The following is a 71159-nucleotide window of genomic DNA, read 5'->3' as shown; positions in this document are numbered from 1 at the left end:
TGGGGATTGGGAGAGGAAGAAGCAGGCTCATAGCAGAGGAGCCTGATGTGGGGCTCGAGCCCAGAACGCTGGGATCACGCCCTGAGCCGAAGGCAGACGCTTAACCACTGTGCCACCCAGGCACCCCCACACTTTTAACTTTAAATAGCAGATGGAAGTGAATAGACTAGAACTTGGTTGATCTAAGTCCAAGAATGGGTGGAAAACTTGTCTTCTGGCCATGGGGCAACAGTGAACATGGGAGTCCTTGGGGACTTGCCAAGGATTGCTTGCATTAAAACCATGAGGGGAAAAGTGGCTTGGAGCCCCTATCAGAGATACCATTTACAAATATGATTTCCCGTTCTGTGAGTTTCACTCTGTGAATTGTGTTGTGTCCTTTGATAAACACAAAGACATCTTTAATCATGATGAAATCCAATTTCTGGGTTTTTTTCTGTTGCCTATGCTTTTGGGGTCGTATCCAAGAAGCCATAGCCAAATCTAACATCATGAAGCTCCCCACCCCCCATGTTTTTTTCTAAAAGTTGTTTAGCTGTAACATTTAGGTCTGATCCATCTTGAATTCATTTTTGTATAAGGTAAGGCAGGGTCCAACTCCATTCTTTTGCATGTTGACATCCAGTTTTCCCTTATTGAAGACTTCTTTCCCCTTTGGTCTTGGAACCAAGAGGGAGAAGTGTCAGAGGGGTTAACACTTGATACTTGCCTGGGCCTTTTCTGTATCATCCGAGAACATTCAGCGTTCTGTGTCGATTCCACAGAACAAGCCTGTCGCGTTGCCAGGTGATGATTCACCTGGTTATCAGTGGTGAATAGATCTTCTCGCTTATTTTAACTTTTGTTTACTTGTCTCTCTCGGCTGTCTCCCTTCCACCCCTTACAGTTGTGAAATAAAGGAGAATAGAATAAGAAGGGAATCCTTCCAAAATCAGGATCATAGTAGAGCGGTGAGAACAGTAGTGTGGGAAAAAGACTGGCTTATTTTTTACTGGAAGTGCGTGGAGCTTTCCTAAAAGGCAATGACAAATACTAAATTTTAAAATGCCCAGTTTTTTAAAGTCATCTGAAGCTGTTCAGAGGTAAGAGATGGTAGACCCTCTGTAGGTGAGCCTCGGGGGCTTGGGGGGGAAGCCCTGAAACCCTTTGGCCTTCCTTGGGAATCTTCCTAAGGAAACAGACTGCTCAGCGCGGAGCAGAGAAGCCAGAAGGGGGATGATAATGCCTGGCTGGCAACAGTCTGAAGTTGTCAATCACTCCTTAATGTTTACAGAAGCAAAAAGTCAATGTGTAGTTGTTTTAATTTGACACACTCTTGGGTTGAGAGAGTGTAATCGCTGGAGGGGACAGTTAAGTGGCTGTCTGGATCTGACTCCTGTGCTAAGCGCTTTTCTGATGAGCAATAGATTGCGTTAAATACCGGTGTAATTGCTCGCTTCCTCATACCGGCCTCCGGTGCCTTGTACTACATTTCTATTGCCTGAGGCTGTCGGGGTTTATGCTGCAAAGAGAGTCTGTATGTTCATTTTCATGAATCAATGTCTGTTTTTGAAAAGCAGTTGTTACAGCTCTAAGTGGACTGAAGTAAATGACATCCCCTCCAGACCTGTTGGAGTAAATCAGAGCTGTTTCTATCCATCTGAATGGTCTTTTGAGTATAAGTGACTTTTTTGTTTACTTATCAAACCAAATGTTTGTCTCCAGGAAATGGAGGGAAATGATTTGCTCATTTTTTAATCCTGTGAATAACACTTTGCTGCTGTTAAACCAGAGGTTTATTTTGTATTGTTCTGTGTATTGATAGGTAGGAAAGGGTCCCCGCACTGCCAGTGAAATTATCCCCAGTTCATTCTCAAGGCTGGGAACACTTGATGGTAATCGTACCCGCTGTGGGTGTCAGCCTTGCCTCAGACCGCTGCCTACAGGAGCCAGTGGTGCGCGGGGCCCTGGGAAGAGGGTGTGCTGTCTCGGCCCAGACCTTCCTGCTCAAAGGAACCACATTTTGGAAAACCTGTTTCTCTCGTTGGGTTGTTGGGCAGTACTTCCTGTATGAAGGGCGTGTGCTACCTGGTTCTTACTTACCTTAGTGGTTGAGAGAGACTGTTCAGAGGGCTGCCTTCCTTCCTTTTGCAGATCCAGGTGATGGGCGGTCCGGCCCCTCGTGGTTGGGCCGCAGACACTGCAGGTGTGATGGTGCTGGCTCTGGCACCGATAGCCGTACTCACAGTTCATATGGCTCAAAGAACCATCTCACTGTCTTCTTCTCTTGTCTTCCTTGTCTTCTGTTTTCTTTTTGGCTGGGCCACTGTCTTCTTCCACTTGCCTGTTCCATAGGGCTTGCTGGGCCATGTCAGTAATGCCTCTCTCAGTGAAGCACTAATAATCATTTATTTGTGATTATACTTTTTCTTATGATGCTAAATATATATATGTAACATAAAATTGGCCATTTTTGCCATTTTAAAGTATATAATTCAGTGGCATTTAGTACATTCACAGGATCAGGGCGCCTGGGTAACTCAGTAGGTTGCCAACTCTTTGTTTTGGCTCAGGTCATGATCTTGGGGTCCTGGGTTCCTGCCCTGTGTCGGGTTCCATGCGCCTTGGGATGTCTGCTTCAGGATTCTCTCTCTCCTTCTGTCCCCCACCACCCCCGTTTGTGTGCATATTCTCTCTCTCTCTTAAAAAATAGATAAATATATCTTTAAAAAATACATTTATGGGTCGTGTAACAGTAAGTTTAGGCCAAGGTCAGAGGCCTTCCTTGGTCTGGGAGAGGAGGGGTGGTGGGGTTGTCAGCTCCAGGGTGGCCTCACCCCCAGCGTTCTGAGGATGCCCCCAGGGCACCAGTGACACCACAGTGACTATGGTGACGCTTTCCCCTAAAAATCTTTTTTGTTTCCATAACTGCTGCATCCTGACCTCACTCCTGCTCATCTGTGTGTCCAGGATGGTTCAAGATCTCTTTTTGAGGTGCCCACCCTCTGCTCTGGGAACCACTGGCCAGGCCTCTAAGGACTTCCTTTTAACTGCTGCTCATTGCTGTGGAACTCCCTCCCATGTCGTCCCATGTATGGGAACAGTCTGTATTCCCTCCCTGGTGCTCCCAGCACCCTCATTGGCCCTGTCTACTTCTTGAAGTAGCCAGCTCTAGAACTCGTAGATCATGACGTGTTCCGAAATGAATGGCAGCAACAGGGTTAGTTCTCCCTGGTCCTGCTGGAGAAGGAAACTTTTCCACACATACTGAAAATGGTTATTCCTATTTTTGGTTAATATTCTTTTTTTTTTTTAAGATTATTTATTTATTTATTTGTCAGAGAGAGAGAGGGAGAACGAGAGCAGGGGGAGGCACAGAGAGAGAAGCAGACTCCCTGCTGAGGAAGGAGCCTGATGCGGGACATGATCCCATGACCTTGGGATCATGACCTGAGCCCAAGGCAGATGCTTAATCAACTGAGCCACCCAGGCATCCCTTTCTGTTAATATTCTTTCTCCTCATTTGTTCTTTGAACTTAATTATTTCTTTATTGGCACTTAAAACTGCCTAAAAACGGCTTTGGATTGTTCTCTGCGTAACTCCTGGTTCAAGGCTTCATGCCAGGCCATTGCTATCATTATTTTTACAAAAGGCAATACAAGATCATTGGGGGTTGGGGGGGAATCAAATAATACAGAAATCAGAAAATACAGAAATACAAAAAAGCAGAAGTTTAAGAGTGAAGTTTTATCGTTTCTTTCGTGTAGATTTACATATTTTGTATTCCCTCCCTCTCCAGCGTGTGCTGTGATAATAACACATGAATACCTGCGGGAGTGGGCCCTACCTTTATATCACAGGTCTTTTTGGCATCCATCAAAATAGCCATGTGATTTTTCTCTTTTTAATGTAGTAAGTCACATTAATGGATTTCCTGATGTAGAATCATCCTTATATTCCTAGAATAAATCTTACTTGGTCATGAGGCACTGTCTTTTCAATGCATTGTTGGATTCACTTTATCTGTCTTTATTAGGACTTCTGTACTTACCACCATGAGTGAGCTCAGCCTCCTTTTTTGTGGTATTCTATCATTTTCCTTGCATCATGGTTGTCATAAGCTCATAGGATGAAGCAGAATGATATGAAATTATAACAATCTCTTAAATTTTTAAAAACACTACACCTGTGCCTGAAGCTACTGTCTTGTGTTTAATGCTTTTCTCTATATACATTTCTTGTGTTCATGGTCAGATTTTCCAAAGGTTCGCTAGTTTTATTGGTCATTTCTAGCACCATCATATGAATTTTTTTGTTTATGCATAGATTTTGGTTGGCATAACTCAGGTTGTTCTTAAAGAGATTTTTGAAATTATTTCCAGATTTTTCTTTCAATCCCAAGCAAAAAAGTGTATGGGTATTTGTGGTAATAAAGCCAACAGCCTTCAAGAAGTCGCTTTCCGGGGCGCCTGGGTGGCTCAGTCATTAAGCATCTGCCTTCGGCTCAGGTCATGATCCCAGCGTTCTGGGATAGAGCCCCGCATTGGGCTCCCTGCTCCGTGGGGAGCCTGCTTCTCCCTCTGCCCACCCCCTTGGCCCCCACTTGTCCTGTCTCTCTCTCTCTGTCTCTCTCTCACTCTCAAATAAATAAAAATCTTAAAAAAAAAAAAAAAAAGAATGGGGCCAATGAATGGCAGAGTCGGGATTTGAACTCAGGTCTGTCTTTCAAGTTCACACACAAACACACACCCCCACCCCACCCCACCCCATGACCAGTATATTATACTACGTGGTGGGATATAAAGGGTCTGTCTCAACTTGGGTTCTACTAAAGATCAGAACTCAAAACAAAAAGGACTGGTGTGCTGTGGTATATTGGGTTGTAGTTCCAAGGAGGAAGAGTGAGGGAAGGATTAAAAGCCAACATAAAGTTGTGTGGGTGAAAGTCAGGCAGGAGAGGCATTTAGTTTTGTTTGTTTATAAGAATCTCATTTCAGGGGCGCCTGGGTGGCTCAGTCGTTAAGCGTCTGCCTTCAGTTCAGGGTGTGATTCTGGAGTTCTGGGATCGAGCCCCACATTGGGCTCCTCCGCTGGGAGCCTGCTTCTTCCTCTCCCATTCCCCCTGCTTGTGTTCCCTCTCTCACTGGCTGTTTCTCTGTCAAATAAATAAATAAAATCTTTAAAAAAAAAAAAAAAGAATCTCATTTCAGCTCACATGGGACAAGGAGTTAATCCAGCTTTGTTTTCCATGAAAGCAGCACGGAGCTGCCTAAACTTTATGTCCTGGATTTTGGGTAGTATGAATTATTTTTATTTCCTTAAAGTCCAAAAGTCATTGGGATGGTGGGATCTATGGCGCATGGCCAAAACGGCCTTCCTTTCCATCTGGGAACATCCGCGAGGGAAAGGGACTGGAAAGACTGGGTGAGATTAACATGTTGAAGATTTGCCAGCAGCTTCCGATTTACTGATGAATTACCCCGTTCTAGAGATGATTTGTGGTAAGAAAGGCTGAAGAGACACCATGGGAAAGAAGCTCTTTTTACTTTTCTTAACCAAAATATATGTATTTAAGGAAAGATTAAAGGTAGGAGTGACCAGTCAGAGAATGTGGTTCAACAGTGATTCATGGTCAAATTACTTTCTTTTCCTTTGTAATTTGTTTGGGGGGTGTGAGGCACCATTGAATAATGGAGCATTGAGTTTGGTGTCAGCCAGACCTGGGTTGTCACTTAGTGCCACATGACCCTCGACAGGTGTGGTATATCCCTCTGAACTGGAGTTTTTACACGTGAAAGTTGGAGGTGAGAGTATGCATCTCATTAAGTTTTTTTAGTGTGAATCGAGCAAAGTTACGTGTGACAAAGGATTACTGTTGTATATGGCATATAGTCAGTGCTCAGTAAATCGTAGTTACTATTATTGGTTTTCTTAGGAATTCCATAATCTTAATTGTATGCTCCTGATGGGGTTTGTGCCTGCCAAAATTCTTAGAAAGATTGCAGTTGACAGTGTTTTAGGCAGGACCAATTCCAGGAAAGAAATGGAGGGATTAGTAGGGTTGGCTTTCAGCATCCTATCCAGCTTCTTCACAGAGTCCAGGCTCACCACACCCAGGCCTTGTTCTTACTTTCGGGAGCTCCTCTCTTTTGAGAGAAAACAGTCTGATAAATAACATGGTAAAATAATATTGGTTTTATGTCTTAGTTCTTCTGTTTATTTGCATTTTCAAAGGATGTCGGTGTTTATTCTGAAGAAATGAATCTTTAATGGCGGCATTTCAGATATTTTACCCTGTGAGTAGCAGGTGTATTTTGAGGACAGAATCTCTTGTCCCCTGAATCTCAAATCACTTATTTATAAGTAACCACATCTTTTGTGTCCATGGGGCCAAGACTGATTCAGCCATCTGGGTTTTTGACATGATTTAAACTTGACTTTATTCCAAAACATTTTATTTGTGGCTATATTATAATATCACATTTATAATAATACAGTATGTGTCATAAAGTATTACATTCTCTAATGTTTCAAACATTATATTTTTTATTCTAGTCCCTTGTTTGCTTTGGGAGGTGTACAGAGTTGTATTTTAGAAGGTTATTAAGTTAATTTAACAAATCTGGTTGCCTTAAAGCACACATCCCAAAATGACCGGCTTAATCAAAGGAATTGTCCAGAATTGTTGGCTGAACACCTGCTGTATTACAACAAATTGGTGGTTAATGCACTTGAGATTTTATCAGCAAATTAGACCTTCTGTAAAATAGCATTTCCAAAAATGATAATAGCTTCAAGTGGCTCATAAGAACAATATCACTAGACTCTCTAGTTATATATTTTTTCTTTCAAAATAGTTTGCAATCAGGCATTTCATTCTTCCTTCAAGATGAAACTTGCCATACAGCTATCTTTCATGCTTTATTTGTCTAAAAAACTATTTAAGTCAGATTTAAAAGAAAGCAGTTAAAATTAACTTGAAAACTGTGGTTTCTCAGAACGTGTTTCTGAGTGAACAGTTAAAATAACTTTGTTTTTTTCCTAAATGAACAGAACACTGACATTTTTATTTTGTCTATAATTGCTGACATTTGTCTTTTTTTTTTAAATACACTTATTTGTTAACCAGTTGTAATCTTGGTGTGTATACTGTGTTGTGGTCTTTTTCCTTGTTTATTTTAACAGTCGCCTCAAAAGCTAAATTCTTACTGTATGTCATTCCAGACTTTTTGCTGTGAAGTCACAGGCAGATACAGGCTTCTGTAGAAATACGAAGTTTGCTTGGCTTTTTAACATAAGTGGGGTTGTAGCGGACATGTTGCTTACATCTACTTTTTTCAGTCAACAGTTGGTCTTAGAGATCTTTCATGTTGATTCATGTAAGTCTGGTTTCTTCTTTTTTATTTCTTTTTAAGATTTTATTTACTTATTTAGTTAGAGCGAGTATGTGCAGGAGCGGGGGGAGAGGGAGAGACAAAAAGAGTAAGCGGGCTCCACGCCCAGCACACAGCCCAGTGTGGGGCTCCATCTCACAACCCTGAGATCATGACCTGAACCAAAACCAAGTGTCAGATGCTTAACCGACTGACCCACCCAGGTGCCCTTGTTTTGTTTTTTTTTTTTTTTAACTGGTGCAACTGTTCTATAGTTTGGAAGGACCACAGTTTATTGGTTAATTTCTCTGTTGATTGACAGTTATGTTGTTTTGTACAAACGCTGCAGACCCTTATCCACAAGTGCTGCTGTTTTTCTGGGGAGATGCTAAGAAGGGGCATTTCAAAGAAAACCTGCATCTCAGGTTGTATTTTTAAATGTTGTCCCACTAACCACCACACTGAGCTGCCCCGGTTCACTAGCAGCACTTCATGAAAATACTGCTTCCTCCAAACTTTTGCTAGCATGATACTATTGAACATCTATATTTTGGTCACTCTGGTGGGTGGAAAATAGAGTCTAGTGTTGGCTTTCATTTCCATCAGAGAGCTGGAGCCCCTCTTGAGTGGCCTGGCAGGAAAGGAGGTGCTCTTGTCTAGCATCTGGGCAGTGCCTGAGGTGCCAGGTTGACCGGATGGTTTTGTCCCTCCTCTCCCTGAAGGGAAGGGACAAGAGCAGGTGACAGATCCCAGGCCAAGCCTCCCAGCATGGTCCATCTACAGTCAGCTTGCACCGAATCCCAGTCAATGTCCACATGAGAACACTGGCTCTAGTAAAAGCAAAAGTGCTTGTAAAGACCCCAGCAATCCTCATCTCTGTAGCTACTTTCTTGTCACTAGATGTCCTAGTCTAATACGAGGCAGCCCAAAATACAGGAAGGAGGAGGTGATCCCACCTGCTTTCTTGTTGACATGGTGTAGAGACAACTGTGTTTTCAGTGCAGCTGAAAATGCGCTGTCTCCTTTGTAGGAGAGGCTGGGGACACATCCTCTCATGCTAAGGGGTGTGTGTCCAGGTCTGAGAGGTCATGTGGACAACAGCAGAGACTCACACAAAAGCAGTAGTTAACACTCCTCAAGAACTGGATTCATGGCCCGAGCCCATCAAGATACCGAAGAACCAGTAGAGTTAGGAGACTGGATGTGAAAAATTAACTAATGTGGTTTCCACCAAGTCATCATAACACGATCAGTGCTTGATTCTGAGGCAGAAGCTGTCACCTGTCACCTGAAGGCACTTTCTTTAGCAGCACAAGGATGGAGAGATTGAACTGCCCTTTTAGTGGCCGAAACATAGTGATTAGAAAGAACTTAGTCCGTTATTGACAGAAAACGTTAATGTCTCTATTAGGGAAGAAAAGGTCTTAATTCCTTGCTTCAGAAGTAATCACTTGATGTTAAGCTCCCCAGCTCTGTTTCATACTTAGTTAACTGACTTTGAGCAGGCACTTAACCCTTTAGAGCCTAAAGGAAATGGAGATTTGAGAAACTGTAACACAATGGGAATCTTAACATAGAATTTTCATTTTAGAAGAGAAGGTGCAAGTCATTGAGCCCAACCGCTGAGCTTTAAAGATGCAGAAACCAAGGTCCCAAAGATGAGCTGCCCTTAAAGACAGATGCTGTGTGAATCCACGAGTTAATTATTGTACCGTGAACCATTTCCTAATGCTCCAGTTTCCGATCTGAGCAGGATCCCGACTCTGTATTAGTTTCATTGATGGATAGGTTTTTCCCGCTGGTGGCCCCAGTCAGGCGCCGTGGCACTTCTGTTAGATGTATCAGGAGCCCTTGATACTGCTGACCATGAGGTGCTGGAGCCTGCTGGGGTGAATTGGTTCATTTTTCATTGTCTCCATCCTGACTTCATGAAAGGTCACAAGAGGTAGAACTGGATAATTACTTATCTACCCTGAAAACTCACCTATACAGATCTGCCCAGAGTTGGGCTGTCTTGTGCCTCTCTGTGCTTGGGGAGCATGCTGGGAGCATGAGGTCTGTGGGGTGCATCCCGCCTTGGTGCCCCCCTGCCCCTGCTCGGTCAGATGTGTGCTTTGCTGGATAGTCGTCATTCTTTTAGATTGGATGAGGGGGAAAGCAAGCGTTTACATTAGGAAGGGTCTGTTGTCTCCCTTTCCTCTCCTCTCCCGAGGCACATGTGACTTGGGAAAAATAAGATCCTTTGAACGCTCTTTGGACACATTAGGGTCCGGTAGCTCTCAGATTCCCAGATCTCACGGTTCTGTGTCGGACTCTCCTACCAGGCACCTGGGGTCTTGGTAGAAGGCAGCACCCACTCCACGGCCCCTGGCAGCCTCCCTGCTGGCCCAGGACACACCGTCCTCTCCTCTGTGCTCTCCTGCTTTGGGGCTCACAAGGCTCTGCAGCAGGAGGTGGCTTTGGAAGAGAATGCAGGGTTCTACCTGGTGACTCCTACTTTATTTTCTGAAACACCCAGCATCTGATGGTCAGCCGCGAACAGGTAAATTGCCCCCAGCCCTTCATTCCACCGAATCACATGATGGATTCCTGGTCTCTTTTGCTTGGAAAATAGATTTAAAAGACGTGAGAATTGGGGTTCCCGGGGTAGCTGCCTCTTCCTGGATTCATTTTCAGGAGGCGAACCTCCAGCTAAGGTGATGCTTGGACATCAGAGCTGTCTCTTTCAGCAAAACTGTGGCTTTCCAGGGAGGAACTTGGGCAGCAACTTTGTGACGTGGAGAAGAGGAGAGCTGGTGGCCAGAGGGCTCCCTGGGTGCAGTCTGCAGTAGGCAGGCAGAGACCGCAAGCCTGCAAACCGCTCATTAGGCCCTGAAGCCTTGTGGTGGTCAGTCCCGGGTCAAGGCCCAAGGACATTCTGGCTCTGACACTCCACGCTTGTGTGACCTTGGATGTTAATCACCATCTCTGGGCCTCAGTTTGTAAAATCTGCCAAGTGAGGTTATTACTGCCCACCTCCCCAAAGGGTTTTTTGTGGAGATGATAAGCAAAGTACAGCCTGGAACACGATAGGGCCTCAATGAATGATAGCAATTATTATTAATAATTATGCTAATAAATAATGTGGGCTGAGGCTCATTTCACAAGCCTGCTTACCTAGGTCAGCACTCAGCTTGTGCCTGAGGCTGGGAGGTCCAGCCTTCCTCAGAATCCCTGGTTCATCTGCCAGTGTCCACGGCCTGTGCTCATTAAAGAGCTCCCTGCTACGGTTCACGTGGGGGCGCTGGGTTTCCAGCATGGCCTCTGTCTTCTTTCATTTCCTTTTATCCTTCCTTTCTGCCTTGTTCTATCACTCTTTATTACTACAAAAATAATACATGTTGATTAAACGCATTTAGCAAACTAAATCCTTTGGTATTTGATAGTTTATTTTGACAGAGAAGTTTCTAAGTACTTTCACCTAGATGGATGACCTTGGTTTAGCATGATAAATTTCCTCCCTTACCTACCAAGCACACGGTTAGCTAATGCTAGTATTTGTGTCTTTTCCTTTTCTCTCAGTTTTACCTGCTTTAGTGTGAAAACTAACACCACTTCCTAACAAAATAATTAGAAGTTCATTTTATTCGGTGCCCCGACAAATACTTCATTAGGATTTTGGAGCCTCCATGAAGTGCTAGAAAACCTGAGAGTTACCGTTAGTGGAAAGCAATTGTCTTGTAACTTGGATTCTTAAAATACCAGTGGTTTTCAAGTTCGCCCTAGGACTGCATTCTCGTTAAGCCCCAGGAAGGGAAACTGATTATCAGCTGGAGATTCTCTCACCAGTGGGTGTTCTAAAGGCTGTGACTCCATGCTGGGATGGGGCCACAGTATGCATGGACCAGAACCTCACTCAGCCAGAATGTCTTTCCTGTACGTTATGAAAACCTGACCTAGTCAAAGCGACACTCTGGATGTACCCCGTTGATAACAGTACATTCTGTGTACTGAGCGTATAGGCAGCACTTTAGAAATGTGCCCTGCGACCCCCACCACAGATGACATCCCTGCAGTGTCTAGAAAATGAAAACATTCACAAGAGGATCAAAGCATGAAGCCTGAATTTACCTTGTGAATTAGTTTAGTTGGACGCTTTTCATTGAGAGCTCCAAGTGGTTCCTGAATGGATAGAACTATTTCTGGACTGGGTTGAGGTGAAGGGGAAGGGGTGGTTTGGCAGCGTGGAGACCAGGGAAGAGGGCCAGGGACCGCAGATTCTTAACAACAGAGAAGATGTGCAAACAGGTAAGAAAGACACAAAGGATCAGACAAACAGAAGGGAGAAGAGAACACCACCTTCCTCCTGGTTTTGCTTCATTTGGCCCCTGGTGTACATTTGAAGCATGTACTGATTATCTGCTCTCTTACTACAGAAAGGAACAAGGGCAGGAAGGACACTAGTGTTGACCGAATACTCGCTGTGTTTTATTTTTAATTGTAACAGCTTTAGCATTATTGTTTTCCATTAACAGATGATGAGGAGGCGAGGTTCGGAGCTGTGACATTATTCCCATGGTCACATCCCCAGTAAGTGACCCAGCCGGAATCCGGTCCCAGGTGTCTGGTTACAGGTGTGCCTGGTGTTTTCCTTCTGAGAACAGAGACTCATTTTATTCACAGTCCTATTCCCTGTGGCTACAGCCATGCAGGGCGCAGAGCAGATGCTTAATAAATACTCTTAAGAATTAGGTAACCGGTTTGCACCTCACCCCCTTTCCTTATGCTTAAGGAGAGTTTTCGCAAGATCTAGAGGTGGATGAGGAAGTAGAAAGGACCAGGAGTCGTCACAATCCTGAGAACACCCAGCTCCCTAACAGGCCTCTTCCAACCCCTTGGATGTGAATCGTGTTCTGAAATTTATGCTTTAAAAATGATGGTGTCATCAAAAGGCCAGGCAGCACACGTACTTGACAGTTTATGCAATTTAAATAATGTTTCTGATTCCCAGGAGGCTGGCCAGGTAACCACAGAAGGCACTTCCACGTGTAAAGTGGTCACTTTTGAGATGAGCCAGTTTCTTCGGAAATTAGCAGATTACTTAAGCTTGAAGGAGCTGAGGTCACCATTCGTTATTTGATTGCTCTTTGCTCTAAGCTCTGAGGGCAACCGATAATGCAGAGTGCTGGACTTTCACTCTTGTTTTCAAATTAAAGATTTAATTACAGTCTTCACTGAAGATGAACCAAGTGTGAAAATACCTGGTCTACTTGGAATGGGGCATCGAGGAGGAGTGTGTGGGTTGGAGTCCATGCTGGGGCATTTAAATACTTTCAACAGTAGCATTAAGGGCGAAATCAATTCTGTTGTGACCAGACGCTGCCCTGTGGATTAGTCGGAGTCAGTGACATTTATATGCTTCCTGTGGATCATTTTTTTAAAGCTGAAAGGTTTTTTTCTTAGTAGTTATTCTGATAGACTATAGACTTGAATCTCCAAGACTTCAAGGTTGGGGAGATAGACATCGCTGAGATTTGCGGAGACTCGCTTTGCACGCTAGCCCCTAGCCGCGGCAGATGCGTTTGTCAGGGCCGCTGTGAGGGATGTGGAGGCTGGAGCTCTCTAGGTCTGTGTGGAATGAAGCCTGTTTATTGTGGTGTTCACATCTTCAGTCAGTCGGTAATAAAAACAGTCTTTCCAGAACCTATTTGTCGGTACCACGTTACCTCCCTTGTTGAAGGTAGTAGTTTTAATAAGGTTCTTTCACTGGAGAAGACAAGTGCCGTAGGCCTTTCCGTCTTCCAGTTTCACTTGTTCTGATTATTTCAGTTAGTGTCCGGAGTGAAGTTGCGTCGTCCAGGGACTGAGTGTAAGAGTAGATTCATGGGGCGCCTGGGTGGCTCAGTCCGTGAGGGTCTGACTCTTGATTTCAGCTCAGGTCATGGTCTCGGGGTTGTGGGGGCCGGCTTAAGATTCTCTCTCTCTCCCCCCTCCCTGCCCTCCCTCCAAAAAAAAAAAAAAAAAAAAAAGTCGATTCATGATACCTCATTAACTCTCCGTCATTGAGAAATTAGCTGTTTCTCAGAAATGAATTTCCCAAATGACTGATCATTTCTCCTGCCATTGCCAAAGTTTGCGGCCTCCCACCCTCTGACAACAGGGAGGTTTATAAGTGAATTCTCTTCTTTCTTGCCTTCAGGATGCTGAACCTCTCTTGAGGATTCGGGTTCATTGTCACATCTTTTACTGTACTCCCAGCTCTCCTGGCTCCCTTCCCCCTTCCTGGATGTGGGGCTGGCGGCCCTCCCTTTGCCCTTGTCCTGACAGCTGCCTCTTGGCCATTGTTCTTGTGTGTGCTTGTCTACTGTGCTGGTCATGACTGCTTAGGGTCCAGAAACCAGTTCCGCTGGCTTTGATCAGTGAGTTAGTCTCTCATTTATTCATCAACCGCTACTTGTTGAGTGCTTACCAGACGTAAGCCTTTTAACGGGTGGCCACCAAAGGGCCCCAAAGACAAGTACAATGGGGATCCTACCCTGTTCTTTTTTTTTTTTTTTAAGTAGGCTCCATGCCCAGCACAGAGCCCTATGTGAGACTCACACTCACAACCATGAGGTCAAGACTTGAGAGCTGAGATCAAGACTTGGACACTCAACCCACTGAGCCAACCAGGTGCCCCCTACTCTCTTCTGTGGGGAGAGTTGTTAGGTTGGTGATGGAGGGGGAAGGGGATAGGAAGGTAGAAGTGACAGAACCACAAGAAAGGCACAGGTGAGATACTCTGGGCATTGTTTCTGCTGGGAGAGACCAGGAAAGTAGCTTTGAGCTGGGTTTTGACCTGTGGAGATTGAGGGACAGTGAGACCAGCACAAGTTCTTATCAAAGGCAGGGACCCTAGGTCTGTGCTGGGGTGGAGAGCAGGATGACTCTGGCACATGATTCCAGTGCAGGGGAGAAGTGGAGAATCAGCTTGTTCCTCAGGTGCCAGGCCAGCAAGTTTGGATGTTTCCAGATGCCACAGGAGGTTGACTAAGGAAAGGAGACGGGCCTCTGGAAGCGCAGTGGCCATCCCGGGTAAAGTATAGGAGAGAGAGAGAGGACTGAGCAGGACAACCAGAGGCTTACAGATTAGGTACAAGGTAATGAGGGCAGGATCCAGTCTGGGGTGTGAAGGGATGGGGTCACAGAAAGGAGAGATCTGTGGAAGAGCTCCGTGGGGTTCTCATGAGCAGGACTTTGCCAGTGCTTGGAGATGGGGGGAAGCGACGGGAGAAATTTCCTAAGATAATCCTGAGGTTTGGAGCCTGAGCAGGTGAAGTGGGCATGCTCAGGACCCAAGAGAAGAGGGTCGGGTTTACACTTTGGGGAAAGATGGTGGGTCTAATTTTAAACACCATGAATTTACATTGCAGGGAGCTCATCCAGATGGAGAGGTCCAGCAGATATCGAAAATATAGAAGTAGTTCTCGGTGAGAAATCAGGGCAAGAGATATAAATTGTGAAGAAGTCATTTGCAAGGAGGTGATATTTAAAGCTTGTGAGGCAAGGGGGACCAAGCCACGCAGTTTGAGAAAGTCTGTAGGGTAGAGGCTAGAGAAGAGATGGAAGGCAGAGAAAGCCAGGAGAGCCACAGCAGAAGGTGAAGGGAGAAGGGCAAGGTCAAGTGTCTAGTGCCTCTGAGGGGAGGAGGGAAGACCGGAGCAGCTGTGGGCTGCGGTGGTCAGCATGTCATGGGTTGACCTGGGGAAAACTTGCCTGGGAATAAGATGACCACCAGTTTTCCAGGCACACTGGCAGTTAAACTCTTCAGTAAATTTGTTGGTAATACAGTGCAGACAGGACAGTGAGTCAGCGTTAAGAAGTGTGGGGAGAAATTGAGGGAAGGGATTAATAGAAAAGACCAGGGGCGCCTGGGCGGTGCAGTCAGTTAAATGGCTGACTCTTGGTTTCGGCTCAGGTTGTGATCTCAGGGTCGTGAGATCGGGCCCCATGTTGGGCTCCACACTCAGTGCAGAATCTTCTTGAGATTCTCTCTCCCTCTGCTCCTCCCACTTGCTCTCTCTCTCTAAAATAAATAAATCTTAAAAAAAAAAGAAAGAAAAAGACCAAATACCCATTAGAATGGCTATTATTCAAACAAACAGAAAATAGTGTTAGCAAAGATGCAGAGAAATTGGAACCCCTGTGCCTTGCTGGTGGGAATGTTAGACAGTGTAGTTGCTGTGGAAAACAGTCTAGCAATTCCTCAAAAAACTACATATAGAATTACTATCTAATCCGGCAGTCCCACTTCCAGGGATGTACCGTAAAGAACTGCAAACAGGGACTTGAACAGATATCTGAACACTACCAATCACACCCGCATTATTCACAATAGCCAGAGGCAGACACAACCCGCCTATCCATTGATCAATGAATGGGTAACAAAGTATGGTGTTTGCATACCACTGCACACCATGGAATATTATTCAGCCCTTCAAAAGGAAGGAAATCCTGGCGCGTGCAACAACATGGATGACCCTTGAGGACACGATGTGTACTGAAATAAGCCAGTCGCAGATACTGCATGACCCCACTGATGGGAGGTTCCTGGATGTCGCATTTACAGAGGCAGAACGTAGAAGGATGGTCCCTGGGGCTGAGGGAGGAGAGAATGGACAGTTCCTGTGTAGCAGGACTGGAGTCTCTGGGAAGACAAAGTTCTGGAGGTGGCAGGTGCATACAGCAACGTGTCTGGACACATAATACGCTCCAACTGTACACTTAAAAATGGTTAAAATGATATGTTTTGTGTTATGTGTGTTTCACCACAATAAAAAAAAAATTCAAAACAAAACTAAATCCTGAAAGTGAAACCAAGCTGTTGACCAGAGGAAGGAAGAGCGAGGTAACCATGTGGCTCAGGCTTTGGTAGATGCCTGCCAGGACTGGTTTCCTGCACTTCAGAGCTGGGCTCGGCGCACCAGCAGCTGCCATCCTTCTCACCTGAAGAGGCCGGAGGGGTTCGTTCTGCGGAGCCCCCAAGCACAGGCTCCTATTAACTTTGGCTTCAGATGGGATGCAATTGAGCAGAAAAAGGAAAGCGTTTCCTTTTTAAGATTTTATTTATTTGAGAGAGAGAGAGCATGAGTGGATGAGGTGGGGCAGAGAGAGAAGCAGACTCCCCGGGGCAGGGAGCCCAATGTGGAGCTCGATCCCGGGACCCTGGGATCATGACCTGAGCCGAAGGCAGATGCTTCACCGGCTGAGCCACCCAGGGGCCCCAGGAAACCGTTTTCTTGAAGGCAAACTAAAATGCTTGTGCAAACATGAGCTCTTCTCTCTTGAAACAGTTAAAAAATACCACAGACATCTAGAGGGGAAAATGTGCCATCACATTCCCGAATGCCTTCTATCACCCACAGATGAACTGGGCCCACAGAAAGGGTGGAAGTCCTTTCTTGGGGGCTAATTGAAAAGACGGCACTTTACATAAAAATGATTTCAGGAATACATATATTGAATTTATTTTTTTAGCTTTTTTTAAGGCAACGCGTAGAAATTGTCTTTTGGAAAAATGTGCACTTTGTGCTATTATTTTGTTATTTCTCTTCACCCTTAACATGAACCATTCCAAAATAGTGTATTCTTGCTCCTGTAACCTGAACTTACCCTGTCCATCCACGATGGCTGTGTTGTATTTAAGTGGTAAGGTAGCTTGTGTGGCTGTGAGTAGGCATGTATCCTCCTGTCTGGAAATGCCTGGAATTTTCTTTCCTGATTGATTTCATCTGGTGTATGTTTTTTTGGATGTCTCCTGGCATCTGCTTCCTTATTCTGCACCAGAGGAAAATATTAATAATTAGTAGTCTTAGATTTCCTGTAACACTAGCTAGGAAGGAGAATGAAAAGTTGGCATAGAATGATAACCAATAATGAGGGGTTTTGTATTTGCTTTTCAAAGAAGACTGAGTCCCCGGGTAGCAAGGATAAAATAATTTACCCGACACCATCCTTTGCCCTGCTTCTAGCTTGTCATTTGGGGCACAATATTTACTTTTGAATTACAAGCTGCGAATTTTATATGAGTCTTATTTGAGAAATAGCTCGTGTACTTTCTCTTATATCCATTTCAATGGCAAGTCTCAGGATATCTCTAAATGAAAAACTTCTTTAAAACCATGCGGCTATAGGGCGCCTGGGTGGCTCAGTCATTAAGCATCTGCCTTCAGCTCAGGTCATGATCCCAGGGTCCTGGAATCGAGCCCCGCATCGGGCTCCCTGCTCAGCAGGAAGCCTGCTTCTCCCTCTCCCACTCCCCCTGCTTGTGTTCCCTCTCTCACTCCCTCTCTCTGTCAGATAAATAAAATCTTAATAAACAAACAAACAAACAAAACAAAACAAACCATGCGGCTAGGGGCGCGTGGGAGGCCCAGTCAGTTAAGTGTCTGCTGTCAGCTCAGGTCATAATCCCAGGGTCCTCGGATCCAGCCCCGTGTCAGGCTCCCTGCTCAGTGTGAAGTCTGCTTCTCCCTCTCCCTCTGCCCCTACCCCCTGCTCATGCTCTCTTGCTCACTCTCAAATGAGTAACTGAAATAAAATTTAGAAAATTAAAAAAAATAGGGGCGCCTGGGTGGCTCAGTTGTTAAGCGTCTGCCTTCAGCTCAGGGCGTGATCCCGGCATTCTGGGATGGAGCCCCACATCAGGCTCCTCCGCTGGGAGCCTGCTTCTTCCTCTTCCACTCCCCCTGCTGTGTTCCCTCTCTCGCTGGCTCTCTCTCTCTCTCTGTCAAGTAAATAAAATCTTTGAAAAATAATAATAATAACATCATGCAGCTAAAACTACGTACCTGAAATGTTTTGTTGAAGAGCATGTTTTATGGCAGATGATGCGATTCCAAAGTGAAAGGCCACAGGCTGGTGGATTAGCCGGAAACCGAGCTCCTTCCAGGCACTAGGTTCAAAGGCAGCATTCTGTGTCCTTGTAACCTGCCCTCCTGGCAGTGGTGTTGCTTCCAAAACTTGTATCCTTTTTCTCAGCCTTTACAAGATGCCCGTCAGATTACCTTATAAGACCGAAACATCTGTGACCCTTCCTCCTCCTCAGTGCACAGAAAACTGCAGGGCTTCTTGGAATTTTTCTCTTGTTGCAGAGTATCTGGACAAAGCCAGGCCAGTTTTTAGCACGACAGATGCCACACACAGCCTGCTTTCTGGATTTGATTCCTTCTGTTTTCTCTAGTTCTAGGATCAAATGGGAAATCAACTCCAGAGATGATTTTTGAGCATCTTGCTTGCTTGGTCCGCTTTAGTTTCTGAGGTTCTGTCACGGCCTATTTGAACTGTGTTTGCCGCTGCAGCTGCATGTGTCACCACCCCATCGGGGCACTGCTCGTGGACCCAAGCCCTTGTTGGCACTGCAGAGTCCCCAAGGAACAGGGTCCCACACCTCCCCAGGAGCCAGGCTCCTTGGCCCTGGCCCAGGCTGAGATCCTGGTTCCCCTGCTTGTCCAGGATGTGTTTGGTGCCGCTTCTCTCCGCCTGTGTGCCCCGGCTTTGCTTGGAGTCCGTGTGGGACAGACAGACGGAAGCGAATAAAACCCGTGCACTCTGTAGTTCCCAAAACTGGCATTAGGCTTGAGACTCTGCTGCCGATGTGTGGGTGAGCCCTGTCCTGTGGGTACAGCACGTCTGGTGAAGACTAACTAACTCCCATGCTCTTTCGCACACATTCATCCATTATTAAACACCCACTGTGTGCACTGCACTGTGCTAGACAACATATGGTAGATGTGCTCAGCCTGTTTCAGTTCACCAGATGTTTGTCTTCCCCCTTGTAGGCTGACTTCCTGTTTCCGCCCCAAGGATGCCCAGATGGCTCCGCTGGCTCAGCCGTGGCTCTGGCCTGTGGGCCCAGCCTCGGAAATGTTAGTGTGACAGCTGTGCTGAGCAAGGTGCTGTAGAAAGCACAAACTAACAGGCTCGGGTTTCAACTTGGAGTTCCCTTTAACTGTTAGTCTTTGGATGTGTAAAGAGGGACGAATAAAGGGGGCGCTTGGGTGGCTCAGTTGGTTACGCATTTGCCTTCAACTTAGGTCATGATCTCTGGGTCCTGGGATCAAGCCGCATGTGTGGCTCCCTGCTCAGCGGGGAGTCTGCCACTTTCTCTCTCTCTCTCTCTCTCTTGCTCCCTCAAATAAATAAATAAATGAAATCTTAAAAAAGAAGAAGAAGGATGAATAAAGTAAAAGTCTGCTTTCCTTGAATGTCAGTATTGACCCTCATCTGAGAACATTCAGGAATGTTAGAGCTGTGTTGTCACTAATTCTTTTTTTTTTTCCCTTTCTCAACCAGTGTTAATACAAATCTTACTAACTTCTTGGTTCTGTGTAAACAGTGGGGTATCTGGACTTACTCTCGCTTCTTCTTCTGAAGTTTGTGAACTTAGTGGGGGGGGGGACTCAAAATGACTGACAAGTGTATAGAGTCATCAGGTTTGCAAACTATTTTGTCATATACCTTCTCAGTCCTCGGAGCAGCTTTGTGAGACACGTAATTATTCTCCTTCTTTGACAATTAAACCGAGACGCTGGTGTTTACTGAGGTGCTAATGTCTGACGTCAGAGCAGACTCTCAGAGGCCGCTGAGGGCAGCGGGGAGGAGGCCGGAGGCCAGGAGCTGGTGCTGGGGACAGGGCTGACAGTGCTGAGGTGCCGCTGTGGCCAGGCCCATGTGCGGGTCACCATATGGTGAAGCTGTAACGTGATTTTAACGTGGGCTTTTCAGCTGCATCAGGCTTTATGGGGCCCCATCTATTTGTGTAGAACCATCCATCCTAAGTGCTCTACTCTGTCCCCATTTTACAGACAAGGACACTGAGGCATGCAGGGGGTGTGGGACTAACCGAAGCCTGCACACCTAACCCTGCCTCATCCCTGTGGCCTTTTGACTGAGGATCGGCTTCCGCTGCCCCAGCAAGCCTCCATTCTTAGGGCTCTAGGTACCCAGTCACTGTAGATTGGGAACTGGGGAGACCCTACTTCTTCTGGAACATTGGTGCCTCTGCCCACTACTTCCCAGAGTTCCCACATTTTAGGACACTTAGGCCCAAACATAAGAGATTCTTCCTGCTACCAGATACTACTGTCTGAAGGGATGGTTTGCTTGATCATTGGATGATAACACTATTTTTTTGTATGGTTTATAAAGCATGTCCACAGACGTTCTGCTATTTGATTTTGATTTGACACCAGTCATCCTGTTACACCCCTGCCCAGAAGATGAAAAAAGCAGAGCTTATGTCACAAGGGACCTTATTGTCCAGGTGAGGATTAGGTTGGTCTTGACACCCCGCCTATGGTCTAGCCCCATTGAAGTGCACATGTGTTCCTCGTTGCCTGCTCTCTCAGGAAGGCACGTGTATGTGTGAACAGACCTTGTACTAAATCCTCATTGACTTCCTGCACTTTCAAAAGCAGAGTCTTCTGACTTTAAGACATTGAGACGTAGACTGCAGACCAATGAAATAAGGAAAGTAATTACTGTTACTCATTAATTATCGCAGTGACCTGTGGTTAGCCTCATGTCACAATGGGGAAACCGAGGCCCAGGATGCTTATGTCCATCCTCCAGGTAATATAGGGGATTTCTTCAAAGTCGGCCTCATGTCTAGTTCACTGAAGGGCAAAGTAGAGCAGAGTCGGCCAATGTGAGGGTTCATCTCAGGATGTTGTTAACCTAAGAGAAGTGAAAGCCACACTATAGGGCGTCTGGGTGCCTCAGTCGGTGAAGCGTCTGTCTTCAGCTCAGGTCATGATCTCAGGGTCCTGGGATCGAGTCCTGCGTCGGGCTCTCTGTTCGGTGGGAAGGCTGCTTCTCCCCCTCCACTGACTTGAGCTTGCTCTCTCTCTCTCTCAAATAAATGAATAAAATCTTTAAAAAAAAAAAGAAAGGAAAGAAAGAAAGCCACACGATATACAGGTCTTGAGACTGAGTATATTTTGGTGAAACCATAGGAACTGGGAATGTCTGGATTGTGTGTATTGCCAAGTGCTGGCTCCCTGGGTGACAGAAGTGCGTGGGGCCAGCGACAAAGAGTTACCCCTCACGTGCACACGTGCTCACTTCAGCGAGTTCAGGAGTGAATGAGTCACGGAGAGACGTCTCTGCAACTGATGGTGACAGTTTGGGGTCAGGGAGCCACCAGCAGCGTCACCACTGCTGATGGGCAGGGGGTTTTGGGGAGGTGAGCAGTGAGGGCCTCTGGGGTGCTGAGCACCCTCAGGATGGGGCTATTGTCACGGGCGCCTTGCTTATCCATGGGCTTGCTTGGACATTCCATCGGTTTTCTGACCCCCTCTAAGAAATAAGCAAGGAATGGGGGGCCCCAGGAGCTGCCATGCCTTAGTTCAGGAGTGTCTGTCGTGCGGGGGCGGGGGTGGTGGGGGCCAAGGAGGGCGTCTGGCCTGAGATGATTCTGCCCCGTCCCAAGTGGGGGTAGGGGGAGGCTGAACGGTGTCCCTTCTCTCTTTTCCTTTTTTGTGCACTACATTAAGACAATCGGAAAAAGGATTCTTCCCTTTGTGTTGAACTCTGTAGGTGGGTAAAGGAGTAGGCTTGGTGTGTTGTCCCTCATTTCCTGGAGCAGTAGGAGAGCTAGCAGGTCTGTAGCCACAGCCAGGCCAGGCTGTGAGCCCAGGCCGTCCGCCTCCCGGGCCAGAGGTCTCTGCAGCATGCTTCTGCAGGCTGCCTGATAGGCTTCTGCGGATTTCGAGAATGAAAGTTGTTCTGGTGTCATTTTGTGAGTTGTGTATCGTGTCATACACGACATTTTGAGGGAGAGAAGTACTGTTAAAATTGCATAAATATGTACTATCTCTTAGAAGTTCACTTCGTTTTTAGCAATGGCCGTTCCCCCTGCTTACACAGGTCGCACTGTTGTGGGGTGGGGGGAGAAGGACTGCTGTGTGCCTGCTTCTGACCACCGGGACCCTCATTTCCCCAGGGCTCAGCCGCTTCTCTCCACAACACGCAGAGTGCAGAGCTGGCCCCTCTCGAAATGGGTGTTACGTTTTAGAGCTGCCCAAGAAGATGTGTCTGCAAGGAGAGCGTAATACTCAACAGCCCTCTCTTTGTCACTGCCCTTTCATTACACGTAGGTGGAAAAAAACAACACACATTTAATTGTTTCAAAGATTTTTTTTTTTTTTAGCAAATATATAGTAAATGGGGAAAGATTAATAAAGGGCTCTTTTTCTCAGCTTGTGGTTTCTAATTACATCAGTTACAGCTTAGCCCTGCCCTTAACTAGAGTGCAGGCATGAACTGGAAAAGAATGAGCTAATCCGTGATAGATCGGGTTGAATAAAGATCTCCATTCATATCTTTACCTTTTATCCCTTGTTCCGAGTGCCAAGAATTAATGCTGTTTGAAAGTACAAACTGAACCTGCCAAGCTTCGGACGGCTCCGATAATCCTAATTATTTTAGATGTGAGTGAGAAGGGCAGCAGTGCCACTCTGGAAAAGAGTCCCATTGTGAAACATTAAATATCTGCTAAGTGGTGTTGATTGGACGTGATTTTATTTCCAAACACGACAGTTATCACAGAGCGGAAGAATTTGTTGTTTGAGAAATTTTCATTAGCTTTTCATCAGACTCTGAGGCCTGCAAACTCAGGAAACCAGAGGCGAGCACTTTTGTTTTCTTCCTGTCCGCATCGAGGTGTGGAGCTGCTAACAATTGAGGAATGCCACTTATATTCTTATTTTTAAATGGTTTCTTAGTGGGCGTTTAACGGCATTTAACATAGAGAGGAAGAAAATTTTTCTCAAGCATGAATATCCTGTTTTCTCACATCACTGGAGGAGAATTATTCGTTCCAGCCCACTGACTTCCAACAGATCATTCAAGTTAAAAGTCAGGGGTCTTTGCAATGTTGAAAGATTTAGCAGTTAGAGTGGTTTTTGTTTTGTTTTTTAGTGAGGTGGGTTTTTTTTGGGGGGGGGCGCAGTGAAATGGTTAGATAATATCGCTGGAGTCATCTTAAATTTTTTTCCCCCCAGCACTTGTAAGAGTGATTATGTGTAAGCTTTTCTGTTTTTAAATAATAGTAAAAGAAAGCCCCCGTAGCTTCTGTAGACAAATAGGCTACTTGAGAGAAAACAGATACTGGGCTTGCTGGTTCATTCGAGGGTCAGCTTCTAGGAGGTTTGCCCACCTTTCTATTGGAACACACAGAAATCAGATGGGCAGGTTTTTCTCTTTCTTACTTTTTAGTCTCTACTTCAGTCTCCAGAAGTCATTTCTTCTGTTTCTGTAAATGCTGGGAGCCTGTCGTGATCCAGGGGTAGCAGAATCCTGAATAGTTCATTGCCTGTGAATGCTCGCTGCCCCCCCAACCCCAAGCCCAGCTGCCCCCATCCCCACCCCCGCCCCCAGCACCAGAGCACGGAGCAAAGCACTGACATCTTCAGTGATGCAAATAGTCGTGTGTTGAGCATCTCTGGGCCAATTATTCTTTCTTTCTTTGGGCTCATTCCCCAGAGTAGAATTACCAGGTCAGAGGGTATGAACAGTTTTATGGTTCTTATTACATGTCACTAGATTGCTGTCCAGAAGGACTGAACCAATTCCTAGTGCTACCAACAGTGTACCTTTTCTTACAGTCCCACTGACACAAGGCATTAGCATTTTCACAAAATAATTAAGAGGAACCTTTTGAGTTGAAATTAGCCTTGTGTCAGGCTCATTAGAATCAACTTGAAAGGCAGAAAGGATAATTCTGACTTTGGAATTTTTAATTGGTATAAAATGATTTACAGTGATCAATGATTACTCTTCCCCCAACAAAATTTAATTAAAGCTTCATTAAAATGGAGAGGGTACCTTTGAGGGCGGTAGTAAAATAGGTTTTGGACATTAGTCTCCGAAAGAACCCTGAGGAAATCTTTACTGTAACTACTATTAGGAGGGGCCACACAAACGAAGTTCAACAAATACTGTCCCTAACTCCATCAGCCCCCTTTTCAAAGACAATGCTAAGCCTTGAACAAAAGTAAAAACAACATAAACTTTGAGTGGAGAGACACTGAAAAATACTGGCATTTTTCAAAACAGGTTGAGTTCATTTATTTGTATCTTCTCTGGAGTGCAGTCACGTGTGAAGGATGCGTGGAGGCCCCCCCCAACCCTACCCCCTGGCCATGCAGGTGACACTGTGTGTGTCTCTGGAGCCGGAGTCACAGGAATACTTCCCAAGAAAACACCCACGAGGCAACTGAGGGCAAAAGGGGGCTATCCCCTGATTTCTTCCTTTTGCAGAATCCCTGCCCCTCCCCTCTTTCGGTCACAAATCAGTTAAATGGAGTGGGAGATGCATGGCTGGGGTGTAATGGGGCGGGGGCGTCCCCTAGGTTGGCTGCTCACTGAAAGCAGAGGGCAGGCTGGGGGCTCAGAACGTGTGGGGAGCACTCACTCCTTCCTAGCTGCTGCCTTAGTCTGACAAGGGTCCTTAGAGATGAGGAAGGTTGGCCAGTGGGACGGTGCAGGGGAGACCGAGGGTCTGGCCGGCTGGTGCCACACTGCCCTTCAGGTTCCACAGCGTGCCCTGTGTCACCCGGTGAGAATAATTCTTGCAGTGAATGGTTGGAGCATTACATACTCGGTTAAGGTATGTGGCATACAGGAAGTAGGCAGTAAATGCTCCCTCCTGTCCCCATCGCTCCTAAACAGAGGACCTTCTGTCACTGGTTTGAGGTGGGCTGGGGGCAGTGGGCAGATCAGCTCATGGACTCTGCGGTTGGCTCTTAGCTCTCCAGATCTGTGGAGAGTACCAAGCTGTCAGAGCAAAGTCGGCTGCCTTTGGAAACCATTTCTTTGTATATACCACGTCTTGGGCATGCAGCGCCATTCATAAATCATCTTGGATTTGCAGGGAATTTTGAATCCATAGAACAATTCGAATTTAGCCATTATGAACTGCAATGAAATGAAGGCTTCAGATTTTATAGGTTCCCAGGGTTTTTTTGGTCGCCATTATGTATTTACATACTCATGTGTACGCTTTCTGGTGTCTGTAAAGTACTATTTAACAGCGTTCTGCTTTAAAATTAAAAAAAAAAATGTACCGCCTTTACCCTTGCTTTTTTAGTTAAGTTACTAAACAAATACTATCAGTATCAAAGGTAACGGCTGGTCAGGAAATTGCCTAAATTGTTTCTCAGATTTACTGAGTTTTCAGATCATGCCTTTCCTTATTGGAGATATTTGATGTAGCCATACAAAACTCTCCGTCCTTCTGTCTGTCCATCCGTCTGTCACTTGAGAAGAAAGGGGTTTTCTGAAATAATTTGGTCCAGTAGCGTGGTTCAAGGTCCGCCTCTTAAATCCCAGCTCTGTTCTTTTAGTTCTGTGTGGTTCCACTAGCTGCAGCAAACCTTTTCCAAACCCATAACAAGTGTAAATAGTGTTCTCTTGTAAAAAGGTCTCTTTTCAGCATGGTAATATACCTTATTAAATCCCAAACATAATAAGTATTGATGGCAAACACATCAGGACCCGGTACAGCTTCTACTATGATTTAGTTCTCTACAAATGACTTCAGCACTCAGCTCCCAGTGCATTTTGCTAATTACATCATAGATTTCCCTATTGATGAACACAAGCTGAATTAACACAGGCGCACTAATGTACCCTTTCACCATTATTGTTGTACAAGAAGCCGTGGCAGATGCTGGCAGTTAGTTACACAAACATTAGTATTAACGATTGGCCATTTGGAATTGGTGACAAACTACTGCCCGGCAGAATCCTGAGGCTGAAACCAATCAGGAAGTTAATGAGGAGAGAAATTACCACTGCAGCTTCCCCTTAATTACATTCACACTAGGCAGGAAGGGAGTTCTGGGGGTGGATCTGAACTCAGCTAAGGTTAAGAAGGTCAGAGACCCTTTTGCTTGAATTTTGTATCTACTGTGGCTTGTAAGGTTGCAAAAATCGTGTGGCACATTAGCATCCTTTGTATTTAATGTCAGGTCCTAGTAGAGTTTTATGTTCACACATTTGCTTTTTAAAATCTCTACCTGACTTCTATTTTAGTGAAGGTATTCAACTTTTTATATTAAAAAAAAAAAAACTTTTTAGTTTTCAAAAGCTGTGTAAACAGCAAGTATTTGTCCCTGTAAGTCCAAGAGAAAGAACAGGAATATTAATAAGCTATCACCTTTGCTGGCTATATGTAACTTAGGGTTACCTGTCAAATGGTAGAAACACTTGGGTGGAGTCTTGCTTGGGGTAATTTGTCAGATGGATCATTTGACAAGACAAGTTCTATTAGCATCCTTTACATAAAGGGGAGGGGTTCAGTGAAGGGTGGAAATAGTTTCCCCAGAGGGGGGAGGAGGAGCAGACTGGGTTTTTTTTTTTTAATTTATGCACATAAATCCAGAACTCTGCTACCTGACTTTCCCCTTCAACTTAGATCGCTGAATAGATATTGTGCAGGAATGGTTTTTTTTTTTTAATTCTAAAGAAACACTGGAGTTTTTAATGAGTGCATAGAACAACACTTTCAGCTCAGAATAGAAATGCAGAGTGTGCCTCTATCTTTGTTGGAACCTAATTGAATACTGAATGCAGAAGGACTAGCCACTTTTAACATACTCTTCTCCCTCCCTGTCTCTCCCCACGTCCCAGTATTCTCGCCGCCCAGCAGTCAAGATTCTGGCTTGGTTTCCCTCTCCAGCAGCTCTCCTATTAGTAACGAGAGCACAAAGGGAGTGCTCGAATGTGAGTCTGCCTCCGAGCCCAGCAGCTTCACCGTCACTCCCGTCATCGAAGAGGACGAGTAAATGATGCCCAGTGCCTTTGGCTGGTTCCTTCACTTGGAATAGCAGGCGTATTCCGTTTAGACACGGGGTTTGTTGTTAATATTTTGCCTTGACTCATGTCGACTTAACTGTTGAGAGCGTGTTTGGTTTATACTCCTTAGAGCTTAGCCCAGAGGCTAAAATACATTTGGAATAGTTTAGGATCCATGACTACTACTATCTGCAAGAGTTAAGTGCTTTGCTCACGGAGTTAAATAGTAGTATCCCCCCCCATTTTTTTATGATGCTGGTTTACATGTAGTGTTCAAGAAATACAAGAATTCACTAAAGTAAAGCAGTACATTTGCATCTAAATGTGTCATAATTAGATATTACTTCTAGTTTTAAAATGAAATCTTAGGTGCCTTAGATGTTTCTATTTTAGTATTTTAATAAAACTGCAAAAATATAAATTTAGCCAAATACCTGACCATTGAGAAGAGAGCAGACAAACTTAGTGATTGTTTTAGAAATCTGCAGAAGGTCAGAGTAATTGGAAATACTGTGTGTTTGTTTCTGTTGGAAAAGCCAAGCCCTCCTCCATCCCCCAACTCCAAAACATGATTGAAATACATTCAGAAAAAGAAATTAAAGTCCTAAAGAACCACTACGTTTTCTGTTAAAGGGTGTAATTTCAAAACAATGCAATTTAAAGTAACCTCAGCAATGCAGAATTCCTGGGTTTGTTTCTAGAATAATAGGAGAGTTTATCCTACACATTCTTTCTACTACAGGGGGAAAAAATGGATGCAATCTAGACTATTTTGTAACCTTAGGTTGTAATCTGATTTGAAAATAAGTACATCTTTAAAAGTTACTACAGATTTCTGAGTTCATTATTTTGTTAAAAATTGCTTGTGGAGTACTTCCTTATGTAACAGAAGCCATCCTGAAATGAAACTAGTCGGAAAAAAATTCATTGTTCTGTGTAGTTGCAGCTGTACCTGAAATAAAAATGTTATTGATGACTGAATTTCCTTGTGTGTATATTTGGTGAGCGGTATTAAACAGGAAAAAAGAAATTACTTGTATTTTCTTCGCTCTGTGCTTTGAAAACATCTATTTGATTTCACCCCCATCTGTTGTAATCAATAACCTGACCATCTTGTTTTTTATTAAATGCACTTACTCTTAATTTCATCCACCAGTGGTTTTAGAGAGAATAATGTGGAGTTACCTATATAGGTTTGACATTATAAATCACTTCTTGGGGCTGAATCGTATAGTGGTATCGATTGATCCTGATATATCACAGAAATTTACTGTCACTTCTGTTTTCAATTAAAGATACAATCAGTCAGATAATGACTTAATTGGATTTTACAGAAGATTGAGTTTTATTGCCCAGTGCTTTACGAGTTTAGTTAAGGAAGATCATTTTATCACACTTGTCAGGCTGCTGCTACTGCAGCCGTGTGCCCTTCGGGGCGGCTGTAGCTTTTGTGACGGCGTCTCCAGGAGGCTGCGGGGCGCGCCAGGAAGGGACCTGGTGGTGGAGTCGCCACCTCCAAGGCGTTCATGGTAGCTTTTCTGAAGATGAAGCTACTTGCTGCCCACGGCCCCGGCCCCCTACATTTTTTGAGTAATCCTGGCTTCAGCGGATCCCGGACTCTTATCAGTTCCGGCCGTTCTATGGGCGACCCCATCACACGAATTTTGCTGGGTGGTTTTGTTGACGTTGGACACGCCTCCTCAATGGGGAAGGTGGGTGCCCCTTAAGTACCCTTGTGTTTCTGAAAAGCCAGCGGAGCCCTGGTAAACATGACAGCGCGCTGTCAAAGACTGGGCCGAGCTTATTCTGGGCCCCTGGTGCCCACCCCCCCCACCCAGGGCAGGGCTGGGGTTTCGCAGGCCGTGCTCTTCCCAGCGTCGTTCTGCGTCCCAGGGGCCGGAGCCCAGGACCAGGTCGGGTGGACGCTCCAGTCCTTTAGAGAGCCCCCTCCGGCCTCCTGCCCCCACCCCAATCCACTTGCCGCGCCCAATGCTGAATTTGGTTCTGAAACCTGCCGCCCCCCTTCCCCCAGGAGGGCCACTCCCGGGGCGAAGGCCGGGCCCCAGGTCCACTACTGCCCAGGTGTTTTTTTCTGACTGCTAGGGAGGGAGTCAGGCCGGCCCAGGGCCTGGCTCTGCAGGTGCTCGGCTTTAGGAACTTGACAAATTCTGAACACAAGTAGAGCGAAGACAGGAAGGCTTGGTTGCTGGGTTTTAACCCTATTTGAATACACGTATTTGAATCACTTTCTTAAAGCTTTGTCCCCTTTGTACGGAAACCAGTAACAGCAAGGCCGCTTCCTCCTGCAGGCGATATCCATGCAGTGTGCGGTGTACGAGTGTGCCCAATACGCGTGTGCAAGTGTGGGCGTGTCGGGCTTCCCCTGCGCGTCTGGCTGTGGTCCGGGACGGCCCTGAGCCTTTACAGGCGTTTCGGCAGCTCCATCGCGGGGAAACCGAGGCAGGGTCGCCGAGCCTTCCCCTCCTGGGCGCTGGGCAAGCTGCCTCCGCGAGACTTGGGGCCGTGGACAAACGATACGCGTGCCTTTTTCCAAGGCCGCCTCGGGCTCCTGCAGGGGCTTCGGGCGAGGGCGACCGTTCTCCCACTACCTGCGGACGCTGTCCCGGCCCCCTACTCGGGCGCCTCTTGCATTCCTCCTAGTTAGCCGCGGACCCCACGCTGCGGAATTAGGGCATCTGGGAAAGCTGCCTGAAAGGCCCGGGGCGACCTTGGTGACACTGCTTCCTCGCTGCCACTGCCATAGCCGTAGCGGGGGCTCCTTCCGAAACCCACGCACGAAACCGCAATTCGGGGCGGGGGCGTGAGCCAGACCCGCCGAGCCCTCACCGCTGTCTCCCTTGCACCTCGTGGAAACCAGACTGCTGCGCACGCATAAAACCCGAGCCCGTCTCTGCTTCGCGTGAACTTCGGTACCGAACCGGTTTCACACGGACGCGCACACTGTACCGCATTTTGAAGTTTTGCATCAAGTGGTATTTAAAGCGCTTTGTTGAAAGGGCTACGCGTCTCAAAGAAACGCCTGAAGGCAGCGGTGTTTCTGGGTCCTGTCCGCCGGCTGCCCGTGCGGGAAGTTTGCCCGGGCGGCGGCGCGGGGCCTTCGCCCTCCTTCCCCCTCTGCGCGCACACATGCGGACGAGGCCTGAGCCCCGCTACCGCCCGCTCAGTCTCCGCGGGCCGCGGCAGACGACTCGCCATTCTCGCCTTGGGAAGAGCCTCCTCCCCGCGCCCCTTCACAGAAACGCGAACCGCCCTCGCTCCGCCGCTGCCTCGTCCAGTTCCCTCCCCCCTCTACCCCAAAACAATCCGCTAACTTTTCACCACTGGCCGGCGAGGACCCGGGGCGAGTGGGCGGGGCGGACAGGGCCGGGGGCGGGGCGCGGGTGGGTGGGCGGAGCCCCAAGTGCTCCGGAAGTCGCTCCGCCCAGGAGGCTCCCAAGCAGGCCGCGAGAGCGGAGGGTACCAGCCTAGGTCCCCGGGCGTGGGGCGCCCTTCGAGGGCGCCACCCCCGGCCACAGAGTTCGGGCGCAGCGCCCCGGCCTTCCAGTGTTACTGTTCCCGCCTCTGGTCGGGCTTCCGTGGGTGGAGCTCGCAGCCAGGTCCCCTGGGGTGCGGGCGGCACCCGCCGTTTCCCGTTATCCCCGAGGCCCCAGAACTAGCTGGGGCGTCTTTCCAGGGATGCTGCACAGCCGCCCGCTTTCCCCGCAGCGGGACTTTGTTCCGGGGCCGCGGGCGAGAGGGGAGGCGGAGGGAGAAGGGCGTTCTGCAAGGGCGGCTGGTTCCGGGGCAGAACCGAACCAACGGCCCGAGAGCGAGCACAGGAGGAAAGAAACTTTCTTTCCTTGCCCCGTCAGTGCCGCTCCGAGTACCTAAAAAGATTTCCTTGGCGTTTTGATTTTGTTTTGAATGCTAATGTCTCAGGGGAAACTATCTCAAAAATGTTCTCAGGTCCGCGCTGTTCTCATTTTTCTTTGGAGAGAACATGTTATTTTTTCCCCTTCGCTCAGAAGGCGGACAGGGTTTGCATGCCGCCCACTGCGAGCCTCTCACCAAGTGCAGTAGGGACGCGCCCCCAGTCCACGCCAGGCCCTGCTGCCGGGCGGGGTGGTTCGGGCCGTCCCCGGAGCCCCAGCCCCAGCGCGCGCTGGGGAAGGGAGCGGCCTTGCCCGGGGCCTCTTGGGGAAGCGGGCTCGGGCCCTGGCCCCGCGGGGAGGGCTTCGAGGACTCGCTTTAACACTTCCCCCTGCGAAACGCTCAGTGGGACCCTCGGATGAAGCAAAGCTGGAGCGACACGCCCCCACCTTACCCCAAAGGATGGCTGCGGGCACGACCTGGGGTCTGGACTGGGTCTGAGGCATCTGCACGAGTGGGAGCGCTGGCGCCCAGGCATGAGCCCCTGCTGGTGTCGAGAGTTCGAGAACGTGAAGCACCGAGCGAGCAGCAGCACCCTCACGGTCTGCACAGGGCCTGCGAGCTGGTCTACGCCCCGTTTACTTAAGAAGGCCTCGGCCCCTAAGGGATCCTCAGGCCGCCCACTGCCAAAATGGTGTGGGGACAGGCGCACCCTGAACGTTCCTTCTGCTGAGCCTCGTCTCCCGGGCCCGCCAGACACGTTCATTCGCCCCCCACCTCCCGCCCCAGGCCTCACGCGGCCTCTGCGCTCGACCCCGCGCCCCAGAGGGTGGCTACGGGGATGCTGTGGGAGGTGCGCAGGAGTCCCTCCCCATTGAATTGAGGGAGAACAAGGGCATTATTGTCACCTCAAGAAATCGATTGCTGGTTGCCCCACCGCCTCACCGGACAGTCGTTCCCCACTTTCAATTTGAAGTTGGCCAAAGAGCAATGCCTAGAGGCGCAGACGGGATGAGAGCCGAGAAGTTCACGAGCTGGCAGAGGGGGCTCATTTTCCTGCATTCACAGGGCTTTCTGCATAACCCCGGCCTCCGGCGTCACCGTGGTCGCGATTCAAACGGAAAATAGGAACCCTGACCTCCCCCTCCATGAGAATCCAGCAAAGCAGAAAATTTCCTGCTGCATTTAAATCCGGGACGGTGTGAAACTGTCCTTTAGATTAAGTGGGTTTGTTTTTTGTTTTTGTTTTTTTCCGGTGAGTAACATCCACCAGGACTCCTGAACTTGGAGTCAGAACATCCTCGGCTTCCCAGCGAGGGCAGCTGCATTCCCAGCTTTTAAATACACACACACCACCAGACTGTGCGCCAAGAGAAAGACCACGACATACGCACATTATCTTTCACCCTTCCGCCGTTAATACCTGTCACAATTCTACCTCGTTAATTGTGGTCTGAGCGCACGCACCACCCAGAGCAGAACATGAGTGGATCCAATCGAGTGAGGTTACATTTACTTGTAATCCTTCTCCCTCCCTTTCCAATTTCTTTGATGATTTTTCCCATAAGTGCATAAGTGGCGGGGACTTTAGTAGAACAGGCCGCTCCTCCTAAACGTGATTCGGACCATATGCTTTCTACATTCATTCGCGCTTGGGCTTTTCTTCTCCGCACTAACTGCTAACACGTTATAGTCACCTTGAAATTTCCTCTGCTATTTTCCAATTAAAAGCTTAATAGCCCTGGAAACGGAGTTCATGTGGTGAAGTTTACCATAGCCCCTTGTTCTGAAAGGCTTTCTGCTGGGATCCCATTATGTGCTTGAATAAACCCTTTCTGCAAACAGAAATGGGACTCGGGGTTGTCAGGTGTTGGGTTACAATAGACTTTGAGGCAGGGGACATTTTACCAACATAAATACAAACCTGTTCCTATAGGGAGATGTTGTCAAATACTGGGATATGGAAAACATTCCCATCAAATATGAGAAAAGGATTATTGCGCTATATCAAATGAGTATTTAGGTCTCAGCCCGCGATGTGCACTGGAGTGAAACGGGGCCCCGGACCAAATAATGCCAGACTGTTCGAGTGGCAAAGGGATAGGGTGGCTAGGTGACTGAAGGAGGAAAGGAGGTCGCCTTGGTAGTGGGAAAGCCCCCCCCAAAAAAAAACCCTGTTTTGAAAGCCGTTATTTTCCTTAAAAAAAAAAATCCTTTACCCAGGTTACTTATACTCCCCAATTACCCTGACGCTTTGGAGAAAATTGGGAGACATGTGTCTGAAAAAAGTCCATGGTCTTCGCATTCCCAAGAGACCCAGAGAATTCTGTGCTAAAGTTCCCAGATTCAGTGTCATTCTAGACCCTCCTTGTCTCCCTTTACGTGAAGGGACTCGCCAACATCCCACTTTCCAGCCTCTGGCCCCCGGGGGTTCCGGTGACCCCCGCTTCCTGTCCCGAGAGCTTATAAAGTTCCTTCCAGCTGTAGTGTTTTAGGGTTTGTTTCCTAACGAAGGCTGGGAAAAGAGGGATTGAGGTGGGGGGATGGGGGGTGAGAGGCGCCGGAGGGGTCTGTGCTGACGCAGCTTTGGGGGAGGCCTCCCAGGGGTAGCACTCTAGCGTCAGGGTTTCCTGCCCACGCCCCACCACCAAGTCAGCATCCAGCGATCCCCAACTCCAGGACTAGTCTGAAAAGGGGGGCGGCCAAGGGCTTCAAGGGAAACGCACACAACCGGGCTCCCTTCTTAATCCTCCTCCCTTCCCGGAATCAGCCTTCGGGGCGGAGGGTTGGCCGCCAGGACGCCTGGCGACGCTTTACTTGAATTCGCAGCAAACACAGAGGGACGTTTTCCTGTTGCCTGTTTGATTTCAGGGCAGTGCAGAGAAAAACGGCCTCCCCGAGGGGACAAGGGGCGCTGTGCAGCCGAAGGGTTGGCCACTGCCGCGGACTCGTCTCCAATTCGACTCGCCCAGACCTCCAAGAGATGACCTGCGGAACCAACGCTCGGGGAATGCCGCCTCCCCCACTTTGCCCTGAACCATTGTGCTCCCCTGCACCGCCTCCCTCCTCCCGTTCCTGTTTGTGTCTTTGTTTTCTTGCGGGGTGTGTGCGTGTGTGTGTGCGTGTGTGTTTGCTTGGGCTTCCCTGTGTCTTTCTAGCGGTGGTGTCTGCATTAGGCCAAACTGGTAATCGTAGATTAGAGACACGCCGGTAACAGTTTAAACAAAGTGTGATGCTGTTCTCGTGTGCAAGGGCGCTCTTCCACTCCCAGCCAGAGACGCTGGGGTGGGGGGAGGGGAGAACGGCCCCATCCCTTAGCCGTAACTCAATCGCTGAGTCCGTGGGGATTTGAATTAGGTGACTCCAGACCTCGGTTTGATGGCACGATGGCTGTTGGGCAGAGCAGAGCGGGGATCATTACATCCGGTAACTCGTGGGGCGCTAACGTGGCTCCTCCGTCCGCTCTCGGGAAGTTTAGACCCCGCACTTAAGCAAATCTTCCACAAGAGCACTTCTGGGACTTTCGGGACAGAAACTGTTTTTTCATTCAAACACGGGGAGGAGGATAGAGAAACAAAGTCAACTCCAGAGAGGGAGGACTGTTCTTCCCTTTGAAATAGGCTGCAAAGTGGGTTGTCATCCTTGGGCCAGCAGGTTTTCATAAACATTCATTTTATTCTACAACAGCAGAAGGGGGAAAAATGTTGCAAAAGGAGATCAAGAAAACCGACATTTTCTGAACCAATTCCACTGCCCTAGCCGGACTCCACCCGCCAATGGCCGCAGGGCCTGGCTCTTCCCAATTAAAACCCTCTCCCAAGTGCACCCGCAGCGCTCGGATAGGCTCCGGATCTCGCGGAGCCCTCCCTGCGGCCAAGTGTGGGGATGAAAGCGGCCTCGGGCTCCGTGCCGCCAGAGCAGGCCTGGCGGCGGGGGCGGGGAGCGAAGGGGAGCGGCCACCTCACTGGCCTACTGGCACCCCCACCCTCACCCCGGCTGGTCCACCTCTTCCCCGCCCCGAGTGCACCGCTGCGTCCCGGAGCGCAGCAGTCCGTCAAAGCGTAGGGAGCTTGCAGTAGGGGGCCGTGAGCGCCCCCGCCAGAGTGGCCTGGCTGCAGGCGGCAAAGAAGGTGAAGTGCAGGGACTCGGGGCGCGAGCGGGAAGGAAGGAGGAAGGCGTGGAGTGGGGTGGAGAGCGGGGAGCGCAAGGAGATCGGGACCCCGGGGGTGGGGGGTGGCAGTGGGAGGGAGGAGGAGTGGGGGGAGGGCGGCGGAGGAGGTGCTGGGGCCGGCCAGCGCGCGCGGGAGCTGCAGACCAGCTGGCTCAGACCTTCACCAGCGCTCTCGCCGGCTCTTCGCAGCCGCCGCAGCGCCTCGGCGAGGGAGGACGTGCCGGCCGAGGCAGCCGCTGGCGGAGGCGCCACGCGCGCGGGACTGCCGAGCACCCGAGGGAGGCTGAGGCTGCGGGCGCCGCGGGATCCGTGAAAACGGCGGCTGCACCTCCCGCCACCCCGGAGCGCACGCGGCCGCCGGGGCTGCGGGACCAAAGACCGCTCCGCCCGCAGGCCGCCCCAGAGCGGGCCTCCCTGCCCCGCCGTCCAGCGCCCCCCGGCCCGCTGCCGCCGCCAGCCCGCCTGCTCTTCCTGGAGTCCGAGACATGAACGGCTACGGCTCCCCCTACCTGTACATGGGCGGCCCGGTGTCGCAGCCGCCGCGGGCGCCCTTGCAGCGCACGCCGAAGTGCGCGCGCTGCCGCAACCACGGCGTGCTGTCCTGGCTCAAGGGCCACAAGCGCTACTGCCGCTTCAAGGACTGCACCTGCGAGAAGTGCATCCTCATCATCGAGCGGCAGCGGGTCATGGCTGCGCAGGTGGCGCTGCGCCGGCAGCAGGCCAACGAGAGCCTCGAGAGCCTCATCCCGGACTCGCTGCGCGCCCTGCCCGGACCCCCGCCGCCGGGGGATGCCGCCGCCGCCCCGCAGCCGCCGCCGACCTCTCAGCCGTCTCAGCCCCCGCCGCCGCCGCGGCCCGCCGCCGAGTTGGCTGCGGCCGCCGCGCTGCGCTGGGCGGCGGAGCCCCAGCCCGGCACGTTGCAGGCGCCCCTCGCCAAGCCAGGTAAGAGCGTCTGCGGTGCGGAAGCCGGGCTCGGCGCGTGGGCGAAAACTTCGGAGCGGCCGCCGCGGCTTAGCCTGCGAGGCCCGCAGGGAGTGTTTGGGCCTTACTGCCCAACTCTCGCCAAGTCGGTTCTCACGCTTCGGGCGCAGGCCGGCCTTCAGTCTGGGCCCGGAGCAGGTAGAGACCAGGCGCCTGCCGGCAAGGTGCCTCGGCCGAGCCAAACGGCGGCACCGAGCGTCGGGCTCGCCAAACGCCTTCCCCAGGGGAACGTGGCCGCTTCCGCCGGTAAATAAAGAGGTCGAAGCAGGACCGCGTTAAAACCCGGCACACACCGCACGGCGCGGCCGGGCTTTACCGGCTGCGGGCGTGGAGGGCCTTGCCTTTGGAGGTTGGGACAGGTAGGTGCAGGTAACTCTAGTCCAGGCCAAGGCTCCGCCGAGTCCGAGCTGGGCGTGCTTCTCTGGCCCCAGGGAAGTGGAGTGAACCCGAAGCCTTTCTAGCAAGGCACTGTGGCTTCTTGCGATGTGTTGAAGGAAGCCCTATTTAGAAGCTTAGTGAAAAGGGCCAGAAAGCTTCCTGAACCGATAGCAGGGGACCCCGACTCTGGTGCACCCAGCTCTTGCAGACCTGCTCAGATCTTTTAACGCCAATCCTCAGGCTGCCCTGAGCGGTCTCTTTGGTTTAAAGAAATACGAATGAAACTTGTCCTAAGGTGGAGAAGGACACCTCTGCCCAGCCCTCTCCCCGCTCTCGGCCGATGTGGCCAGCCTCTTGCTGCTAAGCGGCGGCTTTGGAGCAAAGGCTCTCTCGCCTCCCCTCCTGTGCCCTCCTCTGCGGTGCTGTAGAGAGGGTGGGTCTGCCCAGAGTCCTGGAGGTGGGCATATTCCCACACCCCACGTCCCCGCTTCCATCTGCTTCCTTCCACAGGGCCTGCAGACCCCAGGGGAGTTCCTCCTGGGGAATCTCTAGCTTGCTGTCCTGCCCAGCCCAGCCCAGCCCAAGTGCTCCTTTGATTTAGGCTCTTGGAATTCAGTGGCCATGTGTGTGATGTTTCCCTTGGACCCGGCCAAGGGTACACAGGTAGAAAGTCCATCTTCCCAGGAAGGAGAGTAGGGGTTGTACTGTGATTTGGAGAGGGCAGGCCCTGGAAGGCCCAGAGCCTTCTTGTAGATAGAGCTGTGACTGAGCTTCTGCCTACAGCACCCCCTCCTCCGGAAAAGACATTACCCCTGGGTTCTGGAGAGATGCTTTCAGGAGCACTGGACCGCTGTGTGGAGCTGGGGAAATGTAGGCAGCCTGGATGGCACAGGTCCGTCGGCTGTCCCGTTGCTCACTTATGCTCTGCAGGCCTGAAGCACTGAGTACCTTTTACGTGAGGAGTAGGACTGGGCGTTTTATGGACAGAGGACAGTTTGCTGAACTTGGATTTTGTGGATATTTAATCCCAAGTAGAGTATAAGCAAATGTGTGAGTAATGAGCATCCCCCACCCCACACACCTTGGCAATCTTTTGTCCAACTCAGCTCTTTGTATTTATAGATTTGCCAGAGAGGAATGGGAGGCAGGGAGAAAGAAGGTTCAAGAAGATTCTTTTTGCTTTTCTCCTTTAAGCTAGGACAAGTAACTAGGAGAGTTGTGTCTCCGTTCTAGAAGTTGATCCATGCCAGTAACTTTTCTTAACCTTTCCGTTTCCATTTCCCTGTCTCTGTTCCCCCAGCAGCAGAGCAGGCGAGGCGTGGCGGGTAGGCCAGTGGTAGCATTTTGCAGTGGCCGTCTGCCCAGCAGCACCCCAAGGGCATTGGGTTCTGGAGTCTTTGTCCAAGAGGGATTCTTTCACACCCTATGCTCTTCAAACCAGTCTTTGGGATAGCCAGAGTTCAAGGTTTCTAAAGAGTCGCAAAACCAAAACAACCAGGGAAGGAGGGGTCCTGGGAGCCGGAAGGAAGGCCGGGTAGCAGCTGCAGTGGCCAGCTTTGGGGGAATAAAAGAGGGAGACAGATTTCGACTGGAGAAGCCAGCCCTGGTGCACTCTCTCTTACTCCAAGCCAATTATTCGGGGATAGCCTGAGCCTTCCGAATTGAAAACAAGTCATTGAAAAGAAAACTAGGATTTACCACTTGGAGGGGTCAGAGATCAGGCTTTGGGGGACCCGAGCCCTCAAGGACCCAAAGCCCAGTCTCCAGCTCATCAGGCTGCATACTTTGCAGGTTTCATTTATATAACTTTTGTTCCCTTCTTTCAATTGGTTCGACCCCATAATTCCACGCTTTAAAAAAGAAAGCCAGTCACCAATCCAAAGGTGGGAGGAGGGAGGAAAAGAAAAGATAATTATTTCCCATTACGAAAGCAAGCATACAAGTGGACCCAGTCTATGCGTTGCTTTATATGGAGGAAGCCCATTTGGGGTTTAAGTTAGGGAAACCTGTCTGGTGTGGAGACCGGTTGCCGTGTGTCTTATGCCTTTTTGCAGCTGTTCTTGTAACGTATTTGTAGGCAACACGCTATGTGTATTTAGCAGCAAGCGTATCAGATACTCCTGGGCAAATAGCTCACTGCATTTAGGGAAGTAAGTGCCGCTCTGTTAGAATAGTAGGTCCACGTGCACAGTAAGTTCACGGACCATTAGGAATCTGCATATCTGCTGGCACGTTATAGAGATGTGTGTGTGTGAGATACGCATGCCACTGGTCCTTTCTGCAAAGGGCCTCTTTAGTACCCAGCTATGGAGACGTGTGCTTTTTTGCTGTTGGGTACAAACACAGGTGCACAAACTCAGGAGTCTTTCCCGCTCCAGAAATCCTTGAGAAACTCGCTTGCCCTAGAGAAGGGTATGTCTCTTGGTCACCGCTGGAGGAAAAACGCCCCATTGGAGGAGTGACACATTCACACCACAGTTCAGTTGTGTTGTGGAAAGAAATCTCTTTCCCAAAATTCTGCTTCAAATTCTTTAAAGGAATGGGGGTTGTTTTATCCAACAGTGGAGTGCGCTGGGCATCCCTTTCAATGTGGCGGTGGCTCCAAGGAGAATTTTCATACTCTGTTACTACTTCTAGTTCCGGATTGGAACATTCTTTTTTCCTTCTGGGTGTACGTTTCCCTTGCTCCTTGTTTATCGTCTACGACTGGTCTCATATTATCAGATTTTGATTGAGCCCCAAATTCTAGTTTAAGTTTCTTTATACCACCGACTCATTTATTCTAAATTCCCTCTTCATCCTCTTCGCCCTCTCCCCTCCCCCACCCCATGAACGTGGGAAGTGTGAACTTTTTTCAGCTCTTAGTGTATCTGAGTCAGCAGCTTCAACCAGCCAAGCCAGCCTTTCAGGACCTGGGCTCAAGAGCTGAGGAAAGTTAAGGGTCACGACCAAGGTGAGGAGCTAAAGTTACATTCCTGTGTTCTCATCCCTTCCCCCACCCCCAGCTTTCCCCCCAGGAGTGACCTGGGTCCCCTGGGGCTGTGCAAGGAAAGACCTGTGGCTATAGATTCTTCCTACATTTGTCTACAAAATAAATAGGTAGACAAGTTCTTTAAAGTGTTCTTAAAGTTGAAAGAAATAAAAAACAGCATATTTGGTCAGGAACAGAAGAACGGGATCAGAGAGGAATGTAGGAGCTCCTTTCCTGTGTGTTTCTCCTGAAAAGAAGCAAACAAGAGACCTGTAGGGAGAGAAGTAAGGAGATTGTGGAAAACTGTCTTTATTTAGTTTTACCTCCTGCTCGGCACTTCTTAGCAACTTAATGCTGGCTCTGTGCTTTTTTGCTCCAGCTTGAGTCCTGTCCCCTCTGCTTCCTAATTTTTAATTTTGCTTTAATTTTTTTTTTAAAGAAGAGACAGACCCACTTGCAAGTGTAATGTTTATTACCAGATCACCGGCCCAGGCCAGAATGGGAAACCCTGGTGATAATAAGCTAGAAGCAAACGAAAAAAGAGGGAAAGACTTCAAAGTCATTCATCAAGTGTAGTTATGAATTTTAAAAAGGGAGGGGTCTGGTTATTTAAGACGGCTTGATTTGGGGCGAAGAACCTGACTCACAGTTGCCCTTTGAAACCCCAAAACCGACCAAATGCAGAGGGTCAAGCAAGCGGTCCCGTACCCGTGGTCTCTTGCAAACCTGTCCCCAGGGCTGGCGTAGGGGCTGGGATTAGGACGCACCCCTGCGGGGGGAGCGCAGCAAGTGCAGGCGGCGGGCTGGGGCAGCGAGGGGGACCCCCGGGGCACCTACGCTGGGGCTTTCCACTCCGAGGGCAGCGGAGCCGGAACCCTAGGAAAGGCGCTCGCAGCGGCGGGGCGGCCACACTGGACCGCTGTCCCCTCGCACCCGGTCCCGGACCCGGGGAGACGGCAGGCGGCGGGTCGGCCCGTTCCCAGGCCCGCCCCAGCTTCCCGGGCCGCGTCGGGTGCCCCGGGCTGCCTCCGGGTTCGCCCCGGGCCGCGGGGGCAGGGCCCGGGGGCTGCGCGCTGCAGGGGCGAGAAGCCGGCGGGTTCTCCGCGCCCTTCCCGCCCCTTCCCTGCGCCTCCCTGCGGCCTCCGGAGCTTCGGTGGGTCGCCAGATTCAGCAGAAAAATGCGCAAATAGGCACACCAAAAAAGAGGATGTCAACTATTGCCCGAGGCATACTTCCACTAAAAAAATTTTCATTTTTCATCTGAAGTTCATATTTAACTGGGCGTCCTGCCGTTTTGTCCCGCAACCCGAGGCCCAGGCTGTCCCCACCCAGCCCCAGTCACCCCGCAGGGCAACCCTCGGGGTGGGGGTGGCTCCGGCGCGGCCACCAGCTTCTTTCTTTCCGTGGGGCCCCTCGTGTCCCTCTTGTGGCGCCGAGGACAGGGCCGGCAGGAAAAACGAACGTGTTTTCCGCGTCTGGGAACCGCAGGTCCACTGGCATCCGGGAACGATTCCCCCCACCCCAGCTCACTCCTCCGGGTTATAAATCTGGGGGATAGCCGGGCTCTTGACTTACACAACCAACTTTTCTTTTCCCTGATGGATGAACTCCCCGGTTTAAAAGATTACAGTAATCACAGGAGGACAGTGTAAATCGAATCTGATAGCAATAACTTTCGGGGAAGGTCAGGCTCAAGTGAAATGTTACCAAGCAACAGGCATTTTGTTTGCAAAATACAATCAAAGAGCATTGATGAGAAATTCTTTGCAGCCCCCAGTCAGCACTTTCTGCTAACAGCTTTACGGAGAGAAAGTGAGTAAATCTTCATAAATCAACGTCCCTGCAGGACTTGGAGCCCCTTTCTGGAAATGTCCCGCTTCCTCCTGACAGGGAGGAGGATGGAGCCCCTCATCTATTTGCCTGCCTGCCTGCCTCCCCTCTCCCTCCCGACCCTTCTTCCTCCCCTCTTGTTTTCCCTCTTTCTTTGGCTTTTTAACCTGTTCCGGCTTCTCAGGTCTCTGGATTTCCATGTCTAGTCCCGTTGGCCCTCACCGCACAGTGGGCCTCGCACTGGGGTTGGCATGGGTGCCCGTGGCAGAGATCAGGGCCTGAGTAGTGAACAGCTGGTCCTCACAGGTCCTTCACCCTGGGATTCTGTCCTGTCACTCTCCAGTGTACCACAGGCTTTAGTGACTCAGCCCCTTGTCCGTGCACTGCAGACTGCTCCAAAGAAACCAAGGGGAAACTAAAACCCATGTGGGTTTTTTGGTTTCCATTTTATTTTATAATTAAACAGCTATAAAAAATGAGCACACTCAACTACAGACTTAGTATTATGGAAAATGGGGCATTCGGAATGGCTCAGTTCTTTACTGAATCTCTACTCTCTTTTTTTGATGGCAGTGACTAGGCAGGTGCACGTTTTATGAAGCTGGGATTGGTCTTCAGCTTCTCACCCCCCCCCTCACCGTTTATTACTTTTATTAGTTTGATATGAATGTTTGTTGCAACCATTGTCTCTACACGGGAATGTTTCCAACAATCTGAACCCTATGAATCCACCATAGTCAGCCCAGCTGCTGGCCTTTGAGTTCCTTGCTGTGTTTCAATGTAAAATTTGACCAAGCACACAGATAACGTGGAAATGTTACAGAAGAGTTAAACTGTAAGCTTCTTGGTGGCCAAGAGGCAATGTTTTGATCAGCTCTGTATAATCTTACCTAACACAGGGCCTGGGCACGTAGTAAGGGACTTAAGGATTTTTGGTAAATAGATGGATGAATGAGTAACCAGCTGCATTTTTATCAGTTCCAAACAGACCCGGAGATTTATAGGTCATTTTCCTCCTGCTTCTTGAAAAGTGTTCCTGAGTCAACGAAGAGGTCAAAACTAAATTTTTGCAAGACATACAAAGTCCACAGTTGCAAGCCTTATTTCCTTAAGTTCTGACCTTTCTATACCAACATTCCCCCCAAATATTGATCCCGAGGAAATATCCTGTGTTGTTAATGATTTTTTAAAAAGCAAAGCATGATGATTTCATGACTTTTCACAAGTCCCCCCCACCCCCCAACCCAGGAAGAGAAGGAAAGATTTTCCACTGATATTCGTTCCCTGCTGTACTTGAGATTTTCAGCCACTCGGGTTTTTTTTTATGAGTCAGCACTTCTAGTGTGAGATAAAGATAACAGAAAATGTAAAAAAGTGTGTCTCCTGTTAGCGTTCTGACTGGGCATTGGTCTCTTCTAGAAGCACTGTCCTGCCTGGTCTCCTTCCTGTCATTGCTGTAAGATTTGTGTGCTTGGAAAACGACCCATCAGGGGACAGTTAGAGGTGTGTCCCCCAAAGCTCAACTGAACAGAAGACGACGTACAATCCATGTTCCAAAATGTGTGCCATGATTTCAAAAGGAAAAAAAAGGTCCAGTGACTTTTGTACTAGGAAACACTCCTCTCTATGCCAGTGGTTTTCTATTTTCGTTCAAGGTAATATTTTGGCTTTTTGTAGATATAATTGGATAGAATGGATAAAACCCACCACATTTAAGTCTGAAAGATTCTCCATTTTTATGTTCATGTTTATTTCATATATTTGGTAGTTTTCCCCCCAAATATTTGAAATGAGTATCTAGGGTTTTTAAAAAACATGTAACTACTTTTTCGTATAAAAAAGTCCTCTAAAGGAGGAAAGATTTTGCAAACTGTAGTTTTAGATTGGAAGTTACTTTTGTGTGAGTGTTCAGTTTCTCTCCCTAGTTCAAGTCTGTAGCAAAAGGGAAAAAGAAGTCTTGTAAGTATCTTAAGGCTTACGTATGTATTTTTTGAAGTTGGTAGCATTATTGTTGATAGAAAAAATTTCCTTCTTACTCGAATATCTACTTCTTTTACATACTTTGAGCTGAGTGAAGGGTTTAGTTCATGGGTGGCTAGGAGTATTTCTCTATCATGAAAAATATGAACTTAAAGAATGAGTAGTAAGATATTTCAAATACCTGGATGTTTAAGCATTAGGAAGAGCAGATTATATCACATTCAATTGGGATTTGGAATCTCAGATGAAATTGATTTCTTCCTACTTTTTGACTAGTAGGTGTGGCTTTCTGCCCCCATACGCTAGGAGTAAAAAACTTATCAGTTGGAGTATATTCTTACTCTCTCTGTTCTAGGAATTAGGGTGTCAGTCTCAAGGAGAAAGAAGGTAGGGGCGCCTGGGTGGCACAGCGGTTAAGCGTCTGCCTTCGGCTCAGGGCGTGATCCCGGTGTTATGGGATCGAGCCCCACATCAGGCTCCTCCGCTAGGAGCCTGCTTCTTCCTCTCCCACTCCCCCTGCTGTGTTCCCTCTCTCGCTGGCTGTCTCTCTCTCTGTCGAATAAATCTTTAAAAAAAAAAGAAGAAGAAAGAAGGTAAAGCGTTCGGGGACTATTTCCTTTTTCATTCTGCTGGTTGGAAGCCTCACATTTCTGTATCTAGAAAGGCCTTTGTGTTTTATACCAACATGAACATTTTATAAAGTTCATTTAGGAAAAAAAAACCCTAGAGATGAAAAGCAACACCTGTTATTAAACTACACGTTATCACTGGGCTCGAAACCCACTCTCTGTCATTACTTGTGAAAGTCTGCAGTTACAGAATAATGTACGACACATCCAGCTTAGGCACAACAGCACAACCAACAGTAGACCTGCCCCGGAGTCGCGCGGGCTCCGCGCCCTGCCCTTCAGAAATGAAGATGGTGAGGAAAGATTCTTGGCTAGTCTTCCCTTGCCCAGGTTTGCAACCCCAACTGCCAGGGCTGTGGAGAGGGATTTGCTCACCTGACAGCCCGGGGCAGGACTTTATAGGCTGCTCAGGTGCAGGAAAGCCTAGGCCGTGCCCCACTCCTTGGTTCCTTCAAGGTCTTCTGTCCTGCCTTTGAACGCAGTGTGAACAGTACTGGGCCCAGTTGCTTGGAATGCCCTGAGTGTGTAGATCTGATTCCTGGGTCGCCCCCTTAGCTTCTTTACCATGTGGCCATAGCCCGGACACCGAGCTGGAGAGGCCGACCTCCCCGAAACCTGAGAAGAAAGTGTGGATGAGCCAGCACAATCCACCACCACCACCACCGCCGGAGAAGTAACCAGAAGCACGGCTGCCTGGGCCTGCCACTCACCGTAGCAGGGGCAACGGGGACGCAAGAAAACCAGGCAGAGGCCCCTGCAGGCTGGGGGTTCCAACCGGTGAGCAAGCTGGCCCCCGTATCAGATTTTGCAGAACAGGAACATAGGTACCAAGGTGGAATTTTGCGTTGTCAGATTTATCGTCCTGTCATGCAGGACCCAGTAGATTGGGAGAGTGTATCCTTTGCCATTTTGAAAAATAAGAATACATTCTCGTAAGGGCAGGTGTGTCGGATTTGCCAGAACATCACCCTGTCGCTTCCCTCTGGCTGACCTCTGCTCTTTGAATCACTTTCCTCTGGAGTGTTCTGTGGAAGGGTGAGTTAGGTGATAGACCTCAACACATTTCCCACAAATGTTTTCAGTGTTTGCAGCCCATCCAGGGTGGGAAAAATTCTTTTTTTCCAATTTTTATTTTAAAAAATAAACTCTGCCCTTAACGTGGGGCTTGAACTCGCTCCCTGGAGATCAAGAGTCCAATGCCTCACCCACTGAGCCAGCCAGTGGGTGGGAAAAATTCTTTTAAAACAGGGAGCCATTTTTAGGTTCACTCATTTAAAAAACAGCTAAGTTTTGAGCTTCCTAGCTGTACTTATATACCTTTTATTTCCTAGAAGAACCAGTTGTTTCTCTTGCTTTCCAAAAAAAAAAAATCTCACCATCTCTTACACTGCTGTGATATTGTGTGTCCTATTCCTCTGTCTCTCTTTGTGACCTGTGGTCAAGTATACATAATATAAAATTTGCTATTTTAACCGTGTTTAGGGGTACAATGTACGGGCATTAAGTATATTCACAGTATTGTACCACCACCCCTACTGTCCATTTCCAGAACTTTCTCATCATCTGAGAGCCCCATAGGGTGACACAGTAAGTCCCAGTCCCTCTCCCACCCCAGCCCCTGCTAACAATCATCCCACTTTCTCTCTCTGTGAATTTGTCTATCTAAGTGGAATTTGTCTTTTTGTGACTGACTTATTTCACTTAGCATATTCTCAGGGTTCATCCCCATCACAGCACGTGTCAGAATTTCATTCCATTTTGAGACTGAGTAATATTCCATTGTATGTATGTGCATTTTCTTCATCCATCCATCCATCCATCCCTCCATCCAGGACACCTGAGTTGCTCCCACCTTTTGGCTGTTCCAGATAATGCTACTATGAACCCTGTGTATGATATGTACCCTACTGGGTAGAAGCACGTTCTTTCTGGCTGTGTTCGCTTTTCCCCTTGCACGTGCATCCTATCTGCCCAACAAGATAATAAACCCCGCAAGCTAGGGCCAGTCTTATACTTCCCGGTATTTTGGTATTTTTCACTCCCTTTTTTTCTGTTTCCCTCAGTATCTTGCATATTACAGGGATACAAATACTTGATAGTGAAAATAATAGGTAAGAAAAGCTAAAGTTAAATTTGAAAATCCCGTTTAGAGGTACACAGTATTTAAAGCAGACTTTTATTTTCTGTTTACCTGGGGCGTGTCTTTGACTTGTTTTCCCAAGCTCCACGGAGCAGGGCCCGAAGTCCAATTGTGCGTTGAGGTCAGTGCTGGGCGAACACAAGGTCACTGTCCACTCGTTTTCAAGTGTCTAATAATAGAGTAACTGCCAAGAGGCACGCATGGGGTCATGAGTCAGGAAAATGTAGAAAGGTCTAGCCGATTAGAGTGAGAATCTGTTGTTCTGTGGTTTTTCTCTTTTGGATTAAGAAAAAATGCCATGTTCGCTGAGGAGGTGACATCAGGGTCCCCTGCCCTGGGGAGTTGCAGAAAGGGACGATGTCAAATGTCCCTTACAAAAATAGGTCTTCTGCACGTCCCAGGGGTGTTATAGAAAGCAAAATTGGCTTAATATGTGCAGCCCGCCGATGATTCCCACATAGAATCCTTACATTTTTGTATTGGAAAAAGCAGTAGTTTATTTAAAATGCAAATTTGGGATAAGTGTGAATTTGTATTGGATTTATGACTGCAAATCGCACTGATAGAGTTTAAGCCTATTTTAAAATGCATTTATCTTTGCTTGGCACACACGTATTGCTTCGCGAAGAATCACCGTTTTCTTTTTCCATTATACTGAAGATAAATCCGACATTAGAAGAATGTTCATAAATGGGCCTTTGTTTAAGGCTTTTAAAGTAAACAACAACAGATTGGAGGAGGTAGATTTTTGAAGCTGTGTGATGAAATGTCACCGGCTGGCTTTCTAAGTATGATCAGGTGTGCCCACAGAGGAGGTGGCAATGAAGCTCTGCAGGCTGGGCAGTAGAAAACACAGGCAGACCAATTGTTTACAAGCTGACACGTGGGTCATTAATAATTTTCATCTTTAGGTCAGTTACATTGGCTTTGAGTAGAGCCAGCCAGCCGATGTTTTCAAAAGGTTAAAAATTTACTTGCATATAGCGCGCTAATAAAGAATGTTCTTTTATTATAAAGGTCTGTTGGCATTTCCTACTGCAAGCAAATCCAGTCTACTCCTTTCTGCCTGCTTAGTGCTGTAATACTAGCCCTTGGGGGGGTCATGTCTTAGGTCAAAATGTTAAATTTGCAGCTGGTTTAGTTCACAGCAAATCTCTGCTTTATTTGGGAAGATTTTTTTTTCCCTTTTGGTATCATTCAAGAAAGTATCTTTAAATCCTTTCCATGAACCTTACTAATAAAACAGTTCATGAAACAGTTTTACCTCTTTACCCCACGGTCCTGGAGTTATGGGCGCCTTGTTTCATGGATGGGTCATGCCCCTTTGCAGTTTGACAAATCTCTTCAGCCATTTCCTTCCTGTCCTGCGACCTGCCCCGCCATCCAGAATTCACAGCTGGTCTTGCTTGCCCTCTAGTGCAAGCTGCAGGTGACCCAGTCTGTCAGTCCCTCTGAGTGGCTTTGTAAGAAAGATTTCAATGTAGAGAGGCTTCTTTCTGGAAATTCTATTGATTAGTTATTGTACATGGTCACCTGATGAAACATAGGACTAGTTCACAAGACGTATGTACCGCAAAATCTGCCTATGGGAAATGGATTTAAAATATGAAAATCCCCTTCTATGGATATATGGGACCTGCGCCCACGGTGCTGTCCCTAGGTGACACCAGCCACCTCATTTGCAGAAAAGGAGCCGGAAGACAAACCCGAGCTCATTTTCTTGGTCTTCCCTGGGCTGCGTTTATCCCTAGACCCACAGAGGGGCCCTATGTAGATCGTGACTGCTAGGACAGCTGCATCTTTTATAGTTACAGGTATCGTATCACTGTCCTGTGTTCAAGGCAAGCTTCTCTGTGCACATCCGTCTGAGAAATCACGCCAATTTCTAGATCTTTATTTAGTCTCCCGCCCCCCATTCACCAATGAGGCGGTTTGGATTCCTCTTAAAAGGCTTTCCCAACCGGGGCGCCTGGCTGGCTCAGTGCTGGTGTGGGACTCTTGATCTCAGGGTCCTGAGTTCAAGCCTCACGCTGGGTGTAGCGATGACTTGAAAAAAAAGAAAAGAAACGAAAAGATAAAGAAAGGCTTCCAGTGTGTTGGCACCCACCCAGCCGCGTTCCCCCTTCCAGATCCCCTGTGTGGGGCCCTCTCCCGAGCACATCTGTTCCTCTTTCCGCACACCAGGGAAGGATTAACCCAGCTGTGCTCTGCTTTTCAGATTTGACGGAGGAACGACTGGGGGACAGCAGCTCGGCCGACAACACGGAGACCTTCAGCGACAAAGACGCCGACCAGAGGAGCTCCCCGGATGTGGCCAAAAGTAAGGGCTGCTTCACCCCGGAGAGCCCCGAGATCGTGTCGGTGGACGAAGGAGGCTACGCGGTCCAGAAAAACGGAGGCAACCCAGAGAGCCGCCCCGACAGCCCCAAGTACCACGGGGAGCAGAACCACCTGCTGATCGAGGGCCCCTCGGGGACCGTGTCTCTGCCCTTCAGCTTGAAAGCCAACAGGCCGCCCCTGGACGTGTTAAAAAAAATCTTCCCCAACCAGAAGCCCACGGTGCTGGAGCTCATCCTGAAGGGCTGCGGCGGGGACCTGGTGAGCGCCGTGGAGGTCCTGCTGTCCAGCCGCTCCTCGGTGTCCGCGGCGGCCGAGCGAACTGCCGCCGAGCCCGAGGGGCTGGTGCTGCCCTCCAACGGGCACCTCTTCGAACACAGCCTGAGCTCCTACCCCATCTCCTCCTCCAAGTGGTCCGTGGGCTCGGCCTTCAGGGTCCCGGACACGCTGAGGTTTTCGGCCGACTCGAGTAACGTTGTCCCCAACCCCTTGGCCGTGCCCCTGCAGCACCCTTTCCCCCAGCCGCCCCGCTACCCGCTGATGCTGAGGAATACCTTGGCGAGGAACCAGTCGAGCCCCTTTTTGCCCAACGACGTCACCCTGTGGAACACCATGACCCTGCAGCAGCAGTACCAGCTGAGGTCCCAGTACGTGGGCCCCTTCCCCACTAACTCAGCCAGCGTCTTCCGAAGCTCGCCCGTCCTCCCCGCGCGCGCCCCCGAGGACCCCCGGATCGCCATCCCCGACGACGGCTGTCCGATCGTGGCGAAGCAGGCCCTTTACACCGAGGAGGACTATGACGAGCGGTCCGACTCCTCAGACTCTAGAATACTCAACACGTCGTCCTAAGGTGGCTCCCGGCTGGGTGGCGTGACCAGGTGACGTTTTCTGTGCGTTCCAACCCCGGCCCCGCGAGGAGAGGCCACACCCTGTGTATCCCCTTTCCTTCTGTTCGACAAAGTGACCCTGCTTGATTCTATACCTTAGCAATAAAAACCCATAACTTATTTAATTTCTTGCACTTCATTGGAAATGCCAAATAGCTCTGCTCTGTGGCTTTAGTGCTGAATGTTTATTGTAAAAGAGAGTCTGATGCTAAGACTAGTCTTGGGAAAGCCGGGTCCCCTGCAAGATTTATTTGCGGATGGAAAGCTGAAGGTCAGCTTTGCTCCTAAACTCAACCCGGAATGTCCGAGAAAATAGTATACTTGAATGCGGTTTTGTAAAAGAGGATTCCTCAGGATATGTAAAACCTCAAGCAAGTGGTTCGGTTGCAAATGGACTATAAACAGGGACCTTATATTCTTATGCTAAAAATCCTTCTTGCATTTTAGGGAGAGACTGCACTTCAGAATAGAGTGAACCGCTCACACGCTTATTGAAGCTTGGACAGTTTTCAGAGACAAACTCCATTAAGAATTCTTCTTTTCACATGGCTGAATTGAAACATGAGTGATGTCAATGTAAAGCCAATCCCAGCTGTGAACTGCATGAAATGTATTGTGAAATGAACACAAGATTAAGCTTTGTCAGGTTAATGTAGCATGCTGAGGACTCTAGAAAAAAAATAAACTAAGGAGACGATCTTCGTCTATGTCATTTCTACTCGTGGAAAGAGGATCTCTAAAGAGAGAAACTTGATGCAAAAACTACTTCCTAGCGCATGGATCAGGAGTCAGGGGGTCAGTCGAATGGGACATCCCTTGAGGAATCAAGGGACATGAGTTGAATGGCAAAGTTTGGGGGCTGCATTCAGAAAGACAGAATTTATTTTTAAAGAATAGAGTTCGGTTCAGTCCCTCCGCTCCTTCATTTAATTCTTGAGCAGGTCCGTAGTGAGTGCCTGTTACGCGTGAGAGAACGCTTTTTGTCTGCTGTTACCCAAGCCCCTGTCCCTGAGTCCAAGATAAGCAGGGATGATAATGGAGAGTCCCATTAAAGAATAAAGTAAAAATGAAACAATTCACAATGTGAAAAGTACTCAGCACTGTACCTGACACAGAGAAGGCGCTTGATAAATGGGAGCTATGATTGCTTTTAATTAAGCTCGCTAGCTTTTGCATTCTTGCTCAGATGTCTTAAAAAGAGAGTTTTCAAACAATAATATTCAGTGGTGCCCACACTAACCCTTTCTTTTGCTGTGTCCATTCTTCAAAGTGCTGGAAAGCAAAGATGACTGCTTAAGTCAGACAATAAACTTAGGAAGCTGGGAGGGAAAGTAAATAAGCAAATAAATAAAAGCATCTGCATGACAAGGAGGCAGAAAGAGCTCCCAATGTGAGAATAAGTCTAGAAGGGCTCTTCAGTCTGGAAGGGAGAAGAGCATATCCTCTTGGCCTGAGATACTCCCTCAATTGGGAGACAGGAGCTCCTATCAGGGGCCAACCTCGCTTGAATGGGTCCCAGGAGAGAAAAGAAAAAAAATTAACAACAACCAAAAAATCTCGTCTTTATTTCTATAGGACACTTCGGGAATGAGAATCTTTGGTGGGAAAAAAATTCCTTATATTGGTTGGACTAATATGTATTTAATGGACATAGGTAATACCAGGGAGTTTAAAAGTAAGTACAACTGTTGTTAGGTTTGTATTTAAACATTAGCGTATATGTAAGGGAAGAAAGTGAGGGAGTGAAGAAGATAATTTTTGACCCCTGTTTCTAAAGACCCATGTGTGGGACATTTTATGTGGTTGTGATGGGCTAATGTCTGGGCCTACCCAGGACAAATGTTTTTCCCAAGGTATGTTCGTCTGATTAATTTAACAAGCAACAGCGGTAACAAATCCCCTGTGAGCCAATGGTGCTGCGAACTCTGTCTTCAGCTGTTACTCCCTCAGGTTGAATGACCCGGGTTGAGCAACCCTCGCCCTAAGATACAGTGTCTTTGCAGCACGATTTCCCCCCCACAGGTCACCGAAGTCATGGACTCCTTTTGACAATGGCCAGCAACATGGAATTATCTGTAAGACAGAGAACTCACAGGCTAGTGCAGGTATGTGTCTTCCTCAGTCTAATCTTCTGAAGCAGGACATATTTATTTTGGTGGGTAAGTGTGGTCAGGGGTCAGATGGGAGAGATTGGTTCAGATCCTGTGTCCTGCGTCCAGCGGTCAGTTTTGCTTCCTCTGCTCTCCTATCGCCTACCCCCCCCCCCCCCCCCGCCCCGGTCAAAGTGGCAAAACCTCGTAGATTCTAGCTCAGCTCTTACAGGCCATCCTGGTCTGATGTGTAGCCCACAGGCGCTCAGTTTCTCTTTCACAGAAAAGAGAAAAAATCAACTAACTCTTTCTGGCTAAATCTCATCTGTCACACAGACCAGATAGCGGGGTGCTTGGCGGGTCACTTACAGCTGGGGCAAGCCAGCCTTATGGAAAGTTAGTCCCCGTTAAACCAGGGCGCCTCTCTCCCCTTCTAGTGAGGACCTGCAGACTGCTGGTCTTAAATGCTTTGTTCGTCTACGATGGGAGTGTGGGCAGGTCCGTCGTGTTCTAGAGCAGTTCACTTCCCAGCGTGGTCCACGCACCCCAACGTTCCCTTTCTACTTTAGATTCCTGGGCCCTGCTTGTTGAGCTCAGAATCTCAGAGTCTCAGTACCCCCATGTTTATCGTGCTCCCCAGGTGATTCTTAAACTCAGTAAGATTGGAGAACCTCACATCCTTGGGTTTTCTTCTTAGATCTATGCCCTCCTGTAAAGGAGCTGAGGGAGAGGTGGAAAGACCTATGTCCTCCAGTCCTGCGTCCTTTTCTGTGGCGAGAGTAGACTTCCACGTGGGAGCAGTCTTGGTACCTGCCCTCGACGTTGTGCAGGCAACTTCAGGGGCAATGTTAACGTTTGACTCGAGTACACATTTGAGATCAGAAGTGCCTGCGTTTGGACACTTCTGAAGGGCAGAGCACCAGATCTTAGCCTAAACGCGCTCCCCTTACCCGCAGGAGGAGTATGCCACCTAAAGCCTCTGCGATTTGTCAGTGCCGCGGACCCGTCGGGTGTGCCGTGTTTCCACGTTTACTTGTGACACCTGGAAATAGGTTTGGCCCTGGAGCTGGAGCTTTGAGTTTTAAGAAACATCAACAGTTCCCTTTCCCCCCAGTTTGGTGAAGATATAATCGACTTATAACATAGTGTAAGTTTAAGGCGTAGGCGGTGACGATTCGATAGGTGTGTATATTGCAAAATGGCTTCCACCGTACGGTTGGTGACCACACCCGCACCTCACACAACTGCCTTTGTGTGTGTCTGTGGAGGTAACATTTACGATCTGTTCTCTTAGTCGCTTGCAAGCGTACGATGTGGTGTCGTTCGCTCCAGCCAGCATGCGGTACCTTGGAAATCCAGAACTTACTCCTCTTACAAGTTCCTACCCTGTGACCCACGTCTCCCCGTTCCTCCACCCCCATCCCCGGGCAGCCACGAGTCTGCTCTGTTTCTGTGCCTTTGGCTCTTCTACGGTCCACGAAGAGGCAGAGTCACACAGCGCTTGTCTTTCGGTGACTGGCTTCTTTCACCGAGTGTGGGACATTTGCTTTATCTCGTGGTCTTTTGAGGGGCCCTTCGGTTGTTTCCACGTCTTGGCTATTGTGAATAATGCTCTAGCGAACGTGGGGTGGGGATACCCCTTCGAGATACTGATTTCATTTTCTTCAGCTATATACCCACAGTGGCGTTGCTGGGTCATAGACCAGGTCTGTTTCCAGTTTTCTGGGGAGTTTTCATACTGTTTTCCAACGAGGCTGCACCCGTTTGCAAATGACCGATATTGCACAAGGGCTCCCTTTTTAAAAATCTTATTTTTATTTTTTAAAAAGATTTTATTTATTGGCTGGAGAGAGCGTGAGCCTGCACGAGTTGGGGGAGGGACAGAGGGAGGAGAGGGAGAAGCAGACTCCTCGCTGAGCAGGGAGCCACGATGGGGCTCGATCCCAGGACCCCGAGATCACAACCTGAGCCGAAGGCAGACACTTAATCCACTGAGCCACCCAACTGCCCCACAAGGGCTCCCTTTTCTCCTCGTTCTTGCCAGCACTTAGTATCTCTTGTCTTTTTGACAATAGCCATTCTAACAGGTGTAAGGTGATGTCTTCTTGTGAAATAGCAATGCTTTTAATGATGGGAAAAACAAAAGTAGTTGCACAGATGTTTTGAGAAGCAAGGCATTTCTTAGACAGATACATGGCTGTGGTTGAAATTAATAGCAGAGCGACTGGAGAGGTGACAGGGACCAGGGAGAGGGGGCAGGAATTCTGAACCCTCGGTCCAGGCTGTTGAAGCTAGCTGGCAGGCTTCTAAGAGCCTAAGAATATTTAAAATTTACAGAAAGAAATTGGACCAGAGGAGGAGGTATGCCGTGAGTGGTCATGTATTATGGGGTCTGCCCTTTAGGGATTCGTCGTCCAAGGTCCCTAAGTTGTCCTGGGGCTATGTTGGTGGGAGATGATGGGAAGGGGGCATCCTGGGAACATTTGTTGGGTGCCCAGAAAACAGGCGCTGACTGCCTTTGATCTGACATATTTGAAAAATGGACTTGATTTCAGGGCATACTGTTTCAGTCATTCATTCTTTATATGCGCATTTACTCAGCAGGAGTGAGTTGAAAATAAGATGGATGCTAAATTTATATGTTAATTTTAATATTGAAGCTATCCTATACTTGAAGAATAAGATCAATGCTTCAATTTCATTTCTTATGTGGTACTGAACGTTGTCATTACGGGAAAAAATCATTTCCGAGTGCATCCTCCCCAAATTCCAATCTCCGAGGGCAGAGGAGGCTTGGAAGGGCCCATCTCGCCTCTTGCCGATGGTCTGTTCAGTGGGGTGCTTCAGTGTCCCCACAGTATCTTTTACTATTTCAGTGTGAAGGGTCAATAAAAAGGGTCGTGGTTTTCCTCAATTACAATGGAGTTTATTTACCCAGCAGATTCTGAGAGTCCGCGGGGGTTGTTAGGCTGTGTCAAAAGTTTCATATATCCCATGGGCAAAGCCACTGGGCTTAACCAAAAGTAAACGTAACAATTGCAGAAAAATTATGCCTCCAGACGACATGATTCGCTGCTTGGTTGTTTTAGACCATGACCTCACACTCACACTGCAACTTCTTTTTTTTTTTTTTTTTTTTTGCGTGAGCTCCACGCCCAGCATGGAGCCCAATGTGGGCCTTGAACTCACAACCTTGAGATCAAGACCTGGACGCTTAACCAACTGAGCCACCCAGGTGCCCCTACACTGCAATTTAAATGAAAGATTCCAAAGGTCTATGGAAGGTTCTTTGGGGGAAGAGAAGGAACCTCTGTCTCCCAGCTACGACTGGTGGAGTCGGATGTGTGATGGCTTCTATGGAGGGAGGGTTGGTGAGTGAGACTTGGGACCCAGGGCCACCATGGCGATGCACATGGGCTCTGTCTCACCAGCAGGCTCCTGGCTCCCCATGCCGGCCCTGGCCTTCCTCGTTGGCTTCGGCCTTCGGGGAGCGCTGGGGGCCCTTGGCTGCTGTGGGGGGTGGTGCATTTTGTGTGTTGCACCAGACAGCTTGGCCGAGAGGGCAAGAGGGGGCTCAGACCTGGGATGAGCGCGCTTTCCTGACTTGCCAGAGCAGAAAGGGCGCTGTTTTGGGAGATGCCTTTTCCTACTTTGCAGGAAGGGAGAGTCAAGTGTAGCAGGCCCCTGGGGAAAGGTAGGGAGCAGGGAGAAGAGTGAATGAGTTGCACGAGAACAGCCTGAGCATTAAAAGAATTGGCTGCAGATGCTGTTGGTAAATCTTGGCCACCGCATCTCCCTCAGTCCGTCCCCTTTGTGGAAATAGGAGGCAGTGTGTTCACTTCAAATTTGAAAAAATCTCGCTTGCTGCATTTGAGATTAGAAAGGGAAATGCCAGGGGCGCCTGGGTGGCTCAGTCGGTTAAGCATCTGACTCTTGATTTTAGATCAGTTCATGATCTCAGGGTCCTGAGATTGAGCCCCACATCGGGCTCCGTGCTGGGTGTGGAGATTCTCTCTCTCTCTCCCTCCCTCTGCCTGCCCCCCACCCCTGCACTCTCTCTCTCTCAAAAAAACAAAAGAAAGCAAAACAAAAACAAAAACTGCTACCCAGAATCCAGCATTTTCCAGAAATACTTGGGAGTTAAGTGGGACTCAGGAGCAATCATTTATCACGTACTTCGTTCTAGCCGCTTTTCTACGTGATGGTTCACATCTATTAGCTCATTTCATCCCTCAACAACCACGGGAGGTCAGTAGTATTACTATCCCCCTTCGGTAGATGGGGAAGCAAGGAAGTTGACCAAGGACAACTACCTGGAGGTGGTGATTGGGCGCTCACCCCTTTGGACCCATTCTGTGGTCTTAGGGTTTACAGGGTTTTATTTATTTTATTATTTTTAAAGATTTTATTTGAGAGAGAGCGCATGTGCATGGGCAGTGGGGGAGGGGCAGAGGGAGAGGGAGCAGCAGGCTCCCTGTTGAGCAGGAAGCCTGATGTGGGATTGGATCCCAGGACCCTGAGATCATGACCTGAGTGGAAAGCAGATGCTTAACCGACTGAGCCACCCAGGTGCCCCACAGGGTTTTTATTTTTTTTTAAGTAGGCTCTACGCCCAACGTGGGGCTTGAACTCACGACCTGGACATGAAGTGCTGCATGCTCTGTAGACTCAGCCAGCCAGCCAGGCACCCCTGGAGTTTGCAGGGGTTTTTTTAGAGCTCCTGTTCCTTTCTTTGCTAAGCTCCCTGGTGTTCTCCGGACATGCCTCCATCAGAGGTGGGAAATGCAGCTGTGGCTGCGAGTAGGGGGCACTGGAGCAACCTGGACCCTCCCTGTCCATCAGTGGAGCCGGTCAAGGACAGCTGGCTGAACAGACCATGGCCCAGCTGCATTGAGCAAAACATTAATTAATGTTTTCCCGCCTCTCTGCTGCCCCCTGGAGGTCAGTGGGAGTAAAATGGATGCAATCAGTGTTTTCCCCTCTGCTCCTTGCGAGGCAGGAGGAAGAAGAGGGAAAAGGAGGCAATGAAGATGGAGACCCTCTGGGGCAGAACAGGGCTCCCGCCCGTTTAGGTGTGCAGTTAAGACTCCCCTCAACTGTGGGAGGTCCATGGTCTGTGCAAGAGTTTGGGGCTGGTGGTGGTAGCATCTGAGACCTCTGCTTGGCTTCTTGACCAACAGCAATGCCCACCACAGCTCCACCCACAGCTAGGTGGGTGAAGGGGATCAGATTATGTCACCCCAAATATGCCACTTCGGCATAAGGATTATTTTGAGCTGAAGGCACTTGAGAATCCACAGATGCAGGAAGAGTTCTTTGCCCTACCCCTATCTGCCTAAAAGCAGGGCATACATTTCCCTTTGCAGAAGTTGCTTGCCCTGAACAGGGATAGAAGAACAACTCTCACTACTGAAAATAGGGAATCAACACCAAGATGACTTGCGTAAACACAGCCCCTGTCTTCCATTAGTTCCTCCTGTGTATGTTCTAGTCACTTCCCTGCAATTTATCGCCTTTGACACTCAAATCCTCTTTCCTTTTATAAAAAGGCATATAAGCCCCCCAAGCCTAACCACTCCTTTGAGTTTCACTTCTTTTCTGTGAACTGACATGCGTGTAAATATTTTTTGACATGCATGTAAATATTAAAAATGATGTGCCTTTTCTCCTCTTAATCTGTCTTTGGGTAGTTTAATTTGCAGACCCCCAGTTACTGAACATAAGAGGGTAGAGGAAGAGTTTTTCCTTCCTGACAGTGGACAGTGTCAGACAGTGAGGTTCACGGTAAGGAGGGAGGATTGTGGTTTCTGAGCTCCCTTTCAGGGCGGTGAGAGGAGGAGACTAGAAGAACCCCAGCAGAGCTCCACAGTACCACCGGCCCCGCCAGGACCTAGGCGCATGGTGAGGGTCCAGAGGGCAGTGGAGGTGAGCACACCTGTGCACCGGAATTCCGAGCATCCTGCTTCAGTCCTCATGGCAGAGACAGTAACGCACCCATGAGCAGCAGGGCTGTCTCCCAGTGGATCAAAGGGAAGAGGGATATGCCCACTGTGACCTGAAGGCTTACCACCTGGACAGAAATCAGCTTGCGGAGGGAAGCCTGACCAGACAGCCAGATCCAGTGGTCCCGGGCCCCACTTGCTCACGGGAGTGCCTCCGTGTGGCTGGGATTAAGTCTACTTTATTTTTCAGATTTCTTGGACAACTGAGGCCAGAGAAAGAAGACATCACTGATGAGCTGCCTTGGTCAGGCACCAGATACAATATACCCGTTAAAATGGAATTTCAGATAAACAGTGAATAATTTTTTTTTAGCATAAGTATGTCCCAGGCAATATTTGTATCAGTATCTATGTTTACATATACAGATGTCGATATGTAGTATAGACTCTAAGGATGTCCCAGGCAATATTATGTCATGAGTACTGCCTGGGGCATATTTATATTCTGCAATATAACTATTGCCTATACATACTTATACTAGAAAATTAGTCATTGTTTATCTGAAGTCCAGTCAAACTGAGTGTCCTCTGTTTCTGTTTGCTAACTCTGGTGGCCCTACCTGGAGAACAGTGCTTCTGTGCCCTGCCCGTGGCCATGGCTGTGGTCCTGTCTCTACAGTCAAGGAAACAGGACAGCCGGGGCCTTGACTCGATGGACTGAAGGCCTCACCAGCCCTCAGATGTATTTTGTTTGACCAGTATCGAGTTTTTACTTTCATTTTCGGGCGACTGCCAACATTGAAAAACTGGCGGATCTCATGTATACACCAGGGTCTGGGGCTTTCCTGGCCAAAGTGGGAGATCTGGCAATATCGCATGGAAGCAAACTGGTTGGGGCCCCCCCTTGGTCTCACTAACTTGTGCCTGGTTCCTGTAGCTGAATTTGGGACCAACTCATCTAGGGTATTAGGGCCCTAAATCCTGCCCTAGGATTTTTTTCTTTGAGTGTTGGCCCTGACATGGTTCATCTGGGCTGTGGGGGCTCTGTCTCTCTGACCTCCCACTTTTGACCTGGTAGCCTGCTCCTCAGAAGGGCTGGGGTGTGATGTGGCACGAGTCCCTGACCCCTTCCTCTGGGTCTCTGTTTTCATCTCTAAAGTGCGAGGGAGTGGGGCACCCAGCTGACTCAGTTGGAAGAGCAGGTGACTCTTGATCATGGGGTCCTGAGTTTGAGCCCCCTGTTGTGTGTAAAGGTTACTTCAATAAATAGGATAAAATGACAGGGAAGTCAATCCATGTTTCCCAACACTCTTTTAAACAATTTTTTTGGTACCAGAAGTTCTGTTTTATCAACCCTTGCCACTGCAGACCCAATGTTTTGAAAGATCTCGTTTCCCTGAGCAAATGACATCCCACCAACAGCCTGTGAATTCTGCTCAGCCTGAGAGCTAACCAGCGAACCAGTGTCACCACACCTCATCGATCAAATTCCCTCTAAAAGCAGACAGATTTTGTAAGCTCCTGTAACCTTACTGAAGATGCACCTGTGGGGCTGGGGTCCAGCTCAGTCAGGCTGGTCCAGGTGATGCTGCAGCAGCAAACTCCAGAATTTCCGTGGCTGGACCCAGAAAAGTTGAAGCCCGTGCAAAGCGCACCGTGGGTGAGGGGCTCTGCGGGTAATGACGCACGGGTTCAGTTTCTTTCTCTCGTCTGGCTCTGCCATCTCACCACGTGGCTTTGGTGGCAGGAGAAGAGAAGGAAGGAAAGAAGCTGAAGGAAGGGCTTTCCTGGCCGGCCTCTGCTCACATTTCACCGGCTGGATCCGGTCCCGGGGGCCTCACTTAAGGGAAGGAGGCTGCGAATTAGAGTTGTCCGTGTGTCAGGGAAGGAGCAGAGAAACGCACATAGCGCTAAAGGCGACACAAAATGAGCCAGGGAGCCCCTTCGGCTCCAAGATCCGACACTTGTCCCCTGTCAGAGTGGTCCCAGGGTGTGGGTCATAGGTCCGCTGGCCCATGCTTGATGATGACCGGTAGCTGCTGGGCAGAACTGGTGCTAAAAATACTCTGGCTTTTATTATTATTATTATTATTATTATTATTATTAAAGATTTTATTTATTTATTAGAGAGAGAGCACAAGTAGGGGGAGCAGCAGGCAGAGGGAGAGGGAGAAGCAGGCTCCCCACTGAGCAGGGAGCCCCACATGGGGGTCGATCCCAGGACCCTGAGATCATGACCTGAGCCCTAGGCAGACGCTTCACTGACTGAGCCACCCAGGTGCCCTGATATTCTGATTAAGTATTTCCAAGTCCCATCTTTTCCTTCCTGGTCATGATAGGTAACCTTTACTTTAAGTCTTTTATGTGCATGGATTCACAACAGCCCCACCAGATGGATACTGTATTTTTTCCCCAATTACTGTTTTTTTACAGGTCTGCGTTTTATAGATTTAAAAAACATGCACTGTCTGGATTCGAACTGACCTACGGACCCCACTGCACACGGTTTCAGCAGTTCATTCTTTACCCGAGCATCTACCCAGCACAACGCCCGGAGTCACTGAGTCCCTCCCTCCGGTCACACAGCTGGCTGGTGGGGACGAGACTTCCTTCCCTGAGAGCCTGGCCGTTCGGGGGCTTTCCAGTGCTGGCACTGGCTTCACCAGGGGTTGGGGCTTTGGCAGGCCCATCCCCCCCTCCAGATCCCCCTCCTCAGGATTTCAGCCTCCACGGAAGATGAAACTGGAATAGTTGGACCAGCCTCTGGGACTTGGCTTTATTTTTTTAAGTAATCTGTACACGCAACGTGGGGCTCGAACTCATGACCCCAAGATTAAGAGTCGCACGCTCCACTGACTGAGCCAGTCAGGCACCCCTGCAGGGACCTGGCTTTCCTTTGATTAAAAATGGATTCTATTTTGCCACTACAGGGACCTTGAACCGTGTTTTGTGATTTTTGCTGCCTGGTGGCCCACATTCCAGCACATTTTCCAGCTCTCTGCCCCAGCTTCGCCCTGAATCCAAGTCCCTACTCTTTCCTTTAAGACTGGTTTGAAAGTCAACTGACTCCTTTTTGCTTTCTGTTGTTAGGAAACAAATTGTATCTCTAACTTTTTGAACAGGTCATATATTTATACATTTACAGAGTTCAAGAGTCAAGAGAACATTCTCCCTCCTCCCAGTGACCTGAAGGCAACCAATGCCATTCATGTGCTGGGCATTCTTCCAGAAGTTTCTTTGTCTACACAAGCAGAGGTATGCCTTTTTCATTCTCTACACAAATGACTACATACTATACACAGGGTTGCTCTATCTATCTTGCTTTTTCCCCCTCACTAAGTATGTCTTGGGGGTAGTTTGATATAATTATAGACATGATTTCATTTTTTTAAAAAGTTGTGTATTATTCCATTGTGCGTGGCTGTTCCATAATTTATTTAACACTCCCCTTCTGATAGGTATTTAAGTTTTCAAATCATCTATTACAAGCAACGTGGCAATGAATCACAGACACATGTTGCTTGAGGTGGAAGCACGTGTAAGTGGGACAGATTCACACGAAGCAGAATTTCTGGGCCAAAGCATACATTACAAAGCATACAGAATTTCTGGGCCAACGCATACAAAATATGCGTTTGTAATTGTACTGGATGCTGCCAAATTATCCCCTGATAGGTTCTGTCCCAGTTTACACTCCCACTAGTAAAGTATCCATTTCCCTACATCTTCGCAAGTGTGTTCTCAGTTGTGATTTTCCACAACCTGATCATCTCACTGGGTTTTCATTTGCATTCTGTACATTGGGAATGTTTTGGAGCTCTCTGCGTCAGGGAGCCTATCTTTCTCGGAGTTCAGGGACACTTGGCTTTGAACAGGTACCTGACCCACGCTTGAAGCTGGTGGAACTGGCTGCAGCCGACCATCGGGGTTCGTAGGTGAAGCTCCCAGGCGAACTCTGAGTTCTTTGTCGTGCATCCCCTAGGAAGTGCTGGGAGGCGCGGGCTCCAGTCCTAACCAGGCTGGTGGCGCCCTCTGTCTTCCTGAGGGGGATAAACAGAATGAAATGCAGTTTGTAGGGAGGACGGGTGGAGTACTGGTTGTGGGTGTGTCCCATCAAAGCCCAAGAAGATCCCATTGACCTACTGAATTTTCTTTTGTCCCGCAGAATATCTCAGAGGTAGGCATGCCTTTTTATTTTTGGATTATTAAAAACCTTCATATTAGGGAACAAAAAAATGTACACAGAGAATAGTGAACCCCAAAATACACATTGCCAAGATTAAGCTGTCATGAGGATTCTGCTACTACGTTCATTTCTTCCTTTTGATTCAGATTTTAAGGCAAATGATATCAATTCACCCCTATGAGCTTCAGTAAACATCTCCCCAGAATGGCTGCATTCATACATAATAGAATGCTGTTACCATACCCGACAAGATTAACAGAAATCCCTTGGTATCATCAGCTACCTCGTCCTTGTAAAAATCCCCCAACTGTCTCAAGTCTTTTCTCTTTACTGTTGGTTGGTTTCATTCATGGTGCACACACTGCATTTGGTTCTCATGTTTCTGAAGTGCTTGATTTCAAGCAGATGCTCTTTGCTTTTGCGAGGAACTGAGCCCATTGCCCTGAGTCTGTCTGTTCCGAATTTGCATATTTCCTTCCTTGTGGTATCATTTGTTCCTGTATCCCCTGTATTTCCCGTAGAGTGGAAGCTAGCTCTAGAAACTCATTCGATGAGGTTCAGGTGTTTTGGCTGAGAGTTCATAGGACATATTGGGCGCCTCCTATTGTATTGATTGGAAAGGCGCAGTGTGGGTCTGTTTTCACACTACACGACAATGGTGGGGTCAAGCGATATCAGCCAGACCCCTCCGCTGCAGATTTCCCCTTCAACCTTTCATGTAATGATTTCATCTGTCCACTGTGCCGCTCCAATCAGTGATTTCATTAGTGGGTATAAAATGGAGATGTTCTAGTTCTATCATTTTTTTAAAAAGATTTATTTATTTGTTTGAGGAAGGAGGGGCAGAGGGAGAGGGAGAGAAAAAGAGAGAATCTTATGCAAGCTCCATGCCCAGAGAGCCCAACGCGGGGCTCGATCCCATGACCTGAGATCATGACCTGAGCCCAAATCAAGAATCAGACGTTCAACTTACCGAGCCATCCAGGCACCCCTAGTTCTAGCATTGTTTTTCACATTTATTACCTAGATTTTATTTTATTTTATTTTTAAAGATTTTACTTGTCAGAGAGAGCGAACACAAGCAGGGGGAGCAGCAGGCAGAGGGAGAAGCAGGCTCACGGCTGAGCAGGGAGCCCAATGTGGGGCTCATTCCCAGGACTCTGGGATCACGACCTGAGCTGAAGGTAGATGCTTAACCAACCCAGGCATCCCCTAGATTTTTTTTTTTTTTAATATGAAGAAAAGCAGGGCAATTTGGTTGCTCCGGAATAGTTCATACCATTTGTAAAATGGCTAAGGATTGCCTCCGGTTTCTTTGCTCCTTAGTTAGTCCGACCTTTTCCAGTTGAGAAAAATTAAAAATAGTACAGGAGAACCATACAATGTTCAAGCCATGGAATGAGCTTAGGAGAGAGCTTTCTTCCGAGCTCAAGTTGTTACCATTTTACATTTAGCACCAAGTGTGTGTAAAATTTCGTAATTACTGGTTGACTCATTTTAACTGCTGGTCTTATCTTTTCTCCCTGCCTTTTGCCTTCTCTTCAGGGTCTGTCTCCTCAAATAAGGAAAGTATTGAGATAAGAACAAACATGTAGACAGAAATATCATCACTGAGTTATTTTAGGCTGAAGCCAAGCAGGTCTTCTTTGGATGATATAATGCAGTGACTATCAATCATACACACTGTAGTGGGAATTAATACAACCAGCTTGCTTTCCATTCCACAGCTGATGGAAGAAGAATAAGTTTGTTTGGAAGGTGGTGGGGAGAAACAGCTCTGGGAAGGACGTACTTTAGTAAAATAGTACTAAAGAAGTGAAGAAGCACCAGGAAGGAGGGAAAGAGATAAAGATGTTCCCAGAAACTTTTGCTGCTTAAGAATGGGTTAGGTGCTCCTGTTATGGGCACCTAGAATACCCATTCGTCCCTTATCACACTGTATCGTGTAAGATGTTTTTGCTGCCGACCAGTATCGGAACATGTGCATTTGTGAATGAATGAATATTGGTTGGGAGGTAATACAGGACAGTGGTTAAGTTCACAGGATTTGGGACAGATCAAACCGGGTTCAAGTCCTGGCTTTATAATTTGGGCGAGTGCTTTAATTGCTTCAGCCCTTGGTTTCTCCACCTGTAGAATGGGAATAATAATAAGGCCACAGGGGTGGAATGAAGTGAATTAAATGAAAAATGCACTTAAAGTACTAAATACATTTCCCATCATGTAAGCCCCCAATACCTAATAATTTTGAGAAAAAAGTTTTAAAAAAATAGAAGAGGCTCTTTTTTCACTTCATAAAAGGATTCTACTAGTGTTTGTAGAAAAAGATGACATTTTCACTAATCCACTGGGCACACAATTCCTCCAGGGATCCTTGTCTCATGTCAACAAGAGTGACCTGGTCAGCCCCCAACAGCTGGATGCCTCTTAGACTTTGCTAGATTGTTCCAAATGTCAAAGGTTCCTGGCCTGATGAAAAGCAGCTTCTAGCAGCCCTGAGTTTTCACTCATATCATGTTCCTTCCACCTGTCTAAGGATTGTTCCCTAAAGTAGGGCTGAAACCGAATCCACATGGAGGGTATGGACGCTTTATGTTCCTCGAGCCAACGGCGCCATCTTGTGGTGGTACGACGTTAACACACAGTTTGGCACCGGTCCCGGGCTTTTGCATCAACTCTGATTTACCATGAGGGTTCCCAAGAGCCTCTGGGTTTTTTTAATTTATTATTTTTTTTATTATATCCTCTTGTCTTTCACACTTAATAGAGAAAATACAGAGCCAGGTGCCTGGGCTTCATCAGCTTTGGAGATGATGGCAACATTTTCACTGTTCCTTTTTTTTTTTTTAAGATTTTATTTATTTATTTGGCCGAGAGAGAGAGCACAAGTGGGGGAAGCAGCAGGCAGAGGGAAAGGGAGAAGCAGCTCCCCGCTGAGCAGGGAGCCGGGGCTCAATCCCAGGACCCTGGGATCATGACCTGAGCTGAAGGCAGATGCTTAACAACTGAGCCACCCAGGTGGCCCATCACTGTTCCTCTCTTTCTGGCTCTGCCATATTCCCGTGCCCTTTACTGTGCAGTGTGCTGGCACTACAGATCGTTCCGTTCCTATTTGTGTGGCCCTATTTATGCTTGGGAAAAGTGATGCCAAAAGCCAGGAATCCAGCAAAAAACAATTCAAGTCTGTTCTGAAGTAGGATTTGAGAAGATGCTTTTACCTCTTCTGTGTCCTTCAAACCCTAAGACTCAGAATTTCCAGGCTCTGTAATTAGAATTCACTGCCGCACAAGTTTGAAGCATCTTCGTGGAAAAGTACAGTCCATATACACGCCCGTATCCTTCAGGCAGGGCATCTGCCCCACTGAGGGGATGGCATGAGGCCACTGGGTCAGTGTGTGGATGTGAGGGATGGAGAGTACCCAGGCAAGAGTGTGAGCCAAGGTAATTCCGGACCCTTGCTACAAGGTGCTGTCCAGGGACCGGAGCAACTGTAGCAGCAGCACTGGGAGCTAGTGAGTAATGCAGACTCTAGAGTGAAAGCCCTGGACCAGCTGAGCTAGAATCAGGATTTTAACTAGACCCTGGGGGGTTGGTATGCACATTAACATTTGCAAAGCCCTGAGCTACAGAGGTGGTTCTCAACTTTCACTGCACATTAGAATAACCTGGGAAGCTTTTAAAGATCTTGATACACAAGCCTCAGCCTGGACTGGTTACAGTGGGATCTCTGGGGGTGGGACACACATTTAGAAAGAGGTCCGGCCATTTAGAACAGAACCATACAATTACCCAGAGCTGGAACTTCACGGTAATGATGGTTTAGGGAAGCTGGACCCCAGCCCCTTCCTTCCTGAAAACCTCACAAAAAGAACAAAAACAAAGGGTCAAAACCAGGGGGGGAAAAAAAAGAAGAAAGAAAGAAAGAAAAGAGAAAAAGAAAAAAAAAGAAACAAAGAGGTACAAATTCTTGCTAGAAATTTTAAAACGTGGTGGCCAAGAAAATAAACAGAAGAGTCTCCTGTGGAACTGAGAAGTACCTACCTCCTCCAACTTTTCCACCAGAGGGTGTTTCAAAGAAAGAAAGCTGGTGACAAAATCTTGAGAATTCTCACTATTACCTATCATTAAAAGGAAAAAAACCCACAACCAACCAACCAACCTCCTAGAGAGTAAATAGGCAGTGTAAAGCAAAAGTTCTGTGTGTTGTGAGTTCTTGAGACCTGAGTAGACACAAGAAAGAAAACCAACAGATCTGGCTGGCTGTTTTCCAGGGATGCATCAGAATTGGGCGAATGTCCCCCGAGTGAATCCTCTCATGGGAATGCAATTCATCATCCTGTACAGAACATGTATAAAACCTCGTGTTGATCAGGGAGCCCAGGACCTTCTGCAAGGATCTGCACTGTCCCAGCAGAGCCTCCATGTCTATAGGCTGGGAAAAGTGGGTCACACTGCACTACGCAGCCTTCCAATAGAAGTTTGGACTGTGGACAACCAGGTCTGAGGTGGTCAAGGAAAATTCAGATCAAATAGATCACAGGTTTTATCACCATAACTGCTTACAGGGAGCAGGCAGGTGCTGTAAGTAAGTGATGCAGGTTAGATAGGAGACAACAGGAAATGGTGTAGTAACTAGAAAGCAAAAACATCATTTCAAGCAATGGTTCTTAAAGTGTGGTCCTCAGATCAGCAGCAGTATCACCTGGGAACTCGTTAGAAATGCCTATTTCTTAAAGAAACTGTGGAGGTGGAGCCTAAGAAAAATTATTTTAATGCCCCCCACCCCAGATGGTCCTGATACTCACTGAAGTTTAGGAACAGCCAGTGTAAATAGTCTCTAGCTGATTGTTGCTAACGGAGAATGTTGTAATGTTTTCTGATGGTTTTCAAGAGAATCTGTATGTGCAATTTCATGTGGAACCTCCCAATTTTTAAATGTTGGTAGCAAATTTGCATTTTGCAGAAAATGGACCAAACAAAACACATGTTTGTTTCACGGGATGCAAGTTTGTTTGATGTGGAATGTCTGGATGAATTGTTCAAGTTAAGCATGAAAAAGATGAAAAGAAATGACATGGCAAATGTACAAAATACTACAGAAAGGAAAAGGAATGAGAGACAGAGCATGCAAAGATAGATGAACAATCCAGTCTAGAAGGAAAAAATACCCGTAAGTACCCAAGAGGAAAATATTCAAAACTGGGATGACAAAAGGGCCAGAAAATGGTGCCATTACCCTTTAAAGAGTCTGGAGACAAACAGGTTTGCCCTGCTATCAGAAAGTAGCTTCGCTTACCTACATTAGGACCTGTTTTCCTCAATGTAAGAAATCTGAGGATTTGGCCTAACATGAAGAAAGCTCTGATTATATTAATGAAGGTCTTCCATGAAAGCAAAGTGGTGGAAGGTGAACTTTCGGAAAGCAAGGTACACTTGCATCCCTGGTTTAAAAACCCCGCCAACAAATGAGCAGCGCTGGAATTTAGACCTTGCTTTTACAAGCCAACCAATCAGGGCCAGCCTCCTCTCTGAAAGTCAGCCAATCAGGAGGGGACTTACTGGACTAAACACGCCTCTGATTGCCAGCCAATCAACAACAGTCTCATCGGATGACGTCAGGTAAGCGCTCCTTTTTCCTAAGCGGCAGATGAGGTCAGTAGTTCCCTCTGCTGCAGAGACGCCAAGAAAGCGGAACTCTGGGTTTGTTCTTTTATTTCAGCTACTGAATGGTGGGCTCATTGTTTGACGATCGCAGTAATGAAAAAGTTGCCGTAAAATAAAGAGATTGTGGTAAGTGACTAATACACATCGGAATTAAGAATGAAATAACCGTGAGGTTGTGATGATTGAACAGGATGTTATAAGATGACGAAGTAAAATAAAACGAATGCGAACAAAACAACAACAACAAACAAGGTTGGGGAAGGAAAGTGGGAGGAAGTTTAAGAGGTTTGATTTCCTGCATTTTTTAGCTGGCATCATTTAGCGATATCTAAAATTCAACCAATGTGTGAAAAAATGATTCTAATACATGAGTACTTGCCTAATAGCTTCTTAAATGATTTTTATTATTATTTAAATATCTACCAACATGACTAGATATTATCCTCAGAGCCTTGTAGTTCTCATGTGAAGTACATACACACAAAACTAGTAAAATTCAGATGAACGATAACAATTTATTTTATTTATTGTAAGGAGCTGTGTGCCCGGCCTGAGGCTTGAACTCATGAACCGGCTGTCCAGAATCACATGCTCTATTGACTGAGCCGGTCAGACGCCCTCAACAACAGTTAAAAATAAATTTTGAGTATCACAGGTATGTAAAAAGAGCACAAATCATTGCAGAGCAATGTGAATTTTCACAAGATGACCTCACATGCATGCAGTCAGCACCTGGATCAAAATTTAAAATATTACAGGTACCTCAGAGCCACCTCTTTTTCCTTCTGCCACGCGTCTTTTGCCCCAACAAAGGAAACCCCAAGTCTGATTGCCAACACTAGATTCATGTTGACTGTTTTTGAACTTTATAAAAATGGAATCATACAGGGGCGCATGGGTGGCTCAGTCAGCTGAACGTCCAACTCTTGGTTTCGGCTCATGTCATGATCTCAGGGTCGTGAGCTTGAGCCCCGCGTTGGGCTCCACACTCAGCAGGGAACCTGCTTGGGCTTCTCTCTCTCCCTCTTCCTCTGCCTCTCCCCCCAAATAAATAAATAAATAAATAAATCTTAAAAAAACGGAATCATACCATGCACTCTCTCTCTCTTTTTAAATCTTTAAAATTTTTTTTTTATTTATTTCAGAGAGGGAGAGAGAGAATGAGAGTGGGGTGAGGAGCAGAGGGAGAAGCAGGCTCCCCACTGAGCAGGGAGCCTGGTGCGGGGCTCCTCCCCGGACTCTGGGATCATGAGTGGAGCTGAAGGCTGAAGGCTTAACCAGCTGAGCCACCCAGGCGCCCCATACCACACGCTCTCTTTGTGACTTGCTGCTTTCACTCAACTTCCATCTGTGACATTCATCCACACTATTGCATGTGGTTGTCGTTCATTTTCATTTTGCATTGTATGCTATTGTGTGAATACACCACAATTATCCATTCTACCGATAATGTGCATTTGAGCTATTCCTGGATTTCGGCTACTACTCATAGTGTTTCTGTGAACATTCCTGCCCATGTCTTTTGGTGAACATATGTGCATACATCTATTATGTATATTGGTAGAAGTGGAGTTGCTCAGAGTATACATATGTTCAGCTTAAGCAGATGCTGCCAAACAGTTATTCAAAGGAGCTGTAGCAATTTCTACTTCCACCAGCAGTGCGTGAAGGTTGCAGATGTTCCATATTCTTGCCAACAGTTGGTACTGTCAGTCTTTTTAATTTTAGCCATTCTGGTGAGTGTTCAGTGATTATCTCATTGTAATATTATGTGCATTTCCTTGACAACTAATGATGTTGAGCATTTTTTTTCATATGTTTATTAACCATTTGGGTATTCTCTTTTATGTATTGTCCACTCACATTTTTAAAATTAAAAATAGGATTATCTTTTTAAATTGATTTGTAGGGACACCTGGGTGGCTCAGTTGGTTAAACGTCTGCCTTCGGCTCAGGTCATGATCTCAGGGTCCTGGGACTGAGTCCCACATCGGGCTCCTTGCTCAGCGGGGAGCCTGCTTCTCTCTCTGCCTGCTGCTCATTTTCTCTCTCCCTGACAAATAAGTAAATCAAATCTAAAAAATTAAATTGATTTGTAGAAGTTTTTATATCTTATGAGTTTAAGCCTTTTGTTTGATGTAGTTATAACAGAAGTTCTTAATTTTAAAGAAGCCCAAAGTTACAAAGGTATCCTGTGTTTTCATCTAGGAGCTTGGTTGCTTTACATTTCATATTTAGATTTGCAATCCATCTGGAATTGATTTTTGTGTATAGGGTGAGGTAGGGGTCAAGATTCATTTTTTTCCCCATAGAGATTTCCAGTTGACCCCATATCACTTACTGAAAAGACCATCCTTCCTTCCCTGCTCTGCAATTCCATCATAAATCAAATGACTACCTAAAAAGTTTGTTTCTGGACTGTTTTTAGGTCCATTGGTTGATCTGTCTATCCCTTTGCCAATAACATTGTCTTAATTACTGTAGCTTTATAATGAGTCTTGATATCTTACCATATAAGTCCTTTAGTTTTGTTTTTTAAAATTTTAGTGACTTTTCTTGGTCATTTTATTTCCATATAAATGTAGATTTAGATGGTCAGTTTCTTCAGGGGGAAAAAAGCTTATTGGGGTTTTGACTGGGAATAAATTGAATCTATAGATAAGTTGGGGAGAACTAATATCTTTCCAACTCAGGAGGTATCCCTCTGTTTATTTAAGTTTCCTCTAATTATGTGGAATAATATTTTGTAGTTTTCAGTGTAGAGGTCTTGCATATATTTTGATGGATTTATTTCCAGAGATTTGATTTTTTTTAATGTTATTGTAAATGGTAGAGTTACAAATATTTTGTACCTTGAACTCCTATCCAGGTACCTTGTTAAATTCAATTATTGATTATAATAGTTTGTTGAATCATTTTTTTAACTATTTATTTATTTATTTATTTATTTATTTATTTATTTATTTTTTAAAGATTTTATTTATTTATTTGACAGAGAGAGACAGCCAGCAAGAGAGGGAACACAGCAGGGGAGTGGGAGAGGAAGAAGCAGGCTCTCAGCGGAGGAGCCTGATGTGGGGCTCGATCCCATAACGCTGGGATCACGCCCTGAGCCGAAGGCAGATGCTTAACGACTGCGCTACCCAGGCGCCCCTTTTTTTAACTTTTAAAAATCATGTCGTCTGATTCTGGTGGACTAGGGCAGACTCCTTTATCCAATCTGGATTTGAGGTCATTAGAAGCTCCCATTTCTGTGAGAGCTGGCTTATTTCCATTGTCCTAAATCCTGGAGTGGCGGCTTTTAGGGGTCTTAGCAAAGCCTATGGTGTTTCACAGGGCCTTTCCTCCTAAACCCCGATTTTCTCTCCCCAGCTCTAAAAACTCTGTTTAGTTTCTAGCCTTCTGGTCCCTGTTATGTATTGGAAAATGCTGGAAGGGCAAAGTAGAGCTGAATCTTAGGCAACGCCCCCCCCCCCCCCGCCCCTCTTCCTTTTGGGATCTGGGCTCCAGAAATCTCCACCAGAAATCTCCACTTGCTTTCTGTTACTATTTAAAAATTATAGCCGTCTTAGTGGATGTGAAGTGGTATCTCCTTGTAACTTTGTTTTCCATTTATTTAAATGGCTGTCAATATTGAATATCTTTTCATGTGCTTATTTGGCCATTTGTATATATTCTCTGGAGAAAAGTCTATTCAGATCCTTTGTCTATTTTAAAATTGTGTTATTTGCCTTTTTATTATTGAACTGTATGAGTTCTTTATATGTTTTGGATACCAGTCTCTTATCAGACACAATTTGCAAATATCTTCTCACATTCTGTGAACCCTGTTTTTACTTCCTTGATGGCATTGTGTGCAGCCAAAAGTTTTAAATTTTGATGAAGTCCGATTTCTTTCTTTTTCCCTCTGTTGCTTGTGTCTTCAGTGTTGT

The 71159-nt window shown here is 47.6% G+C and overlaps 1 protein-coding gene across 1 annotated transcript; it reads left to right on the top strand.

Annotated features, from left to right (window-relative positions):
* Window positions 1-35697: 35697 nt before the first annotated feature.
* Window positions 35698-49307, top strand: DMRT3 (doublesex and mab-3 related transcription factor 3). Its single transcript, XM_026519387.2, has 2 exons — window positions 35698-36154; window positions 48340-49307. Exons 1-2 carry the CDS (start codon window positions 35698-35700, stop codon window positions 49305-49307), a joined length of 1425 nt encoding a protein of 474 aa, XP_026375172.1.
* The last annotated feature ends 21852 nt before the right edge of the window (window positions 49308-71159 follow it).

Source organism: Ursus arctos, unplaced genomic scaffold (assembly GCF_023065955.2).
Source record: "Ursus arctos isolate Adak ecotype North America unplaced genomic scaffold, UrsArc2.0 scaffold_33, whole genome shotgun sequence".
NCBI lineage: Eukaryota > Metazoa > Chordata > Mammalia > Carnivora > Ursidae > Ursus > Ursus arctos.
Note: the sequence above shows the minus strand (reverse complement) of the source record. Positions and strands in the feature narration are given on the sequence as shown.

What these genes read in the sequence shown, in the direction of transcription:
- DMRT3 (XM_026519387.2), top strand. Translation starts at nt 35,698, where the DNA reads ATGAACGGCTACGGCTCCCCCTACCTGTACATGGGCGGCCCGGTGTCG. An exon ending in GGCGCCCCTCGCCAAGCCAG is followed by an intron (nt 36,155 to 48,339) that starts GTAAGAGCGTCT and finishes TCTGCTTTTCAG; the next exon opens with ATTTGACGGAGGAACGACTG.